Source organism: Chionomys nivalis, unplaced genomic scaffold (assembly GCF_950005125.1).
Source record: "Chionomys nivalis unplaced genomic scaffold, mChiNiv1.1 scaffold_29, whole genome shotgun sequence".
In the NCBI taxonomy this organism is placed as follows: domain Eukaryota; kingdom Metazoa; phylum Chordata; class Mammalia; order Rodentia; family Cricetidae; genus Chionomys; species Chionomys nivalis.
The window spans coordinates 205,665-277,753 of NW_026646888.1; the positions used below are offsets into that span (position 1 = coordinate 205,665).

Consider the following 72,089-nt stretch of genomic DNA (forward strand, 5'->3'; position numbering starts at 1 on the left):
ATATTAAGTGATAGTAATGACCACTGAGACACTGTGTCTGAGCTAATGGGAGCTCAACAAAACAGCTGTGCTGGAACTGACAGAGCCTGGGATCAAAGTGGTAGCATTGTATGTGGCTGACAATTGGGGCAGAAGGAGAACCAAATGATAATGGCACTGGGATTTGTCTGTACTGCACATACAGGCTTTAATCGATCATATTATATGTAGATGCATACCTTCCTCAAACGGGATGGAGGGGGGGAAAGGGCTTCCCACAGGTCAAGGTACCCTGCCCTCTATGAGGACTGGATTTGGAGTGGAGAGGATTGGTGGTTGCATGGTAGTTAGGGGGAGGAAGAAAGGTAGTGGAAATTTGAAATTTATTATATACGAAGGAAGAAAAAATCAATAGAAGATAACAAATGGAGAGATGGGGTGTAAGAAAAAAAACTTTCATGTGAGTTGTTGGATCAGACACCAAAGATTTTTCAGAAAAATAAGATACAGGATTGAGTTGCTTGGGCAAGAGTGTGACTTGAGTAATTGGGAAGATGAGTGGGGGCTTATTTTGGGTCCCCTGGTGGCTGTATACAGCTTTTGAGGAGCTGAATGTTGGATGTTTCTCTGGGTAAATAGGGAAGTAACAAGCTTGTGAGGGGATTTCTGACATAAGTAGAGCCTTGGTGATGTCACAAAGCCTTGGTTCGTTGGGTAGCAACTCTGTTCCACTCAAAACACTAGTCTTCCATGAAGGTGGGTTTATTATCCTCACAGTGCCTGAGGAGGACAGTTCAGCTCCTGGTCACCAGAACTGTTCAACATTTCCGGAAGATGGAATCTGGAGAGGTAGGACATTTTCTTTTGGTAAATATGTTTCCAAAGCAACTAAGACCTCTGTCGTACAAAAAAGTTTTCCTTCAAATGTCCTTCGTGTCCACCATTTCTGTTGTTACCAGCTCCTATATTTGATAGCTGTGAGGATGGTGAATGCCAGCTATTCTTCCCACTTTATCTTTGCTAACAATATCAAATTCATCAATCCACTAAAATGGAAAAGCTCCTCTTTGTCGATAGGTGTTTTAAAAGATACTAATTATTTCTCAATGGCTGCTGTTGCCCAGAATAATGAGTCTTTCAGGTTGAAGTGGTCTCACAGTACTCACTTCCACAATGAAGACACAGAATGGCTTTATGTAATAGACCTGGGTATGGATCAGGAGACCCAATGCAGAGAGCCAGTGGATTGGAGTGCCATGACCTTGGGCAGGCTGTCTTGGATTGAGCCCCCTACCTATTAGCTTGATGTCGAAGGAGACTTGTGGATGTCCTTCGAATTCTTTGTTATCTGTTCAGATTTTTCTTACTCGTTTCGGGGATAGGCATACCTTCTCCTCTCATTGACTTAGTCAGTCAGAAAGTAGGTTTCTCAGCAGAGGTCATTTGCCTTTGGGCAGCAGGAATGTGTCTCTGAGATTGATATACTGAGCTGTAGAGAAAAATTTGCAAATTGTCCTATTTATTTCTTAAGAGAAAATTACAGTTAGGTATGCAAACCTGTTGATCAATATCTTTGTCTCCTGCACCACAGTTCTTCCAGAAAAGAGCCTTGACCTCATAGCCTCCCCTTGTTGTCCTTGCAGGCACTCATGGTTGAGGCCACGACTTGGTTTCTGAATTAAACAGAAGGAAATTTCTTTCAACCTAGAGAGTGGGCAGCTATGAAGCCCAAGCACAGAAAGATAGCCAAGAAACAGCAGACCAGGAGGTCAGTGGCCTATCTCAGTAAGTCTACAGCCATGATGAAGATGCCTCTTAGTATGAGATGCATGCCACCTGTCCAGAAGAGGAATGGGTCATCTCTCCAGAAGCAAAAACTGAGGAGGCCTTTTGAGGCCCTGGAGAATATTGTCGGCCGCAGAATTTCTCACGGCTGGAAGGAAGCCAATGAACCAGTCACCCAGTGGAAAGCCATCATTCTAGATCAACTGCCAACAAATCCCTCTCTCTATTTGTTGAAGTATGATGGGATAGATTGTGTCTATGGATTGGAGCTTCACAGTGATGAAAGGATTTTAAACCTTAAGTTCCTGCCTAACAACGTACCATTTCCTCAGGAGACAGACACTCATCTCTCAAACACCATAGTTGGCAGAGCAGTGAAACATACATTTGAGGGCACAAATGGCTCTAAGGATGACTGGAAGGGGATGGTCCTAGAGGAGGTGCCAATCATGAAGACCTGGTTCTATATTACCTACAAGAAAGATCCGGTCTTGTACGTTTACCACCTCCTGGTTGACTACCTTGAAGGCAACCTCCACATGATGCCAGGCTCTATGGAGGAGTGGACTGGGGTGGTCCAAGATGAGGTGCAGACCATGAAGACCTGTTTCTACATTACCTACAAGAAAGATCCAGTTGTGTACCTTTACCACCATCTAGATGACTACATTGAAAGCAACCTCCACATTATGCCAGGATGTCCTCCAATAGGGGTGAATTTGGAATTAGGCAGGGATTCCTTGGCAGGCAAAAGCTTGCAGCACAACGAAAAAGATGGAACCCAAAAGATAGGTAAAATTATTTACCAAGTTCCCACCAAACCTTCCGTGCATTTCATCAAGTGTGATAATGACTTCCATATCTATGTCTATGATTTGATGAAGATCTCTTAAAGTGAAATTCACAAATTTTGGGGGTCAGACTTAAAACTGTGTTTGGGGAACTCTTTTTTTCAGAAATACCTCAGGTCTTCTATTAATCCTGGTATCTTTCCCAATGGAATTTTTTTTTGCTCTAAAAATAAAATTTGTGAATGTGTTATGTTGTTTGGTCAACGATGGAGTTTCTGGTGGATGGGACATCACAGAAAGACAGGCCTCAAAACAAAACAGGACTTATGGTCTTTTCCCCTTGGAGAGGGAATGATGAAAGGAGATGCAGTGTGTGGAAGAGGACAAGATGGCTGTTTAGGAAACAGAGGAGAGTGGCCAAAAAGATGTAGGATCTCAGAGAGGGAAAATGCGGGAGGGAAAAACATGTCATATGGAAAGATGTGACATCGAGGTGTTGGGACTTAAGAGGATAGAGAGTGATCATGAAGGGTCACAAATGTGTACTCAGAAGCAAAGAAAATTGGGTTTCATTTGATTAATGGTTTAATTCATACCATCTGGAAGTCACTGGGTATATGAACTCCACTGGAGGATGTTTAGTGACCCGGATCCTCCTGCCTAAAGAAAAGTGTCTCCTCTCAGTGGCTCTTCTGCAATGGGGTGGACCTCAGGCTACCTACTTACTTTTGCCAGGCTTCTATCTACTACCTATTTTGTCATGCCTTGATTCTTTCTGTCTTGCACTCTCACAGGTCTTATGCATGCCATTCAACCCCTGTGAGTTCATTTAAACAATTGGCCTGCCTTAACTGTAAAACATTCTTCCCATGTCATTGATCAAGTTCTGTGGGATTTGGGCTATAAAACTCATGACCAGACTCACCCGCACCCAGGCTAAACTAGTACACATTGAATCACATTGGTGTGTGACATGCACAGATATGATGAATGCACCGAGCTCCATAAAATCAGTTACCTAGGGAATCAGTGATGTTAGGTGAAGTGTGGCAAAGACCCCACAAACCCATCAGACCTGAGGATACCAGTATGATATTGATGCCTGACTCCCATCATGCAAGGATCCTGACATCATTAACAGGGCAGTTTTGGTTCCTTCATCTTCAAAAACTTGGTTAGTAAGGTTGGAGTTGTCAAACTGCCATTCAGGGCCCAGCATGTAGGTCACCTGTGCCAGGTCAGGTGATTTGGCTACAATGTGGGTGAAAACTTGTACCAGGGCATGCTGGTACCCTCGCCCCTTCTTCTCCTCAACATCATCATCACTCTCCTGGGTGGGTCTTGAGCACAAAGAAGGCAAAATGGACTAAGCTTCCTCCTTAGTGGATAACCTTATCTACCCTCAATTTGGACTGACTTTCAGAGGGCATGCAGCACATTTTATCCTATTAGCCATCTCTTTCATTGGATCACTCACTTATCCAATGAATGATTGAATTTATCCATTCCTCCATGTCTCTATCTTCTTCAATCCCTTCTTCCATTTCCCCATGTCTTGTGTCTACAGGTTGCCAAGATAAATCTACTATGTCTCTTCTGTTCTAGAAAATTTCATTTGTAAAGAACTTGCCCTCTCAGGGGTGGATTTTTCTGAGTTCTCTGTAGATGGAGACCATATGAGGAGGAACAGAGGAGCAACCATGACAACACTTGCGCAGTAGAGTTAGGCAGATTACAGATTGATGCCTGGCAAGCCTGTACAATGAGTCAGATTCCCATGAGCTCTGTCACTGTGATCTCACATAGATAACTCATTCAGTGTTCACGTCCAGGACATTGAGTTTTTATTTTTGTCCTAATCTGGTAAAGAAACCAAGATGAGGAGAATAGAGGAGCCTGATGTAAGGCCACAAAATGGGTCATTTGGAAAGGTAAGACTACATGCCTCCATGTGTGCTGCCACCCTTCTTAGGAAATCCATCTTTCCTTAGATTAGGTATAGGCAACCCAAGTGTCCAGCACACTGCTAACCACAGGTTTGAACCTAACTGCCTTTGATTTCTGAAAAAATTGCTGTCCCGTTAAGGTCTCACAACAACACAGCAAGGTATGTAAGAATGCCCCACCATCACCTTAGAGCAATTTCAGGACACCAAAGAGCCAGCAAGTTATCTTTATTGGAAATACAAATGTTTCTGTAGGGACAAAAGGATGTACAGAAAAAAAAAAAAACGATAGGTGTACTCACTACGATTTTATGTGATATGGCCCACACAGGCTTCTGGTTCTGAATACTTGGTCCTCAGGAGGTTTTGTAGGTTGTGCAGACCCAGAACCTAGCTGGAGGAATTGCGGTCTGAAAGCTCAAGCCTTGATGTTTCAGGGCATTCTTTCACTGGTCCCCAATGTTTACTGATTTCCTTACAGAGAATGAGAGGCCTCCTACTCCTGCTGCCATGGCTTCTGCAACATGAACAGTGAGAACCCCCTTCACACCCTGGTTGCTCTCATCACATAGGAAGGTGTAAGTCACAAACAATCTCCCATACTAGTTTAGAATTATGATTCATAAAATGGTTATTTCTTATAATTGGCAAACCTTACAGATTGCCAAGCCAGACAACAGCCCTCTGCAGGATGAGGAGAGGAGCCTAGTAGCTGGATGTGGAGATGGATGCAAGAGACCAAGCTGAAGGCAGTTGCTACATTTTGAAAGAGAGAGACACCACACCCCAATGGCCTTTATCTCAGTTGCTATAGCCTGAAGGAGCAGAAAGAGCTCCTGCAAAACACATATTTGGACATAGCAGCAAAATTTACCACTATGTGACAAAAACCTATTTTAGTTTATTTTTTTTCATGCTTTCAGGTACATGGCAGAGACAGGCTCTGCTTCATGCATTTGTGTGACCAATGATTTCCCTTTAAGAAAAAACCCACAAACGCTCCCAACAACATCATCAGCATTCAACTACATGTCCATGATTTCTTTGCTTTGCCTTTGATTGAGTGGTAAATCATGCTGCTAGTTAATCTGTGCAAGCAATGTGAATTTCTCTGTAAATATATAGACAGAATTGACAGGTATCTTAAACATGTCAAGGGGTCACACAGCAATGGAGTGGGTTAATCATCACCATGTGACAGTGACATACTTAAGATCTCTCCTTTGTCATTAAATCTCAGAATTGTCAAGATGTTATGTTTTTGTGCAGACTTCTCAGTGTGTTCTCCCATTCATGGTTTCCATGGATGTTTGCTAGTTACGCTTACATGTCTTTTGCCAGATTCTGTCAGTTTTTGCCATGCACTCTCAGCTCCACAACTTCTCCTGCCCTAAGATTCTAGTTCCAGGCATTTTAGACATCTTTTGACTGTTGCACGGTGTCTCATGTTCCGCCTAAATGATTTGGAATGTTATTTAGCCTGAGTTTTAACTTCCATCCCTGAGTTCATTGACTTTCCTTGACCATCTTTCTTGGGCCACTGAGCTGAACTACTAGGGGTTTGCTCCAGTTACTTCTCCATGCTGAGACAGCCTACATTCTCAGTACTACTGTGATAGTGTTTCTGTAGCAAGTATTCTTCTCAAGATAAGAAGAAATTTCAATATTATAATCCATCTGCTGTTATTGTGTCTTAAACACACAAACACACCCCCATAAGTTAATGCACACACACTGTTGATATCTCAACTTAGGGTGCCATTCTGGGGTTAGTAAGAGGCTTCTCTCTAGAGGGGTTCCCAGAAAGCCATAGGGTGACACCAACGAGGACCTTGGGCAGGTGAGCTGTGGGTGCCTGCACTGTGCCATGTACCTAGGCACTATGGGTGCTTTGTCCCATAATCAGACTGATGACTATCTTGAATATCACCATAGAACTGTTGTACGGAAAAGGATGGAGATAAAGACAGGGACCCACATCAGAAAACTAGACTGAGCTACCAAGCTCCAGTTGAAGAGCTGAAGGGGAGAGAATAAGAGCAAAGAACTAAGGAATACAAGGGCTTGGTCCACCCACTGAGACACTGTGTCTGAGCTAATGGGAGATCAACAAAACCAGCTATGCTGGGACTGACAGAGCATGGGATCAAAGTGGAGGCTTTGAATGTGGCTGACAATTGGGGCAGAAGGAGAACCCAATGATAATGGCACTGCGATTTGTCTGTACTGCACATACAGGCTTTAATCGATCATATTATATGTAGATGCATACCTTCCTCAATCTGGATGGAGGGGGGGCAAGGGCTTCCCACAGGTCAAGGTACCCTGCCCTCTATTAGGACTGGATTGGTGTGGAGAGGATTGGTGGTTGCGTGAGTAGTTAGGGGGAGGAGGAAAGGAAGTGGAAATTTGAAATTTATTATTTATGAAGGAAGAAAAAATCAATAGAAGATAACCAATGGAGAGTTGCGATCTAAGAAAAAAAAACTTTCATATGATTTGTTGACTCAGACACCAAAGACTTTTTCAGAAAAATAAGATACAGTGATTGAGTTGCTTGGGCAAGTGTGTGACTTGAGTAATTGGTAAGATGAGTGGGGGCTTATTTTGGGTCCCCTGGTGGCTGTATACAGCTTTTGAGGAGCTGAATGCTGGATGTTTCTGTGGGTAAATAGGGAAGTAACAAGCTTGTGAGGGGATTTCTGACATAAGTAGTGCCTTGGTGATGTCACAAAGCCTTTGTTCGTTGGGTAGCAACACTGTTCCACTCAAAACACTAATCTTCCATGAAGGTGGGTTTATTATCCTCACAGTGCCTGAGGAGGACAGTTCAGCTCCTGGTCTCCAGAACTGTTCAACATTTCCGGAAGATGGAATCTGGAGAGGTAGGACATTTTCTTTTGGTAAATATGTTTCCAAAGCAACTAAGACCTCTGTCGTTCGAAAAAGTTTTCCTTCAAATGTCCTGCGGGTCCACCATTTCTGTTGTTACCAGCTCCTATATTTGATAGCTGTGGGGATGGTGAATGCCAGCTATTCTTCCCACTTTATCTTTGCTAACAATATCAAATTCATCAATCCACTAAAATGGCAAAGCTCCTCTTTGTCCATAGGTGTTTTAAAAGATACTAATTATTTCTCAATGGCTGCTGTTGCCCAGAATAATGAGTCTTTCAGGTTGAAGTGGGTCTCACAGTACTCACTTCCACAATGAAGACACAGAATGGCTTTATGTAATAGACCTGGGTCTGGATCAGGAGACCCAATGCAGAGAGCCAGTGGATTGGAGTGCCATGACCTTGGGCAGGCTGTCTTGGATTGAGCCCCCTACCTATTAGCTTGATGTCGAAGGAGCCGTGTGGATATCCTTCGAATTCTTTGTTATCTGTTCAGATTTTTCTTACTCATTTCGGGGATAGGCATACCTTCTCCTCTCATTGACTTAGTCAGTCAGAAAGTAGGTTTCTCAGCAGAGGTCATTTGCCTTTGGGCAGCAGGAATGTGTCTCTGAGCTTGATATACTGAGCTGTAGAGAAAAATTTGCAAATTGTCCTATTTATTTCTTAAGAGAAAATTACAGTTAGGTATGCAAACCTGTTGATCAATATCTTTGTCTCCTGCACCACAGTTCTTCCAGAAAAGAGCCTTGACCTCATAGCCTCCCCTTGTTGTCCTTGCAGGCACTCATGGTTGAGGCCACGACTTGGTTTCTGAATTAAACAGAAGGAAATTTCTTTCAACCTAGAGAGTGGGCAGCTATGAAGCCCAAGCACAGAAAGATAGCCAAGAAACAGTGGACCAGGAGGTCAGTGGCCTATCTCAGTAAGTCTACAGCCATGATGAAGATGCCTCTTAGTATGAGATGCATGCCACCTGTCCAGAAGAGGAATGGGTCATCTCTCCAGAAGCAAAAACTGAGGAGGCCTTTTGAGGCCCTGGAGAATATTGTCGGCCGCAGAATTTCTCACGGCTGGAAGGAAGCCAATGAACCAGTCACCCAGTGGAAAGCCATCATTCTAGATCAACTGCCAACAAATCCCTCTCTCTATTTGTTGAAGTATGATGGGATAGATTGTGTCTATGGATTGGAGCTTCACAGTGATGAAAGGATTTTAAACCTTAAGTTCCTGCCTAACAACGTACCATTTCCTCAGGAGACAGACACTCATCTCTCAAACACCATAGTTGGCAGAGCAGTGAAACATACATTTGAGGGCACAAATGGCTCTAAGGATGACTGGAAGGGGATGGTCCTAGAGGAGGTGCCAATCATGAAGACCTGGTTCTATATTACCTACAAGAAAGGTCCTGTCTTGTACGTTTACCACCTCCTGGTTGACTACCTTGAAGGCAACCTCCACATCATGCCAGGCTCTATGGAGGAGTGGACTGGGGTGGTCCAAGATGAGGTGCAGACCATGAAGACCTGTTTCTACATTACCTACAAGAAAGATCCAGTTGTGTACCTTTACCACCATCTAGATGACTACATTGAAAGCAACCTCCACATTATGCCAGGATGTCCTCCAATAGGGGTGAATTTGGAATTATGCAGGGATTCCTTGGCAGGCAAAAGCGTGCAGCACAACGAAAAAGATGGAACCCAAAAGATAGGTAAAATGATTTACCAAGTTCCCACCAAACCTTCCGTGCATTTCATTAAGTTTGATAATGACTTCCATATCTATGTCTATGATTTGATGAAGATCTGTTAAAGTGAAATTCACAAATTTTGCGGTCAGACTTAAAACTGTGTTTGGGGAACTCTTTTTTTCAGAAATATCTCAGGTCTTCTATTAATCCTGGTATCTTTCCCAATGGAATTTTTTTTTACTCTAAAAATAAAATTTGTGAAGGTGTTATGTTGTTTGTTCTGGTGGATGGGACATCACAGAAAGACAGGCCTCAAAACAAAACAGGACTTATGGTCTTTTCCCCTTGGAGAGGGAATGACGAAAGGAGATGCAGTGTGTGGAAGAGGACAAGATGGCTGTTTAGGAAACAGAGGAGAGTGGCCAAAAAGATGTAGGATCTCAGAGAGGGAAAATGCGGGAGGGAAAAACATGTCATATGGAAAGATGTGACATCGAGGTGTTGGGACTTAAGAGGATAGAGAGTGATCATGAAGGGTCACAAATGTGTACTCAGAAGCAAAGAAAATTGGGTTTCATTTGATTAATGGTTTAATTCATACCATCTGGAAGTCACTGGGTATATGAACTCCACTGGAGGATGTTTAGTGACCCGGATCCGCCTGCCTAAAGAAAAGTGTCTCCTCTCAGTGGCTCTTCTGCAATGGGGTGGACCTCAGGCTACCTACTTACTTTTGCCAGGCTTCTATCTACTACCTATTTTGTCATGCCTGGATTCTTTCTGTCTTGCACTCTCACAGGTCTTATGCATGCCATTCAACCCCTGTGAGTTCATTTAAACAATTGGCCTGCCTTAACTGTAAAACAATGTTCCCTTGTCATTGATCATGTTCTGTGGGATTTAGGCTATAAAACTCATAAACAGACTCACCCGAACCCAGGCTAAACTAGTAGTACCTTGAATCACATTGGTGTGTGACATGCACAGGTATGATGAATGCACCGAGCTCCATAAAATCAGTTACCGAGGGAATCAGTGATGTTAGGTGAAGTGTGGCAAAGACCCCACAAACCCATCAGACCCGAGGATACCAGTATGATATTGATGCCTGACTCCCATCATGCAAGGATCCTGACATCATTAACAGGGCAGTTTTGGTTCCTTCATCTTCAAAAACTTGGTTAGTAAGGTTGTAGGTGTCAAACTGCCATTCAGGACCCAGCATGTAGATCTACTGTGCCAGGTCAGGTGATTTGGCTACAATGTGGGTGAAAACTTGTACCAGGGCATGCTGGTACCCTCGCCCCTTCTTCTCCTCAACATCATCATCACTCTCCTGGGTGGGTCTAGAGCACAAAGAAGGCAAAATGGACTAAGCTTCCTCCTTAGTGGATAACCTTATCTACCCTCAATTTGGACTGACTTTCAGAGGGCATGCAGCACATTTTATCCTATTAGCCATCTCTTTCATTGGATCACTCACTTATCCAATGAATGATTGAATTTATCCATTCCTCCATGTCTCTATCTTCTTCAATCCCTTCTTCCATTTCCCCATGTCTTGTGTCTACAGGTTGCCAAGATAAATCTACTATGTCTCTTCTGTTCTAGAAACTTTCATTTGTAAAGAACTTGCCCTCTCAGGGGTGGATTTTTCTGAGTTCTCTGTAGATGGAGACCATATGAGGAGGAACAGAGGAGAAATCTTGACAACACTTGCGCAGTAGAGTTAGGCAGATTACAGATTGATGCCTGGCAAGCCTGTACAATGAGTCAGATTCCCATGAGCTCTGTCACTGTGATCTCACATAGATAACTCATTCGGTGTTCACGTCCAGGACATTGAGTTTTAATTTTTGTCCTAATCTGGTAAAGAAACCAAGATGAGGAGAATAGAGGAGCCTGATGTAAGGCCACAAAATGGGTCATTTGAAAAGGTAAGACTACATGCCTCCATGTGTGCTGCCACCCTTCTTAGGAAATCCATCTTTCCATAGATTAGCTATAGGCAACCCAAGTGTCCAGCACACTGCTAACCACAGGTTTGAACCTGCCTGCCTTTGATTTCTGAAACAATTGCTGTCCCGTTAAGGTTTCACAACAACACAGCAAGGTATGTAAGAATGCCCCACCATCACCTTAGAGCATGTTCAGGACACCAAAGAGGCAGCAATTTATCTTTATTGGAAATACAAATGTTTCTGGAGGGACAAAAGGATGTACAAAAAAAAAAAAAACGATTGGTGTACTCACTACGATTTTATGTGATATGGCCCACACAGGCTTCTGGTTCTGAATACTTGGTCCTCAGGAGGTTTTGTAGGTTGTGGAGACCCAGAACCTTGCTGGAGGAATTGCGGTCTGAAAGCTCAAGCCTTGATGTTTCAGGGCATTCTTTCACTGGTCCCCAATGTTTACTGATTTCCTTACAGAGAATGAGAGGCCTCCTACTCCTGCTGCCATGGCTTCTGCAACATGAACAGTGAGAACCCCCTTCACACCCTGGTTGCTCTCATCACATAGGAAGGTGTAAGTCACAAACAATCTACCACAACAGTTTAGAATTATGATTCATAAAATGGTTATTTCTTTTAAGGGGCAAACCTTACAGATTGCCATGCCAGACAACAGCCCTCTGCAGGATGAGGAGAGGAGCCTAGTAGCTGGATGTGGAGATGGATGCAAGAGACCAAGCTGAAGGCAGTTGCTCCATTTTGAAAGAGAGAGACACCACACCCCAATGGCCTTTATCTCAGTTGCTATAGCCTGAAGGAGCAGAAAGAGCTCCTGCAACACATATATTTGGACATAGCAGCAAAATTTACCAGTATGTGACAAAAACCTATTTTAGTTCATTTTTTTCATGCTTTCAGGTACATGGCAGAGACAGGCTCTGCTTCATGCATTTGTGTGACCAATGATTTCCCTTTAAGAAAAAACCCACAAACGCTCCCAACAACATCATCAGCATTCAACAACATGTCCATGATTTCTTTGCTTTGCCTTTGATTGAGTGGTAAATCATGCTGCTAGTTAATCTGTGCAAGCAATGTGAATTTCTCTGTAAATATATAGACAGAATTGACAGGTATCTTAAACATGTCAGGGGGTCCCACTGCAATGGAGTGGGTTAATCATCACCATGTGACAGTGACATATTTAAGATCTCTCCTTTGTCATTAAATCTCAGAATTGTCAAGATGTTATGTTTTTGTACAGACTTCTCAAGGTTTTCTCCCATTCATGGTTTCCATGGATGTTTGCTAGTTACGCTTACATGTCTTTTGCCAGATTCTGTCAGTTTTTGCCATGCACTCTCAGCTCCACAACTTCTCCTGCCCTAAGATTCTAGTTCCAGGCATTTTAGACATCTTTTGACTGTTGCACAAGAGCCTCATGTTCCGCCTAAATGATTTGGAATGTTATTTAGCCTGAGTTTTAACTTCCATCCCTGAGTTCATTGACTTTCCTTGACCATCTTTCTTGGGCCACTGAGCTGAACTACTAGGGGTTTGCTCCAGTTACTTCTCCATGCTGAGACAGCCTACATTCTCAGTACTACTGTGATAGTGTTTCTGTAGCAAGTATTCTTCTCAAGATAAGAAGAAATTTCAATATTATAATCCATCTGCTGTTATTGTGTCTTAAACACACAAACACACCCCCATAAGTTAATGCACACACACTGTTGATATCTCAACTTAGGGTGCCGTTCTGGGGTTAGTAAGAGGCTTCTCTCTAGAGGGGTTCCCAGAAAGCCATGGGGTGACACCAACGAGGACCTTGGGCAGGTGAGCTGTGGGTGCCTGCACTGTGCCATGTCCCTAGGCACTACGGGTGCTTTCTCCCATAATTAGACTGATGACTATCTTGAATATCACCATAGAACTGTTGTACAGAAAAGGATGGAGATAAAGACAGGGACCCACATCAGAAAACTAGACTGAGCTACCAAGCTCCAGTTGAAGAGCTGAAGGGGAGAGAATAAGAGCAAAGAACTAAGGAATACAAGGGCTTGGTCCACCCACTGAGACACTGTGTCTGAGCTAATGAGAGATCAACAAAACCAGCTATGCTGGGACTGACAGAGCATGGGATCAAAGTGGAACCATTGAATGTGGCTGACAATTGGGGCAGAAGGAGAAGCCAATGATAATGGCACTGGGATTTGTCTGTACTGCACATACAGGCTTTAATCGATCATATTATATGTAGATGCATACCTTCCTCAATCTGGATGGAGGGGGGGCAAGGGTTTCCCACAGGTCAAGGTACCCTGCCCTCTATTAGGACTGGATTGGTGTGGAGAGGATTGGTGGTTGTGTGAGTAGTTAGGGGGAGGAGGAAAGGAAGTGGAAATTTGAAATTTATTATTTAGGAAGGAAGAAAAAATCAATAGAAGATAACCAATGGAGAGATGGGATCTAAGAAAAAAAACTTTCATGTGATTTTTTGACTCAGACACCAAAGACTTTTTCAGAAAAATAAGATACAGGGATTGAGTTGCTTGGGCAAGAGTGTGACTTGAGTAATTGGGAAGATGAGTGGGCGCTTATTTTGGGTTCCCTGGTGGCTGTATACAGCTTTTGAGGAGCTGAATGCTGGATGTTTCTGTGGGTAAATAGGGAAGTAACAAGCTTGTGAGGGGATTTCTGACATAAGTAGAGCCTTGGTGATGTCACAAAGCATTGGTTCGTTGGGTAGCAACTCTGTTCCACTCAAAGCACTAGTCTTCCATGAAGGTGGGTTTATTATCCTCACAGTGCCTGAGGAGGACAGTTCAGCTCCTGGTCTCCAGAACTGTTCAACATTTCCGGAAGATGGAATCTGGAGAGGTAGGACATTTTCTTTTGGTAAATATGTTTGCAAAGCAACTAAGACCTCTGTCGTACAAAAAAGTTTTCCTTCAAATGTCCTGCGGGTCCACCATTTCTGTTGTTACCAGCTCCTATATTTGATAGCTGTGGGGATGGTGAATGCCAGCTATTCTTCCCACTTTATCTTTGCTAACAATATCAAATTCATCTATCCACTAAAATGGCAAAGCTCCTCTTTGTCCATGGGTGTTTTAAAAGATACTAATTATTTCTCAATGGCTGCTGTTGCCCAGAATAATGAGTCTTTCAGGTTGAAGTGGGTCTCACAGTACTCACTTCCACAATGAAGACACAGAATGGCTTTATGTAATAGACCTGGGTCTGGATCAGGAGACCCAATACAGAGAGCCAGTGGATTGGAGTGCCATGACCTTGGGCAGGCTGTCTTGGATTGAGCCCCCTACCTATTAGCTTGATGTCGAAGGAGACGTGTGGATGTCCTTCGAATTCTTTGTTATCTGTTCAGATTTTTCTTACTCGTTTCGGGGATAGGCATACCTTCTCCTCTCATTGACTTAGTCAGTCAGAAAGTAGGTTTCTCAGCAGAGGTCATTTGCCTTTGGGCAGCAGGAATGTGTCTCTGAGATTGATATACTGAGCTGTAGAGAAAAATTTGCAAATTGTCCTATTTATTTCTTAAGAGAAAATTACAGTTAGGTATGCAAACCTGTTGATCAATATCTTTGTCTCCTGCACCACAGTTCTTCCAGAAAAGAGCCTTGACCTCATAGCCTCCCCTTGTTGTCCTTGCAGGCACTCATGGTTGAGGCCACGACTTGGTTTCTGAATTAAACAGAAGGAAAGTTCTTTAAACCTAGAGAGTGGGCAGCTATGAAGCCCAAGCACAGAAAGATAGCCAAGAAACAGCGGACCAGGAGGTCAGTGGCCTATCTCAGTAAGTCTACAGCCATGATAAGATGCCTCTTAGTATGAGATGCATGCCACCTGTCCAGAAGAGGAATGGGTCATCTCTCCAGAAGCAAAAACTGAGGAGGCCTTTTGAGGCCCTGGAGAATATTGTCGGCCGCAGAATTTCTCACGGCTGGAAGGAAGCCAATGAACCAGTCACCCAGTGGAAAGCCATCATTCTAGATCAACTGCCAACAAATCCCTCTCTCTATTTGTTGAAGTATGATGGGATAGATTGTGTCTATGGATTGGAGCTTCACAGTGATGAAAGGATTTTAAACCTTAAGTTCCTGCCTAACAACGTACCATTTCCTCAGGAGACAGACACTCATCTCTCAAACACCATAGTTGGCAGAGCAGTGAAACATACATTTGAGGGCACAAATGGCTCTAAGGATGACTGGAAGGGGATGGTCCTAGAGGAGGTGCCAATCATGAAGACCTGGTTCTGTATTACCTACAAGAAAGATCCGGTCTTGTACGTTTACCACCTCCTGGTTGACTACCTTGAAGGCAACCTCCACATCATGCCAGGCTCTATGGAAGAGTGGACTGGGGTGGTCCAAGATGAGGTGCAGACCATGAAGACCTGTTTCTACATTACCTACAAGAAAGATCCAGTTGTGTACCTTTACCACCATCTAGATGACTACATTGAAAGCAACCTCCACATTATGCCAGGGTGTCCTCCAATAGGCTTCTGTCTGCTACCTATTTTTTCATTCCTGGATTCTTTCTGTCTTGCACTCTCACAGGTCTTATGCATGCCATTCAACCTTTGTGAGTTCATTTAAACAATTGTCCTGCAATAACTCTAAAACACTGTACCCTTTTCATGGATCAAGTTCTGTGGGACTTGGCTATAAATGTCATTAACAGACTCACCTGCACCCAGGCTAAACATGTACACATTGATGTACATTTTTGTGTGACATGCACACATATGATGAATGCACCGAGCTCCCTAGAATCTGTTACCTAGGGAATCTGTGATGTTAAGAGGAGTGTGGAAAAGATCCCACAAACCCATCAGACCCGAAAATACCAGTACGATATTGATACCTGACTCCCATCAAGGGGTTTTGGGGAGTGTGTCAATTAGGATTGAAGTGAGGGGATGGAGGATTCTGGAAATCAAATCACTGAAGGAAAGATTGAGTAAGGTATGTGGCCAACTGGCCCATTAAATACAAAGGAATAAGATGTCAATATATCAGTGGTGAGTTGTCCAACATAATGCTGTGCATATCTGTCTAGGGCCAATGTGAAGTTAATGCAGTATGAACTTGCCTTTCAGCTCCTCAGAGTGTGAGTTCATTCTCAGTTGAAAAAAAAGTATGGTCGTGCAGTGAGTTCCTTGGTTAAGATTTTAGACTTTGGTAATGAATTCAAATCTTGATTCCATCCTTCCTTTTTTAGACTGTGTAACATGTCTAAGACTAGCTTCCTTTTGTCTTTGGAAGAGAGGAGGGAGGATTCAAGAGGCCAAATGAGATAGTGGAGAGGGTTCTTACAGAAAGATTTTTTCTAATGTCATTGTATGAGGAAGGCCAAAGTGATGGATGAGGGTTAAATGTCTATAGGTTAATAAAGAAACTGCCTTGGCCCTTTTGATAGGACAGCAGGTTAGATATGCAGATAAAACACAGAATGCTGGGAGAAAGAAGCCTAGTCAACAGACGCCATGTCCCCCTCACCCCCCCAGACAGAAGCAGCTTATGATTCTCATAAGCTCATGGTGCTTCACAGATTATTTGATATGGGTTAATCAAGATGTGAGAATTAGCAACTAAAAGGCTAGTCCTAATGGGTAAAGTATTATTTAAAATAATACAGTTTCTATGTAATTATTTTGGGTAAAGCTAGCCAGTGTGGGAACCTGGTGGCAGAAAACATTCAGCTGTTCCTACAACTCAAAAGAGCAGTCAAAATTAAGCTCAAAACTTCACCACAGAAATGTGTATATTTAGAAATTCAAAAGACAGTTGATTAATATATGAGTGTAACTTTTTATGGAGATGTGTATACATGCATGCAAAGGCCAGAATTAACCGTGGGTGTCTTCCTTAATTACACTCTGTCATGATTAAGATACGTCATCTCTTTGAACCTGGAGCTGACCAATTCCCCTTGACCAAACAGCGAGTCTTAGAGACCCAGGTGTTGCTGTCTCCTCAGCACTGAGTGATGAGTTGATATCTTTAATGCTGAGATTTTTGCACAAGTTTGAAGGGATCAAATTTATGGTCTCCATCTGTATGGAATGCACCTTACTGACTGTGCCATGGCTGAAGAACAAGACAGTTGGTTAAAAAATATTGAGCTGGGAGCAAATATTCTGGATCACAAAAGGGAATGGTATAACTTTAAAAGAAGTGCTGTGGAGATTGAGATGAGAGACATTCAAACGTGAATGCCTTTGCTTCCTCCCCTCAAGTCTCCTGGTGGATGTGTCCAGAGGCCTACTGAATTATCACAGCATGAGAAAACTGGGAACTGTGAAATCTGTTTGTGCTCAGGTCTTGATATCAAATTTAGGGTGTAGTTATATAAAAGTGTACATCCAAAGGAAACATGCAATGGTAGGTCTATCCCAGTAGTATATCGCTTTTTAAAGAAGATGTTAATTTCTGTAGATAATCATTTTAGAGGGGTATGACAGCAGATGCTCAAGGCCGAGGTGCATTGCTATAGATGCTTAAGGAAAAGAAATATTGCTCCAGATGCTCAAGACAGAAATGCATCATTGTAGATGCTCAAGGCAGAGATTTATTACATGGGATTGAAATGTAATTTCAACTCCTGAGCTCTGACTGGCAAGATTTGTGGCTCAATAACTTTTAAAAATGATATCAGTATCATGTTGGGATAGGGACTTGGGGTTCTTCATTGCTCTGTGACCACCCTTGACTCCCTCACTGCCTCCTTTTTGCAGTCCCAATTTTTCTACTTTCTGATTATGAAAGCCATCTTTTGCAGTCTTAGCTTTTTCCAGAATGTAACTGAATTTACTCTCCGAAACTCTGAAACTACCCATGGTGTTACATGACTTAGCTTTGGTATTAGGTCCTCAACTTCCACTGATGCTCAGACTTCTTCATCTGTTTCCTTGTTGCTGCATATGTAATTGTGGCCATGTATGTTATACCTCATTCTGGATGCTCTACCTATTTTTCTGTTATTCCTTCAAATGATTCATTCCAATGTACCTGAGAGAGAGACCACTCTTGGGTAGAAGACCAGCAAAGAGGACATTTTAATGCCCTGGTATTACAATCCCAGATGAGATGCTTCCCAAACCAGCAGGCATTCTGTTCATATGATCAGAAGAGAGGCAGATGTGCCTGTGTAGATTGACATCATCACATCCTAGAAGATGTATTATCTCCCAACTCTGTTTGTTATAATGCTTCTCCAAGTGTCCTTAATAAGCCTTTTTATTTTCATCTGTGAGATTGTTGTTGAGATTCTAGGGAGACATGCCTCCTTCTGTCCATGATGAGGATAACTCCAGGGAAAATGGTCATATGTGGCACACTCTGGCTGCCCCTCTCAGAAGAGAAACTTCCAATGCTTGTGCTAGCTGCTTGGAGATATTGTGGCCTAGACAGGAATAGTGACTGTGGAAAGAGCTGTGGCTGTTTCCTTCTTAGCTCAGGTCCCCTCCTCCATTTTGAAAGACTATAGGGTAGTGATCTCATACTCCCTTTCCTTCTTTTTTCTCTCTCCTGTCTGTGTCCATAATTGCAACTTCTTATCTGACTCTGGCCCTTCAACCTCCCCATTTAAAGATCTTTAATGCCAACATGTAGTCTTGGTTGGTAAACACTATCCTGCAGGGAAACTACATAAAATAGAAAGTAATCAACTCAAATTAATTATAGAGAGTCCATTAAACTGAGCAGATTCAATAGACCCCTTCCTCCAAACAATATATTGGCAGTAAATATATAACCGAGCAATCATCACAGACAAATAGACATGCTTAGTTGAAGCCCAGATCAAGTTAGCAAACAGATTTTTTTTTTTTAAAAAAAAAAAAAAACACTCTTCAGTTCAACAAGCTGATTTGTTTGTGGAGGCCACTCATTAGTTAGTTTTCTGACCACGTTGACTTGAAATAATCACATAAAACCTATATTATTCACAATACTCTTTGGCCAATAGCTTAACCATATTTCTAGATTCCTCCCTCATTCTAAACTAACACATTTGCATTTATCTGTAACACCACTACTTCATGTCTTACCAAAATTTTTGTTGCTCCAGAGTAGGTGTTTTTCCCTGTTGGTGTCTAGGTGGCTTCTCACTGACCCCACCTCCTTTCTCCCAACATTGTTTACTTTTACCACCTAGGTCTATTCTGCTAAGCTCCTGGCTGAAATAATGTTATTCATTAACCAATAAAAACAAACATAGACAGAAGGACTTCCCAAACCAACCCTTTGTCCAATGTATAAATTCTAAGAACTGGTATAAAAATTTATTATTAAACGAAGTACTTGAAAGAGGTTGATGTTAATTCTCACGATCTGGAATAAATGTGTTGGTGGGGAACCTACTTCCTCAAGATGGGCTAGGAAATTTGGCTTTTGATATTCGTCATTTTGTATCACTTCTCTTAATGTCTTCATTATTTTATGAGCACACCACTGTTTTCCTGTGTGACTCTTTTGATATAGGGGTTTGCCATTGAATTTAAAGACCATCCTAACCTGAAATGACCAATTTTTGAGAATCATATGCTTCTATTTACCAAGTTCATTTTTTAAATAAAATCCCTCAGATGGCTACCTTAATTAAGATATATGCTTCCCTGCTCCCATATCCATCCTTACTTTATCCCAATCATCCCAATTCCCCAAGTTCCCCCCATCCTCTCCTTCTTACTTTTCTCCTCCAATCCCCTCTTATCCTATCCCACCCCACCCCCCAGAACCCAAATTTTTGCTTGAGAATTTGGTCTACCTTTCATATCCAGGAGAATAACTATATGTTTTCTTTGGGTTCACCTTCTTATATAGCTTCTTTGGGATCTCAAATTATAGATGCAATGTTCTTTGTTTATAGCTAGAAACCAATTATGACTTAGTACATCCTATTTTCATCTTTTCGGGTCTGGGAAACCTCACTCAGAAAAGTGTTTTCTATTTCCATGCATTTGCATGCAAAATTCAAGAAGTCATTGTTTTTTACCACTGAGTAGTGCACTACTGTGTATATTTTCCACACTTTGTTTATCCATTCTTACATGGAAGGGCATCTAGGTCGTGTCCAGATTCTGGCTATTACAAATAATGCTGCTATGAACATAGTTGAACAAATGATTTTGTAATATGATAGGGAATCTCTTGGGTTTATTCCCCAGTGTGGTATTGCTTGGTCCTTGGTTAGGTTGATCCCAAATTTCCTGAGAAACTGCCACACTGATTTCCAATGTGGTTGGACATCTTTGCTATCTGACCAGCATTTGATGAGGGTACCCCTTCCTCCACAACCTCTCCAGCAAAGGCTATCATTAGTGTTTTTGATTTTAGCCATTTTGACAGGTGTAAGATGATATCTCAAAATTGTTTTGATTTGCATGTCCCTGATTGCTAATGAGTTTGAGCATGACCTTAAGTGTCTTTTGGCCAATTAAACTTCTTCTGTTGAGAATTCCCTGTTAGTTCAGTGCCCCATGTTTTATTTGAGTTAATTAGCATTTTAAAGTCTAGGTTTTTGATTTCTTTATATATTTTGGAGATCAGATCTTTGTCTGTTGCAGGGTTGGTCAAGATCTTCTCCCAGTCAGTGGGTTGCCATTTTGTCTTAGTGACAGTGTCCTTTGTTTACCGAAGCTTATCAGTTTAAGGAGGTCCCAATTATTCAATGTTGCCTTTATCATCTGTGTTGCTGGGGTTATACATAGGAAGCAATCTCCTGTGCCCATATGTTGTAGGGTACTTCCCACTTTCTCTTCTCAGGTTCAGTGTGTTCAGATTGATAATGAGGTCTTTGATCCATTTGGACTTGAGTTTTGTGCATGGTGATAGATATGGGTTTATTTTCATTCTTCTACTTGTTGACATCGAGTTCTGCCAGCACCATTTGTTGAACATGCTTTCTTTCTTCCATTGTATACTTTTAGCCACTTTATAGTAAATGAGGTGTTCAGATGTTGGTGGGTTAAAATCAGTATCTTCTATATGATTCAAGTGGTCGAATTCTATGATTTTATGCCAATACCATGCTGTTTTTATTACTGTAGCTCTGTAATAGAGTTTGAAGTCAGAAATGGTAATGCCTCCAGACATTTTTTTTATTGTATAAGATTATTTTGGCTATCCAGGATTTTTTGTTTTTCCATATAAATTTGATTAATGTCCTCTCAATATCTGTCAAGAATTTTGATGGGCCGGGCGATGATGGCGCATGCCTTTAATCCCAGCACTTGGGAGGCAGAGGCAGGCGGATCTCTGTGAGTTCGAGACCAACCTGGTTTACAGAGCTAGTTCCAGGACAGGCTCCAAAGCCACAGAGAAACCCTGTCTCGAAAAACCAAAAAAAAAAAAAAAGTATTTTGATGGGATTTTGATGGGGATTGCATTGAATCTATGAATTGCCTTTGGTGGAATTGCCATTTTTACTATGTTGATGCTCCCAATCAAATACCAAAGGAGATCCTTCCATTTTTGGTATCCTCTTCAATTTCTTCCTTCAATTCCTTAAAGTTCTTGTCAAAGAGACCTTTCACTTTCTTTTGTTAGAGTTACCCCAAGATATTTTATGCTGTTTGTGGCTACGTGAAAGGTGATGCACTTAGTGGGTACTAGGACTTGGGTATATCTCTTTTATGTCCTGGTTCCCTACTCTACAGTGTTTTCACATGTTCTCATTACAAAGACTATGTTACTTAGCAAGAGGCACTGCATTTTAGGTAACCATGTGATATTTGTTTTCCTTTGTTAAATGGTATCTTTAATGCATTTGAGAAAAAGGAAATGAAATGCTATTTCAATATCTTAAATATGCCTTAATCCTTGGTCATCTTTCCTTCTGAGGGTTGGTTTTGTGTTAATTTCATGTGTGTACTTGCAAAATATCATGGTTTCATTCCGTTTGCTGTGACAAAGCATCGTGACAAACAAGCAAGCAAAAAGCATCATGAGAAAAACAACTTAAGGGAGAGAAAAGGTTTAATTTGGTTCACCATTTCAGAGGGATTGGTTCAATAGCTTTGGGAATGGCATAGCAACAGGAGTGTGAGGCTGACTGGCCACATTGCCTCAACAGTTAGGAGGCAGAGAGAGAAGAGGAAGTTGGGTGATTCTATAGATTCTTAGAGCCTATCTTCAGTGGCATACTTCCTCCAACAATTCTATGCCTCCTAAAGGTTTTGCAACCTCTTTAAAGAGCAGCACATGTTGCCGATAAAATGTTCAAATATGGGAGCTTATGGGGGACATTTCTCACTCAAACCACAATAAGTTCTATGACAGTAGCTCCCAGAAATAACCAGTGAAAACTATTATCACCCATGATGGGCAGCTTCTCATACTCAGGGAGAGATAAATATTAACTCATGCACAACTTGAAGATGGCTCCTGTAACTTTAAGCTGTCATAATTACATGCACAACATATAGGCATCAGGTAGATTCATAAAAATGCAACCTTGAAAGTCTAGTCAATATTAATACTTTAAAGTCTTTTAACCCCATGTAAGGATCCTTCTTTGAAGAAGCTGGTCTGTGGGAGAAGAAGAGGCGACAAGTTGAATTACAGGAAAATGTCAGCAATGAAATGTGATAGGTAAGTGAGATGATAGTTGGTTACCTCAACTTAGACATTTTGTAATGTTTATCTGCATTAAGACATTTACCCTGTAAATTTATCTGTTGGTTATACTTTAATAAAGCTGAGTAAAATTGAAAAAATGAAAGTATGCACTATCATCATTAGAACAAAAGAAGACATTGGCCTCTTTCAATAAGTTAAATTCTGGCAGATTGCTATGGTAGGAAAATTAAGCCTTTAGTGTTTTATCAGCTGTCAGCTGTCATGCTTTGGACATCATGGCCTAGAATCTGTTCTTGTTATAGGCTTATTAAAGTAAGCTAGGGGTTTATTATTAAAGTGAATTCTGGAAAGAATCTCTTGGGCCATCTTTGTATTTTTTATTAAATATCCTACCCTCGGCTTGTTAAGGAATTTTATTTTTTTTACACGACAGTAAACTGGGCCCTGGAAGCTCAGTTTTCCTGCTGCTCAATTGTTTTTATTTTACAAATTTTTTAATTTACAATGTTTGTTCATAAGAGGGGAGAAATTGTCAGGATATTTTAGACAGAGTCTCAGAGGGTTCTCATTTCCTTCTTTTTCTTCTGTTTACATTTTTATTGATTATTTGGGAATCTCACATTATGTGCCTCCATGGTGCTCACCTCCCAGTCTTCCCATGTCTACTTCCTGTCCACCATGATCTCCCCACTTCAAAAAAGACAAGTCTATTGTGTATTGAATGTATATTCACTGAAATGGTAAAATTCTTAGTGGCCAATTTCCCAAAGGGAATGAGTCTTTCTCAGCCTATATCCATGCCTGAAACCATTCATCAGCTGAGCAAAGCTTTGCAGTGGCTGGGATGGGGCGGGACTAGATGTCCTGCACCCATGCTACTGCCTGTATTGCCTGCACTGAGGGGCAGAGCAGGCTCTCCCATACTCACGGGCATTAACATGGCTTCAGACATCAACTCTGACCATGGGCTTCCTCATGGTCTTTGGTGGTAAACTTGGACCACAGACATCAACCTGGGTGTTGGCCATATCAGAACCCTAGGGACTGCATGGACCATGTCCCTCAAACATGGTCTCAGGTGGTTACACATGCCACTCACACAGGCTTGGTGCACCAAGACAGCAGAGCCTGAGGACATCACCAAGGTATTGGACAGTAGCACAGACTGTGTAGGTTCATGTGGATCTCAGGCTTCATCTCTGTCTGGGAAAGCAGCATGAACCTCTAACACCAACACAGCCTCTTGTACTATCGTGGACCACACTGGTCCTTCGAGGAGGTTCAATCCAGAAGATGAATGTTGCCTCACGTCAGGCCTCCATTGTTGCCCAGAGCCAGGAGGAACTGCTGCCTGGCAACAGCTTGAAGGCTGTTGTATATCATGCTGTACTTGAACCTTTTGTGCCTACCCTGCCTCCAAACTAAGCATCCCCTGCCTCAGCCTCTCAAATGTTAGGATTATAGATATGACCCACCATGTCCAACAAAGCAGACTGGCCATTTTTTCTTCATTTTTAGGGTAGAACCTCGATCTTATACATACTAGACAAATTCTTAGCTTCATCCTCAGACCAGAGAACTTGGTTTATTTTATAGATTGATTTTATTTTTATTTTATATGTGACTGTTTTACCTGGATGTATATTCTGGGTGAAGTGCCCAAAGTGCAGAAGAGGGTACTGGAGCCTTTGGAACTGGAGTGATGATTGCTAGCCTCCATTTGGGTGCTGAGAGCCAAACCAGGGTCCTCTGGAAATACCATTATGTACTCTTAACCTCTGAGCCATCTCTCCGGCTTCGAAGAAAGGTTCTTTTAATTGAATTTTCTGTTTATTTCATGCACAGGTTAGCAACTCCAAAGTCTTAGAAATGAAAAACTTGCTTTCAGTAGATGACTGTACAGTTTCCATGAGTTTGTAGGCTTTATGGGGGTAGCATTGTTCTTGAATTCTAGCTTTAATCCATGGTGATCTGATAAGATACAGGTGGTTACAGATATTTTTTGTAACTGTGGATGTTTGCTTAGTTGGAAGTAAAGTCATAACTGTTGATTTGCTGAATGGCATTTATTAACAATGTAAAGTCAAAATATCCCAATTACACAATCTGGAAATGTTCAGTAATCGAAATATAAAATAAATATTTGCACCATTTTTTTAAAAATAATTTGTGTGTTTGCCTTCTTCGAGTTGCGCTGGTGAAGGGTCTCTAGTTGTCAGAGATATTGTGGTCATTGTTGGACTCCTTGGTTAGGTTTTTTCGCTTCCCCTCTGCCTCCCATTTCCCTCCGCCTCTGCCTGCCCCCGTCCACCTCCCACCACTTCTCTTCTCCTCCCTCTCCAGTCCCAAGAGCAGTCAGGGTTCCCTGCCCTGTGGAAATTCCAAGGTACTCCCCACACTATCCAGGTTTAGGAAGGTGAACATCCAAACTGACTAGGCTCCTACAAAGCCAAACCTGAAGTGGGATCAAAATCTCGTGCCACTGTCCTTGGCCACTAACATCAACTCTCATTGTCTGCCATGTTCAGAAAGTCCGGTTTTATCCCATGCTTTTTCAGTCACAGTCCAGCTGGCCTTGGTGAGATCCCAATAGATTGGCCCCACTGTCTCAGTGGGTGGGTGCACCCCTCGTGGTCCTGACTTCCTTGTTCATGTTCTCAGTCCTTCTGCTCCTCATTAGGACCTTGGGAGCTCAGTCTGGTGCTGCAGTGTGTGTCTCTGTCTCTCTCTCCATCCATCGCTAGATGAAGCTTCTATGGTGATATGCAAGATATTCACAACTATGGCTATAGGATAGGTTCATTTCAGGTTCCCTATCCTCAGGTGCCCAAGGAAATAACTGGGGACATTTCCCTGGGCACCTGGTTGCCACTCCAAGTTCAAGTCTTTTGCCAACCCTTATGTGGTTCTCTTAACTAAGATATGAGTTCCCTGTTCCCCTGTCCAAACTTCCTATATCCCCAATCATCCCGTTTCCTCAAGATCCCCTCATCCTCTCCTTCACACTTTTCTCTCCCCATCTCCCCTCACCCCCATCCCACCCCACCCCCAATATTTTAAATTTTTGCCCGGCAATCCTGTCTATTTCCCATAGCCAGGAGGATTACTATATGATTTTCCTTGGGTTTACCCACTTGTTAGCTTCTTTAGGATCACAAATTATAAACTCAGTGGCCCCTATCAATGGCTAGAAACCAATGATGAGTGAGTACATCCCATGATCTTCTTTTTGGGTCTGGGTTACCTCACTCTTGATAGTATTTTCTATTTCCATCCATTTGCATGCAAAATTTGAGAAGTCATTGTTTTTTACCGCTGAGTAATACTTTAATGTATATATATTCCACACTTTCTTCATCCATTCTTCCATTGAAGGACATATAAGATGCTTCAAGGTTCTGGCTATTACAAATAATGCTGCTATGAACATAGTTGAACAAATGCTTTTGTCTTGAACAAATGCTTTTGTCATATGATAGGGCACCTTTTGGGTATATTGCCAAGAGTGGTATTGCTGGGTCCAGGGGTAAGTTAATCCTAATTTTTCTGAGAAACCGCCACACTGATTTCCAAAGTGGTTGCAAAAGTTTGCAGTCCCACCAGCAATGGATGAGGGTACCCCTTTCTCCACAATCTCTCCAGCAAAGCTATCCTTGGTGTTTTTGATTTTAGCCATTCTGACAGGTGTAAGATGATATCTCAAAGTTGTTTTGATTTGCATTTCTCTGATCGCTAAGGAGGTTGAGCATGACCTTAAGTATCTTTTGGCCATTTGAAATTCTTCTCTTCAGAATTCTCTGTTCAGTTCAGTGCCCCATTTTTTAATTGGGTTAATTATCATTTTAACTTCTAGTTTCTTGAGTTCTTTATATATTTTGGAGATCAGACCTTTGTCTGTTGCGGGGTTGGTGAAGATCTTCTCCCAGTCAGTAGGCTGCCTTTTTGTCTTAATGACAGTGTCCTTTGCTTTACAGAAGCTTCTCAGTTTCAGGAGGTCCCATTTATTCAGTGTGCCCTCAATGTCTGTGCTGCTGGGGTTATACATCTTGGGGATATTTCTATAATTAGGTTAAGAATTTTATTTGTTCTTTTAGTCACACTAGGTAGGGCTGCTTACTTTTCATGACTTGTACTATTTGGAGATGTTTCCATAATTAGATTGGGAATATTATTTGTTCTTTTTGAGTCACACTAGGTGGGACTGTTATTTATGATATTTTAAATATTTATCTCTTTTAACTATTATCAGCAAACAGTACATAATTATGACTTGGCATTCATTTTTGTACTACTAATAGTACCAAGATGTGTTTAATAGACCTTTTTTCCTACATGATGCATTGTAGATCCAGGCTGTGTGCTGACATAAGTGTTTTGTTTACAGCTAATCACTTTGCAAGGGGAGGTCATCAGGTTTTGTGTTTGTTTTAAAAAGTGGTTTTTTAGCTTTACTTATTTTCCATTTGTAGGGCTACATCTCTGATTTGACCCAATAGTTTTTACTTCAGTATACCTGTGCTATAGCCACAACTTGTTATTTCTGTTTTCTGTAAGTTTATTCCACACAGCATCACTTGAAAGGGAAGTCAGTTGGTTAAGTGAGTTAAGGAGTGGTGGCATGCCTAAGACCCTAAGCAATAGAGGTGAGGCGGCCAGATCTTGACTTGCCCTCTAACCAGACTCATGATTATCATAAATATCACCATAGAACCTTCATCCAGCAATTAATGGCAACAGAGGCAGAGATCCACATTGGAGCACTGGACTGAGCTCCCAAAGTCCAGTTGAAGAGTTTAAAGTTGTTTTCTTCTACTTCTTTTGGGTTAGGATTATCAAGTCTTCCTGTTGTGTGACCACTGGGTTCTGGTGTTACCATGTTGCTTTTTAGGTTGTTGGAGGGATTCTTACTTTGGCACCTACCCATCTAGTCCTTCAAATGAGGCCTGCAGTGTTTTTGTGTCTTGGTCCAGTCCTTGAAGTGGCTGTCTGAGTGTTTGGGAGTTTTTCTTGATATGCTTTACTGTCCCTGTCTGTCTCAGAAGTTTCTGAGGTCTCTATATGCCTGCTCTCTCAGTCTTCTTTCCTGTTGTGTTCTCTTGGTGCTCTCTTAATCCCCTCAGTGTTGTAGCAAGCTCTTGGTCCCCTCAGTATTATAGCAAGCTTTCAGCTCTTAGGCAGCGTGTGGCTAGTACCTTGGGGGGTGTCCCATGGGTGGGATTGGGTTTGAGGGGATCCTAGCCACAGGAAACTCCCTGCTGGCTGGCTAGAAAAGCTGAGGGAGTTGGGGAGGGGCCTGGAGTTTTGTCCCACTGGGGAGGTCCTAGAGAGTGGGGCGTCCTGCCATGTGACTGTTCACTCACCTCTTAAGTCCCCTCAGTATTGGAGCAAGCTGTGTTTTAAAGTCCAACCCAAGTTGCAGGAGGATAGCCTTTATTATTTTTTAAAAAGATTATTTTAAAAAAGATTTATTTTATTTGTATGTGTGTCTTGAGTATGTACCAGGTGTGTGCTGGTGTCTTTTGGCATGGTGAGAAGAGTTCTGATATCCTGGAACTGGAGTTACATGTCCATGAACTTACTCATGGGGCTGCTGTGATCCAAACCCAGGTCTCCTAGAAGAGCAGCAAGTACTCAGTGCAAAGCTATCTTCTCAGCCCCACCTTGAGTACATTGTTTTACAAAAAGTTAAACTGTAATCTTTACTATTTTGGTAATACATTAAAGAACTAGGAGTTTTTTACATTTATTTCCACACACTGGGTGGGGGGAGAGAAAGAGAGAAAGAGAGAGAGAGAGAGAGAGAGAGAGAGCACGATACCAAGCTAATTTATAAAAGAAAGCATTTTACAGTTTCAGAGGGTTAGTGCATCACTGTGACTCTGGAGTCTCCAACATCTTGGATCTTTAGTACAAATCCAAGCTTCTTGTTCTCAGCTTTATATGATGGCCTCTATGAGCCTGCAAGCCACATGCCATCAGGGCTGTAACATTTTTCTCTGAACTAATGAGGAAGATTTCACAACCTCTTAACTCCAGTATTTTGGATTCTAAAGTCAGGCAAGTATTTTTGTACATTTTGGATGGAATATGGCTCTCTCATTGGATTCCATTTGTATAAACTTTGAACTCTTGGTGTTTTCCTTTGTTGAATAAGCTTTACTTTGTTTTTGGAGTAGATTCTCTAGGGATTTTCTTTTTACATGTTTCATGGTTATCTAGGTGGGATCTTTACCTTCATTGCATTTCTCTGTACCTCTTTCAGCACAAACCTAGGTGTAGGCATTTTATTTCCTGTTCTTCCTTTTTCTCCTCAGATTGTGCATTTGTATTTCTCTTTGCTCTGTTTGCACTTTTCTTTCTTTCTTTCTTTCTTTCTTTCTTTCTTTCTTTCTTTCTTCCTACCTTCCTTCCTTCCTTTTTTTTTTGGGGGGACAGTGTTTCTTTGTAGCTTTGGAGCCAGTAGTTGGGGTTTTAGCTCAGTGGTAGAACACTTGCTTAGCAGTTTTTCATTTTAGAGCTGCATTAAGAATGATTACTAATAACCATGAGTCAATACAGTCTTGAATGAAATCTCTGCCAATAATATTGTTCCAAAACTCTTCAATTTAGCATCAAGCAGGTTCTTAGGACAAGGGCCAAAAGCAGCCATATTGTTGGCTAAAACATTACAAGAATTGTATTTATTCCAGTTTCTTTTTAATTTTTTTTATTTTTTTATAAATAATACCATTCAAAATTTGCACTTCCTCCCCTCCTCCCATTTCCCTCCTACTCCCCCACTCACTCTTCCCCTTATCTGCCAATCCAAAGAGTGCAGGGTACCCTGCACTTTGGGAAGGCCCTCCCCCCTCCATCCAGGCCTAGGAAGGTGTGCATTCAAACAGACTAGGATCCACAAAAGCCAGTATATGCAGTAGAGACAAATCTCAGTGCCATTATCATTGGCTTCTCAGTCAGCCCCCATGCATCCAGCTGGATTTAGTTCAGGCACACTGTCTCAGTGGGTGGACCAACCCTGCCTGGTCCTGATGTCCTTACTCATCTTCTACCTCCTTCTGCTCTTCAACTGGATCTTTGGAGCTCAGTCTAATGCTCTGCTGTGGGTCTCTGTCTCTATCTCCATGCATCTCTGGAAGGTTCTATGGTGATATTCAAGATAATCATCAGTGTGAGTATGGGACAAGGCCAGTTCAGGCACCCTCTCATCTACTGCCCAAGGACCTAGCTGGAGATATCCCCGTGGACACCTGAGAATCCTTCTAGAGCCAAGTTTCTTGCCAACCCTAAAATGGCTCCCTTAATTAAGATATTGTCTTCTCTGCTCCCATATCCACCCTTCCTCCATCGCAACCATCCCACTCTCCCAAGCTCTCCCTAATTCTTCCCTTCTCCCTTCTCTCACCCCCCTCCCCTTCATCCCACCCCATCCCCACGTTCCCAACTTTTGCCCAGTGCTCTTGTCTGCTTCCAGTTTCCAGGAGGATCTATATGTTTTTCTTTGGATTCACTTTATTCCAGTTTCTAATACTGTTTCACCCTGAAACTTCTTGAACTGGGCCTCTATAATCCACATTGCTCTCAGTACTACTGTCTTCAAAGCTCTTGTAGCATTTTTAAGCCCCACTTAAAACATTCAACCACTTCCCTCATGCAAAGTTCCCAAGTCAACATTCCTCTAACAAGCAGCTTGACCAGTCCTGTCACAGAAATACCATGTAACAACGTTATCATAGTTACTTTTGTATTGTAAAGAGACACCATGATGAAGGCAGCTTATAAAAGAAAACATTTAATTGGGGGCTTGCTCATGGTCAGAGAGTGAGTCCATGACCATCACGTCATGGGGCATGGCAGCACACAGGCATGACACTGGAGAGTAGCTGGGAGTTTTAACCTGATCTACAAGTTCTAGCAGAGGTGGTAGAGGGAGGGGCTGGACCTGTCTTAGGCTTCTGAAATCTCAAAGTCCACCTCCTGTGAAACACCTGTCCAACGATATCACATCTAATCTTTCTCAAAATGGTTCCACCAACTAGGGATCAAGCATTTAAATATAGGAGCTTTTATGGGACCATTCTCTTTCAAACCAACACATTAATCAAAATACTATTTTAGGACCCAAATTGCTCAATATTATATGATTAAGAAACAGCAAAGCAGATTCAGAGACTACTAGAGAAAAGAAATATATATTATAAGCATTATAAGCAACTTCTAAAACTTTACAGAGATATCTTGCTGCCTGGACAGTAACCCAAAGTTCTTCTGTAACATCGGGAAATTTTTCTTCAGCCTACAGGCCCATTGTATCTGGCAGACTTTTCCATGAAGCAGTGAATTTGAAATGCTGTTTTGCCTCTATTGGCAGTTTGTCAGTCACTTTCTTCTGTGTCCTGCAGAGTGTCTGGAACATTTCATGAAGCAGGAACCCTGAAGGACTCAGGAGACATTTTTATGGTGTTGGTTTTCTTCTACTTTATGCAAGTTACAGGGATCAAACTCAGGTTGCCACGCCTTGGTGGCAAAAACCTTTGCCTTTTGAGCCCTCTTATATTTTCACTGGAATAAGGGAATAGACTTCCTCCCTTATTCTGAAGAACCACAGAAAAGGCCTTTTTCTTAGTGGGGCATGAGAATGTTTGCAGTTGGAGTATGGAAGGATGTTTTGCACACATTTTCTCTGTCTCTGTCTCTTCAGAAAACTACCCTTGTTGAGGGACCAGGTGTATGCCAAGTTTGCCTATTTAGTATTGGGAGTGATAAGCCAGAGAAAATGAGGGGGTTGTCTGAGTTTCCTACCAGACTCAGGCATTGAGATCCAGTATGGTGTTTTCCAGCAGAAGTTTCTTTTCAATTCTATTTTGTTTCTAATTGCCGTTTCATAAGAGGTCTCTTCAGGTACTTAATGCTCTTTGGGCTTCCCCTCCGGAGAAGTACTTTATATGTTTATTATTTGTTTATCTTAAAGTTTTTCTGAGGTCTATATTTGAACTTAATATGCAGCCCATGCTGGCCTGGGACTCAGGATCCTTTCCCCTCAGTCTCTCAAGTGCTAGGATTACAAGCATTTGCCACCAGTGTCCAGTTCAGAGCAATACTCTAGCCTGAGATGTATTTGAACAACATCAACTTTGATCCACTGGGAAGTGTACTTTGTGGTATACTTTTTCCCTCTTGGTAATTGTCTCCTTCTTGTTCATGGGTGATCTCTTGAGGCTGAGTGAAACTGGTGTGGTTGAAGACTGAGTCAGAGGAGCTGAGGGGGGATGCCCAGGAGAACTCTTCATCCAAACTGTAAATACCCATTGATGCAGAGTGACAGGGTGAGGACTTGTTTATTGTAGTGGTGAGCTGCGGGCCTCTTCCCACAGCCGGGCTCATGGCTGCCTGGCTAGCTCATGCCCCAAAATAACGACACACACACACAGTATTCTTTTAAACACTGCTTGGTCCATTAGCTCTAGCCGTTACAGGCTAAATCTCATATCCTGCAATGAGTCAGTTCCCATGAGCTCTGTCACAGTGATCTCATATTGATAACCTATTCAGTGTTCACGTCCAGGACATTGAGTTTTAATTTTTGTCCTAATCTGATAAAGAAAAAAGATGAGGAGAATAGAGGAGCCTGATGTAAGGCCTCAAAATGGTTCATTTGAAAAGTAAGACTGCCTGCCTCCATGTGTGCTTCCAACCTTTATTAGCAAATCCATCCTTCCATATATTAGCTATACACAACCCAAGTGTCCAGCACACTACAAACCACAGTTTAAACCTAACTGCTTTTGATTTCTGGAACAATTGCTGTCCCATCTATGTCTCATAACAACACAGCAAGGTATGTAAGAATGCCCCACACACCCCCTTACAGGAATTTCAGGACCCCAAAGAGGCAGAAAGTTATCTTTATAGGAAATACAAATGTTTCTTCAGGGACAAAATGATGTACATTAAAAAACAGATTGGTGTACTCACTACGATTGTATGTGATATGATGCACACAGGATATTGGTTCTGAATACTTGGCCCTAAGGAGGTTTTTGAGGTTGTGGAGAACCAGAACCCTGCTGGAGGAATTGGTGTCTGAAAGGATTAGCCTTGATGTATCAGGGCATCTTTCATTGGTCCCCAATGTTTACTGATTTCCTTACAGGGAACTAGAAGCCTCCAACTCCTGCTGCATGGCTTCTGCAACATGAACAGTGAGAACTTCCTCCACACCCGGGTTGTTTTCATCACATAAAAAGGTGTAAGTCAGAAGCAATGTAACACACCAGTTTAGAATTATGATTCATAAAATGGTTATTTCTTTTAAGGGGCTCCTGCAACACACCTATTTGGAAATAGCAGCAAAATTTACCAGTATGTGACAAAAACCTATTTTAGTTTATCTTTCCGGAGACAGGATCTGATCTCTAGAGTGGTTCCCAGAAAGCCTTGGGGTGACCCCAACGAGGACCTTGGGCAGGTGAGCTGTGGGTGCCTACACTGTGCCATTTCCCTAGGCACTACTGGTGTATTGTCCCATAATCAGACTGATGACTATCTTGAATATCACCATAGAACTGTTGTACAGAAAAGGATGGAGATAAAGACAGGGACCCACATCAGAAAACTAGACTGAGCTTCCAAGCTCCAGTTGAAGAGCTGAAGGTGAGAGAATAAGAGCCAAGAACATAGGAATACAAGGGATGGTCCACCCACTGAGACACTGTGTCTGAGCTAATGGGAGGTCAACAAAAACAGCTGTGCTGGGACTGACAGAGCATGGGATCAAAGTGGAAGCATTATATATAGATGCATACCTTCCTCAATCTGGATGGAGGGTGGGCATGGGATTCCCACAGGTCAAGGTACCCTGCCCTGTATTAGGACTGGATTTGAGTGGAGAGGATTGGTGGTTGCGTGAGTAGTTATGGGGAGGTGGAAAGGAAGTGGAAATTTGAAATTTATTATTTATGAAGTAAGAAAAAAATCAATAGAAGATAACCAATGGAGAGATGGGATCTAAGAAAAAAAAACTTTCATGTGAGTTGTTGACTCAGACATCAAAAACTTTTTCAGAAAAATAAGATACAGGGACTGAGTTGCTTGGGTAAGAGTGTGACTTGAGTAATTGGGAAGATGAGTGGGGGCTTATTTTGGGTCCGCTGGTGGCTGTATACAGCTTTTGAGGAGCTGAATGCTGGATGTTTCTGTGGGTAAATAAGGAAGTAACAAGCTTGTGAGGGGATTTCTGACATAAGTAGAGCCTTGGTGATGTCACAAAGCCTTGGTCGGTGGTAGCAACTCTGTTCCACTCAAAGCACTAGTCTCCCATGAAGGTGGGTTTATTATCCTCACAGTGCATGAGAAGGACAGTTCAGCTCCTGGTCTCCACAACTGTTCAACAGGCGTTTTGCACCTGAACATTTCCGGAAGATGGAATCTGGAGAGGTAGGACATTTTCTTTTGGTAAATATGTTTCCAAAGCAACTAAGACCTCTGTAGTACAAAAAAGTTTTCCTTCAAATGTCCTGCGGGTCCACCATTTCTGTTGTTACCAGCTCCTATATTTGATAGCTGTGGGGATGGTGAATGCCAGCTATTCTTCCCACGTTATCCTTGCTAACAATATCAAATTCATCAATCCACTAAAATGGCAAAGCTCCCCTTTGTCCATAGGTGTATTAATAATACTAATTATTTCTCAATGGCTGCTGTTGCCCAGAATAATGACTCTTTCAGGTTGAAGTGGGTCTCACAGTACTCACTTCCACAATGAAGACACAGAATGGCTTTATGTAATATATCTGGGTCTGGATCAGGAGACACAAATCAGAGAGCCAGTGGACTGGAGTGCCATGACCTTGGGCAGGCTGTCTTGGATTGAGCAACCTACCTATTAGCTTGATGTCGAAGGAGACGTGTGGATATCCTTCGAATTCTTTGTTATCTGTTCAGATTTTTCCAACTCATTTCGGGGATAGGCATACCTTCTCCTCTCATTGACTTAGTCAGTCAGAAAGTAGGTTTCTCAGCAGAGGTCATTTGCCTTTGGGCAGCAGGAATGTGTCTCTGAGATTGATATACTGAGCTCTAGAGGAAAATTTGCTAATTGTCCTATTCATTTCTTAAGAGAAAATTACAGTTAAGTATACAAACGTGTTGATCAATATCTTTGTCTCCTGCACCAAAGTTCTTCCAGAAAAGGGCCGTGACCTGACGGCCTCCCCTTGTTATCCTTGCAGGCACTCATGGTTGAGGCCACGACTTTGTTTCTGAATTAAACAGAAGGAAGATTCTTTCAACCTAGAGAGTGTGCAGTTATGAAGCCCAAGCAAAGAAAGATAGCCAAGAAACAGCGGACCAGAAAGTCAGTGGCCTATCTCACTAAGTCTACAGCCATGATGAAGATGCCTCTTAGTTTGAGATGCATGCCACCTCTCCAGAAGAGTAATGGGTCATCTCTCCAGAAGCAAACACTGAGTAGGCCTTTTGAGGCCCTGGAGAATATTCTCGGCCGCAGAATTTCTCATGGCTGGAAGGAAGCCAATGAACCAGTCATCCAGTGGAAAGCCATCATTCTAGATCAACTGCCAACAAATCCCTCTCTCTATTTGTTGAAGTATGATGGGATAGATTGTGTCTATGAATTGGAGCTTCACAGTGATGAAAGGATTTTAAACCTTAAGTTCCTGCCTAACAACGTACCATTTCCTCAGGAGACAGACACTCATCTCTCAAACACCATAGTTAGCAGAGCAGTGAAACATACATTTGAGGGCACAAATGGCTCTAATGATGACTGGAAGGGGATGGTCCTAGAGGAGGTGCCAATCATGAAGACCTGTTTCTATATTACCTACAAGAAAGATCCGGTCTTGTACATTTACCACCTCCTGGTTGACTACCTTGAAGGCAACCTCCACATCATTCCAGTCTCTATGGAGGAGTGGACTGGGGTGGTCCAAGCTGAGGTGCAGACCATGAAGACCTGTTTCTACATTACCTACGAGAAAGATCCAGTTTTGGACCTTTACCACCATCTAGATGAATACATTGAAAGCAACCTCCACATTATGCCAGGATGTCCTCCCATAGGGGTGAATTTGGAATTAGGCAGGGATTCCTTGGCAGGCAAAAGCATGCAGCACAACGAAAAAGATGGAACCCAAAAGATAGGTAAAATTATTTACCAAGTTCCCACCAAATCTTCGGTGCATTTCATCAAATTTTATAATGACTTCAATATCTATGTTTATGATTTAATGAAGATGTGTTAAAGTGAAATTCACAAATTTTGGGGGTCAGATTTAAACTGTGTTTGGGGAACTCTTTTTTTCAGAAATACCTCAGGTCTTCTATTAATCCTGGTATCTTTCCCAATGGAATTTTTTTTTTGCTCTAAAAATAAAAATTTGTGAAGATGTTATGTTGTTTGGTCAATGATGGAGTGTCTGGAGGATTGGACATCACAGAAAGACAGGCCTCAAAACAAAACAGGACTTATGGTCTTTTCTCCTTGGAGAGGGAATGATGAAAGGAGATCCAGTGTGTGGAAGAGGACAAGATGGGTGTTTAGGAAACTGAGGAGAGTCGCCAAAAAGATGTAGGATCTCAGAGGGATAATGCATGAGGGAAAAGATGTCATATGTCAGGCTACACTCTCAGTACTATTATGACTCTGTTTCTTTAGCAAATATTCTTCTCAACATAAGAAATTTCAATTTTACAATCCCTCTATTTTTATTGTTATTAAACACATATACACACACACAAGTTAATGCTCACCAACTGATGAGAGCTCAACTTAGTGGGCCATTCTGGGGTTGGTAAGAGACTTATCTTTAGCGGTGTTCCTATAAGGCCATGGTGTTACCCCAACTAGGACCTTGGGCTGGTGAGGAGAGGGTGCCTGCAGTGTACCATGTCCCTAGGCACTAAGACTGCCTTGTCCCATAATCCGACTGATGACTATCTTCAATATCATCACAAAAGTTTTGTTCGGCAAAGGATGGATATAAAGACAGTGATCCATATCAGAAAACTAGACTGAGCTTTCAAGCTCCTGTTGAAGAGCAGAAGGGGGGAGAATATGAGCAAAGAAGTCAGGAATATAAGGCTAAGTCCATCTTCTGAGACACTCTTCCTGAGCTATTTGGAGCTCAACAGAACCAGCTGTGCTGGGACTGACAGAGCATGGGATCAAAGTGGAAGATCTAAATGTGGCTAACAATTGGGGCAGATTGAAAACCCAATGATAATCGCACTGGGATTTGTCTCTACTTCTCATACAGGCTTTATGTGATCCTAATATGTGTGAATGCCTACCTTCATCAATCTGCATTGAGGGGAACTAGGGTTGTCCCGATAATGAATCATTTATTTTGCAGTGGGTCTCACAGAACTCACTTCTTTAAAAAACACACAGAATGACTTTATGTAATATCCTGAGTCTCAATGAGAGGACAAAATAAAGACAGTCAGTGGACTGGAGTGCTATGACCTTGGGCAGGTTTTCTTGTATTTAACCACCTAACTATTAACTCAGTGTTGAAAGACAGGTGTAGCTGTCCTGCAAATGCTTTTCTATCTGTTCAGACTTTTACGCTCATTTTGGAGATAGGCATACCTTCTCTTTTCATTGACTCAGTCAGTCAGGAAGTAGGTTTCTCAGCAGAGAGCAAAATACATACATCCTTCCCTTCTTATGCTTGCTTGAACTCATAATGGAGACAACGAATTTGTTTCTGACTTAAACATAAGAGTTTTTTCAACCTAGAGAGTGGGCAGGTAAGAAGCTCAAGCACAGAAAGATAGCCAAAAGACAGCAGACCACTAGTGAACCTGATAGAAGGGATAGAAGGAAGTACTCTACAACATATGGTCACAGGAGAACACTTCCTAAATAAAAACCCAGCAGCACAGACATTAATGGCAACTTTGAATAAATGAGACCTCCTGGAACTGAGAAGCTTCTGTAAAGCAGAGTACACTGTCACGAAGACTAAAAGGCAAACAACTGACTGGAAGAAGATTTTCACCAACCCCTCACAGACAAATGTCTGATCTCCAAAATATATAAAGAACTCAAGAAACTCAATGTTAAAATACTAATTAACCCAATTAAAAATTGGGGTACTGAACTGAACAGAGAATTCTCAACAGAAGAATTTCAATTGGACAAAAGACACTTAAAGTCAGGCTCAACTTCTTTAACAATAAAGGGAAATGCAAATCAAGACAACTTTGAGATATCATCTTACACCTGTCAGAATGGCAAAAATAAAAGACACCAATGATAGCCTTTGCTGGAAAATTGTGGAGAAAGGGGTATACTCATCCATTTCTGTTGGGAATTCAACATGTGCAACTATTCTCAATCCTGAATATATATGCCCCTAATATAAAAGCACCCACTTATGTAAAAGAAACGTTACTAAAACTCAAGGCAGTCATCAAACCACACACACTAATAGTAGGAGATTTCAACACTCCTCTCTCACCAATGGACAGGTCAATCAAACAGAAACCTAACAGAGAAATAAGAGGATTAAGGGAGGTAATGAACCAAATGGACTTAACAGACATCTATAGAACATTCCACCCAAATAGGAAAGAATATACCTTCTTCTCTGCAGCTCATGGAACCTTCTCAAAAATAGACCACATACTCGGTAACAAAGCAAACTTACACAGTTACAAAAAAATATCGGTAACCACCTGTGTCTTATCAGATCACCATGGATTAAAGTTAGAATCAACAACAATGCTATCCCCGGAAAGCCTATGAACTCATGGAAACTGGACAGTCAACTACTGAACCTCACCTGGATCAAGGAAGAAATAAAGAAAGAAATTAAAGTCTTTCTTGAATTCAATGAAAACGAAGACTCAACATACTCAAACCTATGGGACACTATGAAAGCAGTGCTAAGAGGAAAATTCATAGCATTAAGTGCCCACTTAAAGAAAATGGAGAAAGCACACATTGGAGACTTAATAGCCCACCTGAAAGCTTTAGAAAAAAAAGAAGCAGACTCACCTAGGAGAAGTAGAAGACTGGAAATAATCAAATTGAGGGCTGAAATCAACAAAATAGAAACACAGAAAACAATCCAAAGAATCAATGAAACAAAAAGCTGGTTCATGGAGAAAATCAATAAGATTGATAAACCCCTATCCAAACTAATCAAACGGTGGAGAGATAATACGCAAATTAACAAAATCAGAAACGAAAAGGGAGACATAACCACAGACTCAGAGGAAATTCAGAGAATCATTAGATCTTACTACAAAAATCTGTATGCCACAAAATTGGAAAATGTTATAGAAATGGACACTTTTTTAGATAAGTACCATATACCAAAGTTAAACCAGGACCAGGTGAACAATCTAAATAGACCTGTTAGTCGCGAAGAATTAGAAGTTGTTATAAAAAACCTCCCCACTAAAAAAAGCCCAGGTCCAGATGGCTTCAATGCAGAATTCTACCAGAACTTCCAAGAAGACCTAATCCCTATACTCCTTAATGTATTTCACAATATTGAAACAGAGAAGTCATTGCCAAATTCCTTTTATGAAGCTGAAGTTACTCTGATACCAAAACCACACAAAGACACAACCAAGAAAGAGAACTACATGCCAATCTCACTCATGAACATCGACGCAAAAATACTCAATAAAATACTGGCAAACCGAATCCAAGAACACATCAGAAAAATTATCCATTATGATCAAGTAGGCTTCATCCCAGAGATGCAGGGCTGGTTCAACATACGAAAATCTATCAATGAAATCCATCATATAAATAAACTGAAAGAAAAAAACCATATGATCATTTCATTAGATGATGAAAAAGCATTTGACAAAATTCAACATCCCTTTATGATAAAGGTCTTAGAGAGATTAGGAATACAAGGGTCGTTCCTAACTATAATAAAAGCTATTTATAGCAAGCCGTCAGCTAACATCAAATTAAATGGAGAGAAACTCAAAGCTATTCCACTAAAATCAGGCACACGACAAGGTTGTCCACTCTCTCCATACCTCTTTAATATAGTGCTTGAAATTCTAGCAATAGCAATAAGACAACAAAAGAGGATCAAAGGGATTCAAATCAGAAAGGAAGAAGTTAAACTCTCATTATTTGCAGACGATATGATAGTGTACATAAGCGACCCCAAAAACTCCAGCAAAGAACTCCTTCAGCTGATAAACACCTTTAGTAGCGTTGCAGGATACAAGATCAATTCCAAAAAATCAGTTGCCCTCCTATACACAAAGGATAAGGAAGCAGAGATGGAAATCAGAGAAGCATCACCCTTCACGATAGCCACAAATAGCATAAAATATCTTGGGGTAACCCTAACCAAGGAAGTAAAGGATCTATTTGACAAGAACTTTAAGTCAATGAAGAAAGAAATTGAGGAGGATACCAGAAAATTGAAGGATCTCCCTTGCTCTTGGATAGGGAGGATCAACATAGTAAAAATGGCAATTCTACCAAGGGCAATTTATAGATTCAATGCAATCCCCATCAAAATCCCATCAAAATTCTTCACAGATCTTGAGAGGACAATAATCAACTTTATATGGAGAAACAAAAAACCCAGGATAGCCAAAACAATCTTATATAATAAAGGATCGTCTGGAGGCATTACCATCCCTGACCTCAAACTCTATTACAGAGCCTCAGTATTGAAAACAGTTTGGTATTGGCATAAAAACAGAGAAGTCGACCAATGGAACCGAGTAGAAGACCCTGATTTTAACCCACAAACTTTTGAACACCTAATTTTTGATAAAGGAGCTAAAAGTATTCAATGGAAAAAAGAGAGCATCTTCAACAAATGGTGCTGGCAGAACTGGTTGTCAACGTGTAGAAAAATGAAAATAGATCCATATCTATCACCATGCACAAAACTCAAGTCCAAATGGATTAAAGACCTCAATATTAGTCTGAACACACTGAACCTGATAGAAGAAAAAGTTGGAAGTACTCTACAACATATGGGTACAGGAGATCACTTCCTACGTTTATCCCCAGCAGCACAGACATTAAGGGCAACATTGAATAAATGGGACCTCCTGAAACTGAGTAGCTTCTGTAAAGCAAAGGACACTGTCACTAAGACAAAAAGGCAACCCACTGACTGGGAGAAGATCTTCACCAACCCTGCAACAGACAAAGGTCTGATCACCAAATTATATAAAGAACTCAAGAAACTAAACTTTAAAATGCTAATGAACCCAATAAAAAAATGGGGCACTGATCTGAACAGAGAATTCTCAACAGAAGAAATTCAAATGGCCAAAAGACACCTAAGGTCATGCTCAACCTCCTTAGCGATAAGGGAAATGCAAATTAAAACAACTTTGAGATACCATCTTACACCTGTCAGAATGGCTAAAATCAAGAACACCAATGATAGCCTTTGCTGGAGAGGTTGTGGAGAAAGAGGCACACTCATTCATTGCTGGTGGGAATGCAAATTTGTGCAACCACTTTGGAAATCAGTGTGGCGATTTCTCAGGAAATTTGGGATCAACCTACCCCAAGATCCAGTAATACCACTATTGGGAATATACCCAAGAGATGCCACATCAAATGACAAAAGTATCTGTTCAACTATGTTCATAGCAGCATTGTTTGTAATAGCCAAAACCTGGAAACAACCTAGATGCCCTTCAATGGAGGAATGGATGAAGAAAGTGTGGAATATATACATATTAGAGTACTATTCAGCAGTAAAAAACAATGACTTCTCGAATTTTGCGTGCAAATGGATGGAAATAGAAAACACTATTCTGAGTGAGGTATCCCAGACTCAAAAAGAGGAACATGGGATGTACTCACTCATAATCGGTTTCTAGCCATAAAATAAAAGACATTAAGCATATAATGTGTGATCGTATAGAAGCTAAATAAGAAAGTGAACCCAAAGAAAATCATATAGTCATCCGCATGGAGAGGGGGAAGTAGACAAGATTCCAGGGCAAATACTGGGAACTTGCGGGTGAGGTGGCATGGGGCAAAGGGGAAATAGGATGAGAAATATGAGAAGGGGAGGATGGGAGGAGCTCGGAGGATTGGGATGGTTGGGCTATAGGAAGGATGGATACGGGAGCAGCGAAGTATATATCCTATCTAAGGGAGCCATCTTAGGGTTGGCAAGAGACTTGACTCTTGAGGGGTTCGCAGGTGTCCAGGAATATGTCGCCAGCTGGTACCTTGGGCAACTAAGGAGAGGGAACCTGAAATGACCCTATCCTATACTGATGAATATCTTGCATATCACCTTAGAACCTTCATCTGGCGATGGATCGAGGTAGAGACAGAGTCTCAATTTGGAGCAACGGTCTGAGCTCTTAAGGTCCAAATGAGGAGCAGAAGGAGGGAGAACATGAGCAAAAAATCAGGACCACGAGGGATGCACCCACCCACTGTGACAGTGGAACTGATTTATTGGGAGCCCACCAAGGCCAGCTGGTCTGGGACTGAATAAGCATGGGTTGATTCCGGACTCTCTGAGCATGGCGGTCAATGAAGACTGATGAGAATCCAAGGACAATGGCACTAGGTTTCGATCCTAATACATGAACTGGCTTTGTGGGACCTTAGCCTGTTTGGATGCTCACCTTTCTGGACGTAGATAGAAGGACCTTGGTCTTCCCGCAGGGCAGGGAATTTGGACTGCTCTTCAGTATCGAGAGGGAGGGGGAATGGAGTGGGGAGAGGAGAAGAGGAGTGGAGATAGGGGGAGGTAAGTGGGGGGAGGGCAATATTTGGGAGGAGGGGAGGGAAATGGGAAATGGGGAGCAGGTGGAAATTTTAATTAAAAAAGAATAAAAATAAATAAATAAGTAAAAAAAAAAAGAAAAACATATAGGCATCATCCTGAATATTAGCCTCCATTAGGCGATGAAATAAGACAGAGACAGAACCCACATTGGAGCACTGGACTGAAATTTCAAGGTCCAAATCAGGAGCAAAAGAGAAAAGAGCACGAGCAAGGAACTCAGGACCGCAAGGGGTGTACCCACACACTGATGCAATGGGGATGGTCTATCAGAATCTCAGCAACTCCAGATGGCATGGTTCTGTAAAAGCATGGGATAAAACAGGACTCCCTGAAAATAGTGGACAATGAGGACGACTGAGAACGCAAGAACAATGGCAAAGGGTTTTTGATCGTACATCACGTACTGGCTTTGTGGGAGTCTAGGCCATTTGGATGCACACCTTACTAGACCTGGATGTAGGTTGGTGAACCTTGGACTTCCCAAAGGGCAGGGAACCCTGATTGTTCTTAGTGCTGAGGAGAGATGTGGAATTTTTGGGGGGTAGGTGAGGGAAATGGTAGGCGGTGATGGGAGGAGGCAGAAATCTTTAATAAATAAATAAATTTTAAAAATTGCTTTGGCTATCCTGGGTTTTTCATTTTTCCATATAAAGTTGATTACTTTCCTCTCAAGTTATATGAAGAATTTTGATGTGATTTTAATGGGGATTGCACTGAATCTATAGATTTCTTTTGGGAGAATTGCCATTTTTATTATGTTGATCCTCCCAAACCAAGAGCAAGGGAGATCCTTCCATTTTCTGGTATCCTCTTGAATTTCCTTCTTAAAAGTCTTAGAGATGTTTTCAAATACAACTTTGACTTCCTTGGTCAGAGTTACCCCAAGATATTTTATGCTATTTGTGGCTATCATGAAGGGTGATGCTTCTGTGAATTCCATCTCTGCATACTTATCTTAGTGTATAGGAGGGCAAGTGATTTTTTTGAGTTAATCTTGTATCCTGCCATATCACTAAAGGTCTTTATCAGTTGTTGAAGTTCTTTGGTACAGTTTTGGGGTCACTTATGTATACTATCATATCATCAGCAAATAATGAAAGTTTAACTTCTTCCTTTCCAATTTGAATCCACTTGATCTCCTTATGTTGTCTTATTGCTATTGCTAGAACTTCATGCACTATATTGAAGAGGTAAGGAGAGAGTGGAGTCACTGTCACAAGCCATTGCAGGGGCTACATTAACTGAGAAATTAGGGAACTCTTTTGAATATAGTGATCAGAGCTCTAAGGCTCAAGTCCCAGCCTGAGTCCTACCTCTTTGTTGGTCTACATGGTTTTCACATCCAAAGGATGTGGAGTTTATGAGGCAAGCCCCAAGAGGTTTGAAATACTGCAGGAATTGATATGCATGAAGCATCTGGGTGCACAATAAATGCTACTCCTTATCTCATGTAAAGTTGGTGCCTAGGATGTTGTGGTGATGGCTGCTTGGTATAGTGTTAGCATCAAAGGTCTGATCCCCCAGAAACCCACTTGGTGTTCTGGCTAAAGAGTCTGGCCTCACTGTCAATGGATATATTTGTTTAACAAGTTCTGCTTGAATGACTGCGGTTAGAGAATTACTGAGCTTGACTCCCAACATTGATCACTGTGCTGCTTAATTCATGTTCACACATACATGCATGTGAACCCACACACATGAGGAAACATGCATACACACATATACGCTGTAAGTAAACCACACACAAAATGAATAAAAGGCAAAGAGTGCCTAAGTCTCTGTTTGATCCCACAGTACCCCAGGAAATGGTAATTGGGGTCTTTTATAAACCTCTTACAAAGGACTTCAAAGAATGTCTGTCTTCCCAGGCCATGACATTTTATTTCAGTACCTTTAGCATTCCTCATCAGACCACACTGGGATCTGTCCATAGAACACTTGCACAGGACACTAATATGATAGGTGACCCAGATTAACTGAGAAGATAGTTAGCATGATCCCCACCTCATCACACAGCCTTCATCTAAGGGAAAAGTGCTCACAAGCTCAATAAGCCAGCATTCTTTCACACCTTCCTGACATCAAACACAGACTTACAGTCATATTTCCTTCCATGAACTTTCAGGAGAAAAGCATGGAGAAAAACAGCAGATCTAAGGAAACACCTGGCCATGCTTCAATCCCTCAGGACCTTTCTGCTGTCTTTGGATATGCCAAAACCTTATTCATCCCTTTAACACTTACTGAGAGCCCTGAATTTGTAAGGTACCATTGAAACTTCTGGGACTGGGAGGTGAAAATTGAGACATATCTATGGCCCTCAGGGAACTCATCTTATATTCCAAAGAGATGTCAGATGGAAAAGTTTGTCCTAGATACTGTGAAATTTTTAGAGTCAGAAGAAATTTCAGCTGTAGCTGATACGAAAGCCCCTGCCTAATTGAGGGTGCTGGAAGAAAGTAGACATTGGAGATGGCCGGAAACCCAGTTCCCTAAGAATTTCCTTGAGTCCTGTGTTAACCCCACAGTATCCTGCAGGCATTTTTTGTAAGCTGGTGCCTCAAGAGTTGTAAAACTCCAATGAGTTATGCTTAGCTAACACAGACACACCATTATAGATACCACCTACATTCTGGAGTGTTCTTTATCTGCAAGAGAAGCAAGTGAATTAAGGGAGAGCAGCAACATTCCTATGTCTCTTTGGGTTTTACTCTTAGATGATATTGAAGTTTTTGCCTTCAACAAAATCTTAAAGAACATACTGTCCACCAAGTCAGCCACAGGGGTAGAAAATTCATCACTGGGTGAATTATACCCTCCTCCAGGGGCCTCTGATACCAGTTGTCAACTAGGCGCTTTTTGCGTCTGGCACAAACTTCTGACCCTTCCCTCTTATGTAGGACAGATGAAGGAAGAGATATGCTTACTCCAAGACCAGACAAAACTCTCTGTATTTAAGAATAGTCAGTTAAGCTCAGCAGAGAGACACTACCAAGGAAAAGCACTTCAGTTATTTCCATTTTAATGTCCCTGATACATTCTAAAGTTTCAGCAAGACAGGTCTAAAGTGAAGAGTCAAATACCTGTCTCTCTTCTATACCAAAGAGCCTACATTTACACTTGACTCTCCCTCGACTGTTGACTCCAATATAGACCCAAGCTGTGTGTGTTGTTTAATTTATAACTTTAAAATTTCGGCAGTCCCTGCAGCACAATTGTAGTGGATGCCACTTGCTAACTTGCTTGCAGCCTCAAACTCAGCTAGGTTTCATACACAGCACATGACCACTTCCAAGGGAAAGATGCTACCCACAGTGGACTGGGCTTCATTAACACTTGACTAACAGTCATGCTTACAGACCCACCTGATGAGGCAATTCCTCAACTGAGACTCTTATCTGCTTCTAAGTTGGGTCAGGTTGGCAGTTAAAGCCTAATGTGATAGGGATGATGCGTAATTTTGATAAATCAATATATTGGTAAAACACCTATAATATAAAAAAATCCTATCCAATTTTCATTAAAATATTTACCCCTCATGGACATCCATTACTGCTCTGAAAATTTGTTAGGACACGTCTGGCAGAGGTTGACCCTCTTGTGTCATATATATCCTTGTCACATATAACCTCTCCCTAGATACACTCCTACTTGGGACTGAATCTTACATGTGTGTGACTTAGTTGAACTTGGCAGCTTGTTTCAATTCATACCAATATAGCTGATATCTCCACCTACAATCAAATTACACTTAGGTCAAATAAAAAAAAAACATTTGATATCATGGAATGCCCAGGGAGCACATGTCTAGGAGACAATAACGTATCTCTGGAAGTCATGGGTACCAGCAAACAGATCTGCCCACGTCTCTGTAAAGAGAAGGAGAGCAACAGGTGTTCAAATCATAAAATGGTTGGGAAGGAAGTGCAGGTGCACAGCTCTTGGGAGAATCCAGAGGAATGTAGGTTTGAGCTGGCTCACTCCAAGATTGCCCAGATATATGCAGAAGTAGTTCCAGGATTCTTATTTCTTAATTAGAAATGTCAAAGACGAAAAGGAACAAATGCTCGGATTGATATTGGAATTGTAATGAAGTTTACAGAACAAAAGATTGAGAATACAGCAGTGTGTATGCCTGACCAATATATCACAGATCTCCAACACAAAATGAAACAATAAACATCCAAATTACCAGCAAAAAGAAGGACAGAATTCAGGAACAGCAAGAGCCAAACTGCCTGACAAATTGTTCTTACCTGTATGGCTCCTGGCAATGTGGGGCAGGAAGGAAATTTGTGCCCAAAGATTAGACAAAGAGTGGGGCTTTTTTATATAGAATATTTTTTGTGTGAAGCATTGTACATTGCAAGAGGAAAAGAAATGGCTTTAAATCTCTGATTTTTTAAATACTCTCTCCATGTTCTTTCAAGTCAAATTGAAAGAGGCAGGTGGTGGATTTGGGTTTCTGTGATGTGAAACAATAATGAGAATAATAGTTGCTCATTCCAGAATTCATCCTTTTTCTTTCAAATAGCCCTCTCCCTGTCTCTTACACCTGGCCTGTTAACATTTCTTGAGGGCTGATGTCAACTCATGTGTCTCCCTGAGGAGCCCTCTCAGAACACACTAGCCTTCCATTTAATCTACTCTGGAAGCCCAACACTTAGGGTGACTTTGATCACACAGCCTACTGTGGTTGCACACACTGACACAATAAAGCTGTTACTGTGGGTCTTGCTCTCATTTCCCATGGAGTTTCAATGACCAGCTCCTCAAACAGCTCATCAAGCAAGAGAACACTTTCTCCTTTTCTGTGTTATTCACATCGTTGCCTCTTCTCTCCCACAAACCAGCTTCTTCCAAAGCAGGATCCTTGATTGTGGTTAGACTTTAAAATATTATATTTTAATAAAATATTAAATAGACTTTAAAATATTAAGATTGATTAGACTTTCAAGGTTGCATTATTATGAACCGACCTGATACCTATTGGTTATGCATGTAATTATGACAGCCTAAAGTTACAGGAGCCATTTTCAAGTTGTGCATGCATTTATATTTATCTCCCCCTGAGTATAACAAGCTGCCCATCATGGGTGATAATAGTTTTTACTGGTTAGTTCTGGAATCTATTGGCATAGAACATGTTGTGGTTTGAGTGAGAAATGTCCCCCATAAGCTCACATATTTGAACATTTTTTCCCAAACAGGTGGTGCTCTTTGAAGTGGTTGCCGACCTTTAGGAGGCAGAGAATTGCTGGAGGAAGTGGACACTGAAGATAGGCTCTAAGAATCTATAGACTCACCCGACTTCCTGATCTCTCTCTGCTTCTTAATTGTTAATGCAATGTGGCCAGCAAGCCTCAGACTCCTGTTGCTCTGCCATTTCAATAGCTATTGAAACAATCCCTCTGAAATGCTGGGCAAAATAAAACTTTCTCTCCCTTAAGTCGTTTTTGTGTTGATGCTTTTTGCTTGCTTGTTTATTTGCCACAATGTTTTGCATAGCAGATGGAATGAAACCATTACATTTTGTAAGTACATACATGAGATTAAAACAAAAACAACCCTCAGAAGGACAGATTCCCAAGGATGAAAGAATATTTAACATATTGAAATAGCATTTCATTTCCTTTCTCTCAAGATCATTAAAGATTCTATTTAACAAAGGAAAAACCAATCACACAGGGTCACCTAAAATGTAGTGACTCCTGCCAAGTAACACAGTCTTAATCCTGAGAATTTGTAAATACACAGTACAGCAGGAAACCACACCATAAAAGTGATATATCCAAATTTTAGGCCCCACTGAGAGGGATCATAATTTAAAAATATTACTTTGCAAATAGAAGCTTAAGATTCACAAAAATGTGTCATCTTAGGATAAGATGGTCTTTAAATTCAATGGCAAACCTCTGTATCAAAAGAGACACAGGAAAACAGTGGTGTGCTCACAAAACAGTGGAGACAGTAAGAGAACTGATACATACTGAGGAATATCAAAAGCCAACTTTCCTAGCACATCTTGACGAAGTAGGGTCCCCACCAACACATTTATTCCAGATCCTGAGAATAAACATCAACCCCTTTCAAGTATTTGTTTTATTAGAAAATTTTATACCAGTCCTTGGAATTAATACATTGGACAAAGGGTTGGTTTGGGAAGTCCTTCTGTCTATGTTTGCTTTTATTGGTTAATGAATAATGTTGTTTCAGACAGTAGCTTAGCAGAATAGACCTAGGTGGTAAAAGTAAACGATGATAGGAGAAACAGGGTAGGGTCAGTGAGAAGCCACATAGACACCACCATGGAAGAACACCTTCTCTGGAGTTGCCAAAAATTTGTTGGTAAGACATGAACTACTGGTGATACAGTTAAATGCAAATGGGTTTGTTTAGAATAAGGGAGGAAACTAGAAATATGTTTAAGCTATTGGCCAAACAGTGTTGTGAATAATATAGGTTTTATGTGATTATTTTAAGTCAAGGTGGTCGGAAAACTAACTAAAGAGTGGCCTCCACCAACAAAGGGTATTGCAGATTCATTGACTATCCTGAGATGGCTTGTCTGGGTAAAACCTATGTTGTATGAATAAATTGGCTACACACAAGAGATATGGAACTAACAATAGACAAAGTCTAACTAGGTGAACCAAAGAATAATTTTCGGGTTACTTACAGGAAAATTGGTGAGCGAGCACTTACAGTAGAAATGACTCAATAGCAGTTGGTTCAACAAAGCCCACCCCAGCATGGTTAATAGTTCAGTAAGGCTGAGAACCTGAAATTCACTGTGCAGCCTTGAGGCAGATCAGTGATCTGAAGAGTGTTTTTTTAAATCTTTGGCACAGTTCATCTGAGCCTCATCTAAGCATCTCTATTTGTCTGTGATGATTGCTTGGTTATATATTTACTGCCAATATACTGTTTGGAGGACGTTGCCTTGTGAATATGCTCAGGTTATCAAACTCTCTATAGATAATTTGAGTTGTTTGCTTCCTATCTAAGTAGCTTTCCTGCAGTATAGAATCTATCAACCAAAACTACATATTGGCATTAAAGAACTTTATATGTGGAGATGGAAGGGTCAGAGTCAGATAAGAAAGTAAAATTATGGGTTCACACAGGAGAGATAAAAGAAAAGGAGAGGGAGTATGAGAGCACTACCCTGTAGGATTTCAAAATGGAAGAGGAGACCTGAGCTAAGAAGGAAACAGCCACAGCGTTTTCCATAGTCACTACTCCTGTCTAGGCCACAAAATCTCCAAGCAGCTAGCCCAAGCATTGGAAGTTTCTACTCTGAGAGGGCCAGCAAGCGTGTGGCACAGATGACCTTTTTCCCGGGAGTTATCCTCACCATTGTCAGAAGTAGGCATATCTCCCTAGAGTCTCAACAAAAAGTCTCACTGATGTAACAAACGGCTTATGAAAGACCCTTGGGGAAGATTCAAAACTAACATAATTGGGAAAAAAAATGCATCTTCCAGGATGTTATGATGTCAGTCTACACTGTCACATCTGCCTTTCTTCTGATCATATGAACAGGATGCTTGCTGCTTGGGGAAGCATCTCATCTGGCGTTGTAATACCAGGGCATCAAAATATCCTCTTTGCTCGTCTTCTCCCCCAGAGGAGTCTCTATCTCAGGTACAGTGCATTGAACCACTTGCAGGAATAATAAAAACAGATAGAACATCCAGCTTGAGATATGACATACATGGCCACAATCACATTTGCAGCAACAAGAAACAGATGAAGAATTCTGAGCATCAATGGAGGCTGAGGACGTAACACCAAAGCTAAGACATGTAACACCATGGGGAGTTGCAGAGTTCCAGAGAATATATTCAGTTACATTCTGGAAGAAGCTAAGACTGCAAAAGATGGCTTTCCTAATCAGAAGGTAGAAAAACTGAGACTAAGCGAAATATAGGCAGTGATGAGACAAAGGTGGTAACTGAAAATGAAGAACCCCATTTCCCAATTCCAGGAAGATAATGAAAGCATTTTTAAAGGTTAATGAGCCACAAATCCTGGCAGTCAAAGCTCAGGAGATGGAATGCCATTTCAATCCCATGTAATGAATCTCTGCCTTAAGCATCTAAAATGATGTATCTCTGCCTTGAGCATCTGGAGCAATATTTCTTTGCCTTAAGCATCTATAACAATGCACCTCTGCCTTGAGCATCTGCTGTCATGCCCCTCTAAAATGAGCAGAAATTAACATCTGCTTTGAAATGCAATATACTACTGGGATAGACAAACCATAGCATGCTACTCTGGATGTACACTTTTATATATTTACACCCTAAATTTGATATCAAGACCTGAGCCCAAACAGACTTCACAGTTCGCTGTTTCCCCATGCTGTGATAATTCAGTAGCCCTCTGGACACATCCACCAGGAGTCTTGAGGGGAGGAAGCAAAGGCATTCATGTTTGAATGTCTCTCATCTCAATCTCCCCAACATTTCTTTTAAAGTCATACCATTCCCTTTTCTGATTCAGAATATTAACTCAGAGCTCAATACTTTTTAACCAACTGTCTTGTTCTTCAGCCATGGCTCAGTCAGTAAGGTGCTTTCCATACAAATGAAGAACATAAATTTGATCCCTTCAACTTGTGCAAGAATCTCAGAATTAAAGATATAAACCCATCACTCAGTTCTGAGGAGACAGCCACACCTGTGTCTCTGAGTCTCACTCTTTGGTCAAGGGGAATTGGTCAGCTCCAGGTTCAAAGAAATGATGCATCTTAAACATGACAGAGAGTAACTAAGGAAGACACCCACGGTTAATTCTGGCCTCTGCATGCATGCATACACATTTCCATAAAATGTTACACTCATCTTTTTAAACAACTGTGTTTCCAATTTATATTATACACATTTCAGTGGCAGAGCTTTGAGCTTAACTTTGACTGCTCTTTGGTGTTATAGGAATGGCAGGCTGCATCCTGCCACCTGTCTCCAGCTCTGGCTAGCTTTTCCAGAAATAATTTTACAGAAACTGTATTCTTTTAAATACTGCTTGACCCATTATTTCTAGCCTCTTATTAGCTAATTCTCACATCTTGATTAAGCCATTTCAAATAATCTGTATAGCACCATGAGCTGCTGGCTTACCAGGGAGATTCTTAAGCTGCTTCTGTCTCAGAGAGGAGTGGCATGGTGTCTGTCTTACTCGGCTTCTTTCTCCCAGCATTCTCTTCTCTTTACTCTGCCTATCTAATCTGCTGTCCTATCAAAAGGGCCAAGGCAGTTTCTTTATAAACCTATAGACATACAGCCCTCCTCCATCACTTTGGCCTGCCTCACACAATGACATTAGAAGAAATCTTTCTATAAGAACCCTGTCCACTATCTCATTTGGCCTTTTGAATCCTGTCTCCTCTCTTCCTAAGACATAAGAAAGTTAGGCTCAGACATGTTACACAGTCTAACAAAGTTCCAACAGAAAGGAAGGATGGAATCAAGATCTGAATTCATTGCCAAAGTCTAAAATCTTAACCAAGGAACTCAGTGCATGACCATACTTTTCTTTCCACTGAGAATGAACCCACACTCTGAGGAGCTGAAAGGCAAATTCACACTGCATCTACCCCACATTGGTCCTTGACAGATGTGAAGAGCATTATGATGGCCCCTGATACAATGACATTTTATTCCTCTGGAGTTGACTGGCCAGTTGGCCACCTACCTTACTCAATATTTCCTTCTGTGATTGGATTTCCAGAATCCTCCATCCCTTCACATCATTGCTAAGTCACACACTTCCAAATGCCGCTTTCAGATTTTACATAGACAGACTTTGCCACCAGAGTGATGGGATGAACTGTAGTATGTGTCCCATTATTTTATAAAAGAGGGGCCCTGAATAATAACCTTTCTATATTCCTGCAAAATCTAAACCAGAAAATCAGCATGTAAATGTGACATCCCTGCACCCCTACAAGGAGTTAAACTGGTGGTGTAGATTGCAGTGAACAGGATTGACATTCCAATGAAGGGGCATCTCTGCCCGACTTAAGAAAAGTCTCATAGGAAGTGAAGTAGATCTGTGGCCATACAACCTTGGAGGATTTTATGAGGTAGAAATACAGATTTCTATATGAATAGACAATATATTCATAATGATGGGATGGCTATTCTTAGTTGTCAACTTGACTACATCTAGAGTTAATAAGTATTTTATTGACTGGGCATATTTATGGAAGAGTATTTCTTCTTAATTTCAATTTTGAAGTGGTAAGACACACTCCTAATCTGGATCTTTGAGATAGGACTCTTTTGAGGTAGGAAGAGGCATTTTTGTCTGGGCCACACCATCTTCCGGCAGCTTATATAAAGGAGATGGTAGGAGGAACCACTTTCTCTGCCTGCTTGCTCTCAAAGGCAAGGCTATTCCCTCACCAGCATTAACACAGAATTCTTTATAATTATGGTGTGTACCAAAGACTAGCTGACACATTCAGAGTCTCGGACTGAATACCTACTTTGCTTTTGGACATTTTTTTCATAGAGGGATTAAAAAGGCCACAACCTGTAAACCATTGTGTTAAAACTTTTTCTATAAGTTCTGTTACTCTAGAAAACTATGGCTAATAGAAATGTTACTGAATTAAATAATAGTAACAATAAGTAACTCATGGGCCAGGAAGTTGGCACAGTAGGCAAAATACTTGCCATGAAAGTGAAAGGCACTGTGACTGAATTCTCAGAATCTACTTAAAATCAGGATGTGTACAAGTATCTGCAAGTCCAGTTCTCTTAAGACCAATTGGGATGTGGAGACAGGAGACTCTTCAGAAGCTAGCTAGTCAACTAGCCTTGAATAAGCAACAAAAACAATAAAGACACCATATCAAACAAAATGGAAGGCAACTACTGATATCCTGGGTTGTCCTCCTCTCTCCTCAAGCCCACATGCTTACTGTGGCAATGCCCACTTGCACTCACATTCATGAATACACACACACATATATACACACACACGAAGAATGAAACAGCTTCCATATGTATGAAGGCACACATACACATACCTCTCTTTGATCTAGAGTCAACCATATCCATACTTATACACCAATTAGACCACCTGTTCTGGAAAAATCAGTAACCATCTGGTTCAATGAGATAACCTGTCTCAAATATAAGGCTGAGTGTGTGTGTTTGTATGTGTATTTTCATGTGTGAAGATATGCATTGTCAGTCTGTCTCATATGTACCTATCTCCTAAACTCAGGTTTTTCTTGACTCCTAATATGGAAGCCCTTACTTTGTTTAATTTGTTATACCTAATGAGCACAAGGATTGCCAGGAGTTCTAAGGCAAGGCCATATTATAAGTATTAAACCAGCCCAGACCCAGGAAACAAAGACCAAGAGAGTGGAAGGAAGAACATGAGTCTAGACAGCTGTCTTGTAACCTCCACATTAACAGATGAATAATGTAAGTTGGAAAAGCCTAAGACCAGGTCTCATTTGACCTCTCAACTGAAGCAGATGAGATGTGAAGAGCAGGATCTGTGGGTGAATTTAAATTTCCTACACTATCTGAGCCAATTGGAACTGGGAGCTCTCTGATTGATTCAAATTTAGAACCTGTTTTCTCTGCAGTTTCTGTAAGAAGAGCAATGATCAACCAATATGCAAAGAAAAGGGGGGCAACATAAATACTAATTTTAAAGATTTTTGACAGAAAGTAAGAACAATGAAACTTCCAGAAGTTTCTGAAAGAAATTGGAGTCAAAATATTGATCACAAATGAAGAGAATTGGGTAGAAGTATCCCATGTCCAGATATCTCAAATGCAATATGGGTGTTACTTTGCGGGTATTCAAATTAAGCCAGGACGTGCATGATGAGACTTTTTATTTTAATAGTCTTTTACTTTAAAGTATATTAATAAAATTTTAAATCATCAAGCTCATGTGTTTTACTATCTTACATTGACCCCAAATTAGTTTTTAAGCCAAAGTAAAGAGGGTTTAATGGTATGAGTCTTCATCCAGATAATGCAGACAGCTGCTGCAGGAAAGTAGGGTACATAAAGAAAGCCGACTCAGTAAATAATTCAACTAGGTATCGCCAGTGGGTAAAACCTGCAATGATGTATCGGTTGCCAAAATAAAGGAAGCAGCCCACTTAAGAGAAAGACAGAGAGGATGGAAGAAGAGGGAAAAGGGAACAGATCATCCGTTGAGACAAAAAACCAGCAAAGGAAACAGAAGCTTCTTTGTTGACAATAATCTCCTCTTCTGTAAGGGCATTTCCATTCCTTCAAATGACAGACATTCAGACAGAACATGCAAGAGAGAAAAGTGTGAACATGGTGGTGGTGAAGGGAGAGAAAAAGCTGCCTTCTGACCTCCACATAAACAGATGCATAATGTAAGTTGGAAAAGCATAAGACCAGGTCTCCTTTCACCTCTCAAAAGAAGCAGATGAGATGTGAACAGCAGGATATTTGGGTGAATTTCATTTTCCTACACTATCTGAGCCAATTGGAACTGGGAGCTCTCTGATTGATTCAAATTTAGAATCCTTTTTCTCTGTGGATTCTGTTAGAAGAGCAATGAGCAACCAATATGCAAAAAACAGTGGGGACAACATAAATACTAATCTTAAATCTTTCTGACAAAAAGTAAGGACAATGAACCATCCATAAGGTTCCGAAAAAATTTGGAGCCAAAATATTCATCGATCACTAATAAAGAGAATTCGGGAGAAGTATCCCATGTAAAGATATCTCAACTACAAGCTGGGTGTTCCTTTACTGGTATTCAAATTAAGCCAGGATGTGCATGATGAGGCACTTTATTGTTATTTTAATAGCTTTTACTTTAATGTATATTAATAAAATTTTAACGCATCAAGCTTGTTTGTTTTATTACCTTATATTGACCCCAAATTAGTTTTTAAGCCAAGGTAAAGGAGGCTTTAATGGTATGAGACTTCATCTTGATAATGCAGACAACTGCTGCAGGAAAGTAGGGTACATAAAGAAAGACTACTCAGTAAATAATTCAACTAGGAAGTGCCAGTTGGTAAAACCTGCAATGATGTATCGATTGCCAAAGTAAAGGAAGCAGCCCTCTTATGAGAAAGACAGAGAGGAAGGAAGAAGGGGAAAAAGGGAAGAGATCATTTGTTGAGACCAAAAAACAGCAAAGGAAACAAAAGCTTCTTTGTTGACAATAATCTCCTCTTCTGTAAGGTCATCTCCATTGCTTCAAATGACAGACATTCAGACAGAACATGCAAGAGAGAAAAGTGTGAACATGGTGAAGGTGAAGGGAGAGAAAAAGAAAGAAAACCTTCTGGAGATTTAAAGACAGATAGAATGAAACACCAGAGCATGAGTATTTCTCTGGTACCTTCACAAAATCCTTATCAGCATTTCAGGTCACTTGCTTGTCTTCCAGAGGACCGGGTTTCAATTCCTCCCACTCATACAAACATCTGTAACTCCAGTTATAAAACATCTGACCCTGGCCAACACAAGCACTGAATGCACATGGTGAACACACTAATGTGCAGATAAACTCAAACTCATGAAAAGAAATTTAATCATTTCTATTGAAAATAGTAGTCACTCTTTTACTTCAAACAAGCAGGGAACTATATTCAAGAGCACAATGCACTTACAGAATGGAATTATTCAGTTCTGAGGTAGCATGACTCCCAGTTTCATGAAAAACTGCCACATTGATTTTCCAAGTAGTTGCACTAGTCTGCATTCCCGACAACAAGGGATGGGTGTTCCTCTACTCTACATCCTTTTCAGCATAGTCTATCATTGGTGTTTTTGGTTTTAGCCATTCTGACAGTTGTAACATGGTATAGCAGAGATGTTCTGATTTGCATTTCCCTGATTGCTAAAAAGGCTAAGCATGACATTGTCTTTTGCCCATTTAAAGTCTTCTGTTGAGAATTCTGTGTTCAGTTAAGTACCCCTTTTTAATTGCAGTAATTTAAGTGTTAATGTCTAGTTTCTGGATTTCTTTACATATTTGGAGATCAGAATTTTGATTACGGACTGGTGAAGACTTTTCACATTCAAAAGGATGCCTTTTTGTCTTAGTGACAATGTCTTTTGCATTACAGAAGCTTCTCACTTTCAGGAGGTGTCACATTTATTCCTTTTTGGTCTCATTGTCTATGCTACTCAGGTTCAACACTGGAAGTGGTCTCCTGGGTCCATGTATTGCAGACTCATTTCAACTTCTCATCTATCAAGTTCAGTGTGGTCAGATTAATATTGAGGTCTTTAATCCATTTGTAGTTGCATTTTGTGCATGCTGAACAATATGGATCTATTTTTCTTCTTCTACAGGTTGACACCCATTTATGCTGTCTGTCTTCACAAGTCTTTCTCCATGCTTTAAAGGAAACAAATTCTTCCCATTACAGCTCCTGTCATGTTCACCTGCTGTATTTCTCATATAGTTCATTCTGCTCTCCCTCTTACTTCCAGGTCTGATAACGATAATGTGAATTTTTCAACTAATATACCACACACCTGATGAGCTGCCTTCTTTTCCCAACCACTCCAAAGCAGCTCCAATATATTTAACAGCCAGTAGCAGTGACACTCTTTGAGACCTAATGGAGATGTTAATAGATGGAGTTCTTAAAATGGGATGGGACCCTGATAGCTGGAAGATTCCAGAAAATTGGGTTGGGTGCTGCCTCACAATGAAGATAATTAAGCCACCCAATAGCTAAAATCTCATTATTCCCACTGTTCAATCATCTAATCTTGCACAAATGACTGACATTGACAAAAAAAATAATGCCAATCATATTAACCAATTAACATTTGTACATCTGCAGTTTTGTGGTTTGGAAGGTTATTTGGTGGCTTTTACTCTGTGTGTGTGTGTGTGTGTGTGTGTATGTGTTTGATTTGACCAAAGGACAACTTCAGTGGTCATTCCTCAAAAATCATCTACCATGCTTATTTAGACAGTATCACTTACAGGGACCTAGGATTTTCTGAATAGAAGATGCAGTTTGGCCAGTCAGTACCAGAATCCACAGTGTCTGCCTCCCAAGCAGTGACATTACAAGCACACACTACCACGTTGGAAAGCTTTGAATAAGGTCTCTGGAGTCTGAACTCAGGCCTGTATACACACAGCTGATTTATCCCTAACAAAGAAAATCTCTTTTCAGTATGTTAGTCTTAATTTTAGACTCATATAGAAAGTGATTGCTCATTTTTGAATTCACAGCACAATGACTACAGAATTCCAATGGTGTTCAAATTAAGAAAACAATATCACAAAGTTAAACAGAGTACTGATAATAAATAAGCACTTGTATACCCCATCTGCCACATGGACCTTCCTGCCCCTTCCCTTTAGTTCTCCCTGAAACTCTCCTCCAAATCCAGGCATGGGTGGCTTTCCCTGCCTTGCCGTGGCAAACTGTTGGACACTGTATGTTCTATCTTCCCCATTTAGCTAGACCAGTCATTTTATGGCATAATGTTTTTGTTAGAGTTACCTCAACTGACCACTTTAGGCTTTGGAAAAACTCAAATGACCTTAAAACAGCCAGGGAAAACATCTTAACATTGTGTCCATTGTAATGTCAGTAAAAAAAATTAGAAATCAAGACCTGCATCCTGGTCAAGATTTTTTAATCACCATTCCAGTTCCATCTGAGGTTACTCACTGTCTTTTGATGCCTAGATGAATTTTTGCTTTAACTAAACTTTGGCTTTCCCTAAAGCCAGTTTGAATTGTGTTTTATCACTTGGAACTGAAAAGTCTCCAGCGAGACTAGGGAATATGATGGGTTCTGGAGAATGAAGCCAGCTCCTGCATCCCTTTATGTCCTAGGGGAGCTGTTAAAGAGACACTGACATTTCTACCAGCTTGAGTTTCAAGTGCAAGGATAAGTATCCTATAGCAAATCAAGGCTGTCCCTGACTCACAACCCAGTTGTATGTTTCTCAGTGTCGCTGTTTCCATGTTTCCTCTCTTCCTGCAGTTGCTTAGATTTCTGCTCCTTACCATCATCCATGTATATCTATCACTCCCTTCTCTCAGCAAATTGAAAAAGAAATTGCCATGATCAACATCACAGCACTATCATCCACTGCCGAAGATGCACGGAAATCATCGGTCGGGGGAAATAACTCCTCATCTCCTGATCTGGGAAGGGTTAGACTTCACACTAACGTGGGCAGACAGTCTTTCAGAAGTGTATTTCCATGAGTGTTCAACTGAATGATACCACAAAAGATGGCTGGGTAAGATAAGTAGAAAGAAGATTGTATGTCCTTTGAAAGCAACAAAGAAGCTGACAAATACCATGGGTAACAATTATTCCAAATGCATATGGGACCCTTTTTTCAAGAATGCAGAATCTGGGCTTTTTAAGCAGAAGGAAACAGAAAACCCAGTGACATTTAGCCTAAGATCTCTCCTTGTCTCCAGAGCTAGAGTGCTCTTAAACATTGTCATCTTACGTTCACAGGAATGCCTATAGTGTAGACACTACCCAATGGGTGCAGCTGGAGATTTTTCAATATCTCATCACAGTTGGACCTCCTTGGCATACTGTGTGAGATCTGAGTCTAGGTTCAGCAAATGTTAAATCCTTCTACTAAGAGTAGTTTGTCAAGCAGAATTAAGGTCAATAATTTAATACCAGTGTTGTCAGAGGCTTTGGTTAACAGACAGCTCTTGATCAAAATCTTATGGGCAAAACACAGGGAGTGTGTGGATGGTGGGAACTTAAAAGGTTATGACTTAATACTGGGAAATAACAGATATGAAAATTGACAAGCACATAGAGAGATTGTAGATAGATAAAAAGTTATATAGATGGAAAATAGATAGAGAATATATAGATTAATGGACAGAAAGAATTATATAAATGGACATTGATTAATATAATAATCAACATACAGATATACACAGATAGATAGATTGATACGTCAATAGAATAATATAGAAATTAGAGGAAACATGTACAGAGGAATAATTATACATATCTTAGAGATACAGAGATAAATACATAGAAAGACTAATAGATACATAGATACACCTAATAGATTGAAAGTGTGATAAATAGGAGTTAACATAGGTAGTTAAGTAGATAGATGGATAGATTTATGACTGATAGAGTAACAAATATACACATATATGACAGATAAATTATAGAGTGATGGTAAATAATAATTGATCATCCAAATATAAATGATTAATAGATATGTGGTGGTTTGAATAAAAATGATACTCTATCATCCTATGGGGAGTGACATTATTGGGAGGTGTGGCCTTGTTGGAGAAAGAGTGTCACCAGAGATACTCTTTGATGTCTGAAGCTCAACATAGGTCCAGTGCCTTATTCTTCCTTCCTGCTCCCCAAGGGTCTGGATGTAGATCTCTTCCCTTCTCCTGCGCCATGTCTCCCTGAAGTCTGGAATAATTCTGCCATGATGTTAATGGTCAGAACCCAATTAAATGCTCTCCTTCATAAGACTGATGGTGGTCATGTTATCTCTTCACAGCAGTAGAAACCACAACTAAGACAAGATAAATAGAAAGATAGATAGACAGAGAGCCTGGTGTTAGATATTTGGTAAACAAATGAGGAATAAATGGATAGATGGAAGGATGGATGGATAGATGAATAATAAGAGATAGATGATATTAATAGATTAAAAGATATATAATTAATACATTATTGAAAGTCTCATGGCTTCTAGGACCCAGGAAAAGACAGAGAAGATTCCTCCAGCTGCCTAGTTCTTGATATGCAGAATGAGTAATGTGCCTCCAATGCGCAATACTACTAACAGTAGCTGTAAGTAACTTCCTGACACATTGATTATAACTTCTCAGAATAAAGATTCAAACTTACTCTATACACACACACTGAGCCCTGTTTAAATTGTGTCTTTCACAGTCTAGCAGGTGATTTAGCAATAAAACCATATCGGGATAGTGAGGAATGAGAGCAACAGCTTTTCCACTAGAAAAGTGAGTCTTAAAATGGAAAGGAGATGCAATAGGAAATCTAAGCACGAAGTAGATCAGGGAAAACAAGTGAGAAAACTCATGTGCTGACCTGTAGGTGTTCACGTGTATACAGTACTGAGTGTACGTGTGTTTATATAAAAGGATTTTCCTGATGTTAGTTCTCTGAAAGGCCACAGATGCAAACATCAGACTCATTCAGTATTCATCATTCCAAGTGCTGGGGTTTAACTTCTGATATCATTCCCCGAAGAAGAAGATAACAGCACTCCATGGAGAAATGGTGGATTGATAGGCAGAGGGAAGCAGAAGGCAGAAGCCTAAAATATCTCATGCATCCAGGGAGTAACTAAGTTCTCAAAAAACACAAATGTCAAAAGGAAAACATGAGATGGCATGAAGGCTTGTTGGTTGCCAACCAGGGACAATTTAACATCGCAGAAAACAATAATAGCTGCCATTTTAAATCTTTGGAAGAAAATGTTTCTGAATCCCAACTGCTTTGATTAAAAAAAACAGTGGAGGAGAAAACTGGGTCTTTGGGGTGGCATTCCAACTAATCAACGCAAAGGAATCATGAAATTGGAACCCCACCACCTGGCAGCCACCATATATGCCTTAATTGGCTCAGGTAAGAATCGTTAATGGATTCTGCCGCTGACTGGAAGTCTAAGAAAATGGCTATTTGCAAAGTGTCAGCATCTTGATGCAGAAGAAACAACTTTGAAATGAAGCAACTGCAGCTCATCCTGATGATCAAAGATACCATCACTTGTGAAGAAACAGCCTGATTATTTAAAAGGACCCATTGGAAGTACAAACAGAACTTGGAACAAGGACATGAAATAATACCAGCCAGAGGTTGTTCAACAAAGAGAGAATGGATTGTATAAGCATGTCACAGTCTGAACACAAAGTGTGGGAATATGCTATGGAATAGGGACAGGTCACATACAGTGTCTTAGACTAAGGCCTCAGTTGGAAAACAGTAATTTGGCTGCAATGAACAAAATCAGACAAATAATAAAATGATTAGAAGCATGGAGTTGAAGTAATCATTTGTAGAAATGTCTCTTTGTACAATTGAGAACCCCAGTGAATCCCTGTGGATAAGTTTTCAGGATAAAATCACAACAGAAAAACAACAACAATAATAAAAGTAACATCAATAACAATAGTAATAATAGTAATAATATTAATAATGTCATTTGTTTGTCTTGAGAAAGAACACTAACCATTGTGGGAATTCTGGAGGAGAAATTTGAGAAAGGAAATATTTCAGAGTCATGAAAGCAATCAAAAGATCAACAGAGCACAGCAAGGAGAAATAATCAATCAGGACTTGAGGTTGAAGTGCCTGATGAATATAAGTAAACACAGATAATGCTTTCTTAAATATTAGATAAGCAGCAGTTAATATGACAAGTGATATCTGTCATTTATTGAAATCTGATCTAAGAGGAAGTGATGAGGCATGTAAGCCATCATGCAGGCAATAAAGAAGGAATGGCAGAGATGAGAATTAGGGGCTTCTGAGTCCATGCTTGCATATGACACCTTCCTTCTCCTCATATGCCAGGATGCACCATGCCCCAGCAAAGAATCACCACTTTTGGCTCCTAGTGTTTCCAGTGGGTTTCTGTCACTTGCTGCTCATCACAGTTTGCTTTACCTTTAAACTAGCTATTAACCTTGAGTCATATGGAAAGATGGAACCGTGGCTATCTGAATGGAATAAGTGAATGTCTATGGGGCTATTACTGCTAATTGATACAGAACAGTTATACCACTGTGGGTGTTACCTTAGTCCATCCAGAAGCAAGTGGGCCTGCGCAATATAAGATATTTCCTGGAAAGCACATCCTCCATGGCAGGTTCAACTGTCAGTAGCCTATAAGTAAAGTGATAGGGAATAATGCACATCCTTGATTTCAGATTCAGCTGCCAGTACCTCCCCAATAAATGTCTGGGCCTCTTCTGGCAGTGGTTTTTTTTCTTTCTTTTTTTTTTCTTTTTACTACAATCTCATGTTACATACCCAAGTTAATCCGCTGTCCTTCCACTCCTGCCAACTTCTCCCTTCCCCATCCTCCATCCACTCCTCCAATAAGAACTCAGTGTTTGATGAGGCCAGGAAAACATATCTGATGGCTGTTTCAATTGCTAATAGCTCCCCAATAAGAGCTAAGGCCTAGAGCACCTGTCCTCAATGGCCACTTCAACGGGAAAAAGTTCTTGGCTTAGGCATAAGGCCACATATGTTGCCAACAACTTCAAAAGAAACAGGAGGGCTGGAAGAGCATCAAACTCATGATAGCTTCATTTGCCAGCTGTCCCAAGTAAGAATATGACCTAAAAGATACTTTCCTAAGACAGAATTGCCAGTCTTACTACCATTATTAGCTCATAAGTAAGGGAGATAACTTGGAGAGTTACCCACAGTAACTCCTCCTGTCAGCAACTCTTCAGTAAGAAAAAAATCATGGAAGTTTACCACACTCTTGGAATCTTTTTCTCCCAGTAGCTCCCCAGGTTGACGAGAGGCTGTTGCTTTGCACAAGAGGCAGAATGGCTCTCCTAAGTGTTTCTGGAAACACAAAGTCACACCACACAAGGTCCAGCCTCTCAAAGGCCATTGGCCAAAGGATTTTCCACATCACCTCCCCTTTTACCTAATAAGAATGTTCAAAACCAATACAGGACTACATATAATAAGAACAAATATCAAGTATAAAAGTTAGATTTATAGCCAGTATAGGCAATATTTTTTCTCATTTTTTAATTCTTTTTTAATTAAAATTTCCTACTGCCCCCCGTTTCCCATTTCGCTCCCCCTCCTCCCACATATTGTCCCTTCCCCCCGCTATCCTCCCCCATCCCCACTCCTCTTGTCCTACCCCCGTCAATTCCCCCTCCCTCTCGATACTGAAGAGCAATCCAAATTCCCTGCCCTACAGGAAGACCAAGGTCCTCCCACTTCTATCTAGGTCCAGGAAGGTGAGCATCCAAACAGGCTAAGCTCCCACAAAGCCAGTTCATGTATTAGGATCAAAACATAGTGCCATTGTCCTTGGCTTCTCATCAGCCTTCATTGTCCACCATGTTCAGAGAGTCCAGTTTCAACCCATGCTTATTCAGTCCCAGTCCAGCTGGCCTTGGAGACCTCCCAATAGATCAGTTCCACTGTCACAGTGGGTGGGTGCAGGCCTCGTGGTCCTGATTTCCTTGCTCATGTTCTCCCTCCTTCTGCTCCTCATTTGGACCTTAAGAGCTCAGACCGTTGCTCCAAATTGGGTATCTGTCTCTCTCTCGATCCATCGCCAGATGAAAGTTCCCGTGCCATTCTCCTTAGCCTCTCATCAGCTCTCATTTCTGCCACATTCACAGAGTCCGGTTTTATCCCATGTTTTTTCAGTAGCAGTCCAGCTGGACTTGGTGAGCTCCCAATAGATCGGCCCCATTGTCTCAGTGGTTGGGTGCACCCCTCATGGTCCTGACTTCCTTGTTCATGTTCTCTCTCCTTCGCTCCCCATTATAACCTTGGGAGCTCAGTCCGGTGCTGCAGTGTGGGTCTCTGTCTCTATCTCCATCCATCACTAGATGAAGGTTCTATGGCGATATGCAAGATATTCATCAGTATGATTATAGGACAGGTTCATTTCAGGTTCCCTATCCTCAGGTGCCCCAATGAACTAACTGGGGTCATTGCCCTGGGCATCTGGTAGCCCTTCCAAGTTCAAGTCTCTTGCCAACCCTTAGGTGGCTCCCTTAACTAAGGTATGAGTTTCCCTGCTCCCCTATCCCAGCTTGCTTTATCCCCAGTCACCAGTTTCCCGCAGTTCCCCTCATCCTCTTCTTCACACTTTTCTCTCCCCATCACCCCTCATCCCCATCCCACCCCACCCCCAAGATTCCAATATTTTGCCCATCAATCTTGTCTATCTCCCATAGCTGGGAGGATATCTATATGTTTTTCCTTGGGTTTACCCTCTTGTTTAGCTTCTTTAGGATCACAAATTATAGACTCAGTGGCCCCTATCCATGGCTAGAAACCAATTATGAGTGAGTATATCCCATGATCTACTTTTTGGGTCTGGGTTACCTCATTCAGGATCGTATTTTCTATTTCCATCCATTTGCATGCAAAATTCGAGAAGTCATTGTTTTTTACCGCAGAGTAGTACTCTAATGTGTATATATTCCACACTTTCTTCATCCATTCTTCCGTTGAAGGGCATCTAGGTTGTTTCCAGGTTCTGGCTATTACAAATAATGCTTCTATGAACATAGTTGGACAAATGCTTTTGTCATATGCTAGGGCATCTCTTGGGTATATTCCCAAGAGTGCTATTGCTGGGTCCAGGGGTAGGTTGATCCCAATTTTTCTGAGAAACCGCCACACTGATTTCCAAAGTGGTTGAACAAGTTTGCAGTCCCATCAGCAATGGATGAGGTTACCCCTTTCTCCACAACCTCTCCAGCAAAGGTTATCCTTGGTGTTTTTGATTTTAGCCATTCTGACAGGTGTAAGATGATATCTCAAAGTTGTTTTGATTTGCATTTCTCTGATCGCTAAGGAGGTTGAGCATGACCTTAAGTATCTTTTGGCCATTTGACCTTCTTCTGTTGAGAATTCTCTGTTCAGTTCAGTGCCCCATTTTTTAATTGGGTTAATTATCCTTTTAAAGTCTAGTTTCTTGTGTTCTTTACATATTTTGGAGATCAGACCTTTGTCTGTTGCAGGGTTGGTGAAGATCTTCTCCCAGTCCCTAGGCTGCCTTTTTGTCTTAATGACAGTGTCCTTTGCTTTACAGAAGCTTCTCAGTTTCAGGAGGTCCCATTTATTCAATGTTGCCCTTAATGTCTGTGCTGCTGGGGTTATACATAGGAAGCGATCTCCTGTGCCCATATGTTGTAGGGTACTTCACATTTTCTCTTATATCAGGTTCAGTGTGTTCAGATTGATATTGAGTTCTTTGGTACACTTGGACTTGAGTTTTGAGTTTTGTGTATGATGATAGATATGGGTCTATTTTCATTCTTCTACAGGTTGACATCCAATTGTGCCAGCACCATTTGTTGAAGATGCTCTCTTTTTTCCATTGTATACTTTTAGCTCCTTTATCGAAAATCAGTTGTTCCTCTGTTTGTGGGTTAAAATCCTGGTCTTATATACATTTCCATTGGTTGACTTCTCTGTTTTTATGCAAGTACCACGCTGTTTTCATTACTGTAGCTCTGTAATAGAGTTTGAAGTAGGGATGGTAATGCCTCCAGAAGTTCCTTTATTGTATAAGGTTGTTTTGGCTATCCTGGGTTTTTTGTTTCTCCATATAAAGTTGATTATTGTCCTTTCAAGATCTGTGAAGAATTTTGATGGGATTTTAATGGGGATTGCACTGAATATATAAATTGCCCTTGGTAGAATTACCATTTTTACTATGTTGATCCTCCCAATCCAAGTGCAAGGAAGATCCTTCCATTTTCTGGTATCCTCTTCAATTTCTTTCTTCAATGCCTTAAAGTTCTTGCAAAATAGATCTTTCACTTCCTTGGTTAGAGTGTCCCAAGATATATTATGCTTTTTGTGGCTATCGTGAAAGGTGATGATTCTCTTATTTCCCTCTCTGCTTCCATATCCTTTGTGTATAAGAGGGCGACTGATTTTTTGGAGTTGATATTGTATCCTGCCACATTACTAAAGGCGTTTATCAGCTGTAGGAGTTCTTTGGTGGAGTTTTTTGGGTTGCTTCTTTTTTTTTCTTGAACTTTCAGGTGGGCTGTTAAGTCTCCAGTGTGTGCTTTCTCTGTTTTCTTTAAGTGGGCAGTTAGTGCTATGAACTTTCCTCTTAGGACTGCTTTCATAGTGTCCCATAGGTTAGAGTATGTTGTTTCTTTATTTTCATAGTCTACAAGGAAGACTTTAATTTCTTTCTTATTTCTTCCTTAATCCAGGTATGGTTCAGTAGTTGACTATTCAGTTTCCATGAGTTTGTAGGCTTTCTGGGGGTAGCATTTTTGCTGAATTATACCTTTAATCCATGGTGATCTGATAAGATACAGGTGGTTACAGATATGTTTTTTGTAACTGTCGATGTTTGCTTTGTTCCCGAGTATGTCGTCGATTTTTGAGAAGGTTCCATGAGCTGCAGAGAAGAAAGTATATTCTTTCCTATTTGGGTGGAATATTCTATAGATGTCTGTTAAGTCCATTTGATTCATTCCCTCCATTAATTCTCTTATTTCTCTGTTAGGTTTCTGTCTATTTGACCTGTCCATTGGTGAGAGCGGAGTATTAAAGTCTCCTACTATTAATGTGTGCGGTTTGATGGCTGCCTTGAGTTTTAACAATGTTTCTTTTATGTACGTGGGTGCTTTTATATTAGGTGCATAGATATTCAGGATTGAGAATTTATCCTGATGAATTGTTCCTGTTATGAGTAGAAAATGTCCCTCTCCATCTCTTCTGATTGATTTCAGTTTGAAGTCAACTTTGTTAGAATTTAGTATGGCCACACCTGCTTGTTTCTCAGGTACATTTACTTGATAAGCCTTATCCCAACCCTTTATTCTGAGTAGGTGCCTGTCTTTGTGGTTGAGGTGTGTTTCTTGTAAACAGCAGAATGTTCGATCCTGTTTTCATATCCAATCTCTTAGTCTGTGCCTTTTTATAGGTGTGTTGAGTCCATTGACATTAAGTGATATTAATGACCAGTGGTTGTTAACCCCGGTCACTTTTTTAGTAGTAGATTTTGTGTGTTTCCCTTCTTTGAGTTGTGCTGGTAAAGGGTCTCTAGATGTCTGAGTTATTGTGGCCATTGTTGGACTCCTTGATTAGTGATTTTCCTTCTATTACTTTCTGTAAGGCTGGATTTGTGGCTACGTATTGTTTAAATTTGTTTTTATCCTGGAAAATTTTGTTTTCTCCATTTATAGTGAATGAAAGCTTGGCTGGGTATAGTAGTCTGGGCTTGCATCCATGGTCTCTTAGTTTTTGCAGTACATCTACCCAGGACCTTCTGGCTTTCATGGTTTCCATAGAGAAGTCAGGTGTAAGTCTGATAGGTTTACCTTTATAAGTAACTTGGTCTTTTTCCTTTGCTGCTCTTAGTATTCTTTCTTTATTCTGTTTGCTTTGTGTTTTGATTATTATATGGTGAGAGGATGTTTGTTTTTGATCCAGCCTATTCGGTGTTCTGTATGCTTCTTGAACCTTCATAGGTATATCTTTCTTTAGGTTTGGAAAGTTTTCTTCTATAATTTTATTAAATATATTTTCTGGACCATTGAGCTGTGCTTCTTCTCCTTCTTCTATTCCTATTATTCTTAGGTTTGGTCTTTTTATTGTGTCCCATATTTCCTGAATGTTTTGTGATGAGAATTTGTTGGCCTTGCTGTTTTCTTTGATCAGCGTGTTTATTTTCTCTATGGTATCTTCAGAATCTGAGATTCTTTCTTCTATCTCTTGTATTCTATTGGTTATGCTTACTTCTGTAGTCTCTATTCGTTTACCTAGATTTTCCCTGTCCAGCTGGCCTTCTGTTTGTGTTTTCTTCTTTGCCTCCACTTCAGTTTTTAAGTCTTGAACTGTTTCCATTATCTGTTTGATTGTTTTTCCTTGGTTTCCTAGGGTGTCATTCACTGATTTACTCAATTCTTCAAACTTTCTGTTATACTTCTCATCCATTTCTATAAGGGCATTTTTTACATGCTGTTTAAGGGTGTCAATCACTTTCATAAAGTCAATTTTATCTACTTCTTCATCATGATTAAGGTGTTCATGTCCTCCTGTTGTGAGGTCGCTGGGTTCTGGTGGTTTCATATAGTTTTTCAGATTGTTGGGTGAATTCTTGCATTGGCGCCTGCCCATCTCTTTCTCCGAATGCTCCCCTATGGGTCTTCTTTTACCGGATCAGGTCTCCTTGCCTACTTATGTACCTTCCCATTGATGGCACTCTGCAATGATAGCTTTCCTGGTGCTCCAATGATGTCTCTCCTGGTACCTATATCAGATCTCCGTGCTCAAAAATGGCTTTCCTGGTACTGAGATTAGCTCTCCCACTGATGGCTCTTCCTGGTGCCAAGATCAAATCTCCGTGCAGGTTGGGTAGTTCATAAACAAAGCCCCTACTTTGCTAGTTGTAGGCAGGCCAGTGAAACAAAGGAAGTCTCGCCTGCCCACTTGCCCTGAAGATTTGCCCCCAGTGCCAGACAGACTGAGCTGGATGGTGTTATGTGCCCAAAGAGGAAAGGGGGCAGAAGGAAGAAGGGTTCTGGAGGCAAGCTGGGTGGGACAAGAAGAGAGAGGCAGTATGCGGGGTGTAGAGCCCATGAAGGGAGCCCAGGGAGTTTAGGGTGGGGGGTGAGGAACTTCAGAGTTCCCTGTCCAGGGCTGCTTCCGCCCCCGGTCACAAACTCACCCCACTGCTGTCTCTCCTGGTGCCCAGATCAGATATTCGTGCAGGTTGGGTAGTTCGTAAACAAAGCCCCTACCTTGCTTGGTGCAGGTAGGCCAGTGAAACAAAGGAAGTCTCGCCTGCCTACTTGCCCTGAGGATTTGCCCCCTGTGCCAGACAGACTGAGCTGGATGGTGTTATGTGCCCAAAGAGGAAAGAGGGCAGAAGGAAGAAGGGTTCTGGTTGCAAGTTGGGTGGGACAAGAAGAGAGAGGCAGTATTCGGGGTGTAGAGCCCCTGCAGGGACCCCAGGGAGTATAGGGTGGGGGATGAGGAACTTCAGAGTTCCCTGTCCAGGGCTGCTTCCGCTGCCGGTCACAAACTCACCCCACTGCTGTCTCTTTGGTGCCGAGGTCAGATCTCCGTGCAGGTTGGGTAGTTCGTAAAAAAAGCGCCTACTTGTTTGGGGCAGGCAGGCCAGTGAAACAAAGGAAGTCTTGCCTGCCTACTTACCCTGAGGATTTGCCCCCAGCACCAGACAGACTGAGCTGGATGGTGTTATGTGCCCAACGAGGCAGAAGGGAGAAGGGTTCTGGATGCAAGCTGGATGGGACAAGAAGAGAGAGGCAGTTTGCGGGGTGTAGAGCCCCTGTAGGGAGCCCAGGGAGTATCCAGTATAGGCAATATTGAGCAAGAAATATATGCTCAAAATTTCAATGATTATTTTATTCCTAGGAGTCTTAGTCTTGTATTAGAAATGGGTTGGCTAGACCATAAGAGGAAGTTATCTACAACTATCAAGTCTTCAACCTCCATCAAGGCCTGAGAATTGAGATAGAATATTACTTGAGTAGCCAATAAATGCATTAAAGATGTTTCCAAAATGTACAGTAGATTACAGAGACATATGTCTACCTGGGAAATCACCCAGTGTCTCATTTGCAATGTTGAAGCAAACCACTTTGGCTAAGGCCTAGAGTAACTGACAGCTCTTTTATAGAGGCAGGAAGATTTTGAAAACAATCTTACCCTATTTTGGCAAGGTTTGACAGTCATTTTTCTTGTATCTTGCTTGTCCAGTCCAGACACCATGCATTTTATCAGTCAAACAAGTGCAATTCCTTCACCAAAGCCCAGTTTTACAAAGAATAGTACAAACTCCAAGTACAGTATCTTTGATGCTCAACATTCTTTCAGGAATAGATCAGTGCTGCAAAGAGCCATTGTGTCTCACATCAACAAAACCCTAAGTTATTTAAATCCCAGTTTCTGCAGTTCCTTTAAGTGTTTGATGATTACCTATCTGTACAGAATACAGTCTCTATGTATCATAAGAACCTGATTAGTGTTAATATGAGTTTGGAAAACATGGGTGAATATTAACCTATAATACTTACTGCTTTAATATATAACGTAAAGACTATTACTTCATTTTACAATATTAAACAATCTCTGAACATATGTGCAACAAATGATGACAACAGCCTTAAAATGGAAGCAGCTTATAGATACCTTGATCAGAAGTAGAGATGTATGATACATTATAATAGAGGAGTCAACCAACCTTGGAATCCAGTAATTTCAATTTTGCTGAATATATCCAGAGATACCCAATCATACTACAAATGCATTTGTTCAACTATTTTCATACCAGCACTATTTGTTATAGCCAGAACCTGGAAACAACCTAGGTGCCCCTCAATAGAAGAATGGATAAAGAACGTGTGGCATATATTCACTTTAGAGATGCACTCAGTGCAATAAAACAATGACATCTTGAATTTTGCATTCAAAGAATGGAAATAGAAAACATTTTACTGAGATAACCTAGATACAAAAAGATGAATAAGTTATGAACTCCATCAGAAGTGGATTCAAACCATAAGCAACGGACATTGGGCCTATAATTCATGATCCTACAGAAGAAAACAAGAAGGAGAACCCAAAGAAAAACATATATTTATCCTCCTAGATACTGGATGTAGACAAGATTGCCAGGTGAAAGTTGGGATCATGGGGGTGGCAGTGGGGAGAGAGAAGGGAGAATGGAAGGATTGGAATAGGGATGAATGAGATTGAGGAAGGATGGATATCGGAGCAGAAAAGAAGATATCACAAGGAAGGGAACCATTTTAGGTTTGGCAAAAGACTTGGCTCTAGAGGGGGTCCCAGGTGCCCTTGAAGATGTCCCTAGCTCTTTCATCTTGCAGCAGATGAGGGGGTCCCTGAACTGGCCTTATTCCATAGCCCTACTTATAAATATCTTGCATATCACCTTAGAACCTTCATCTAGCAATGTATGGAGATAGAGACACTGACACACATTGGAGCACTGGACTTAGTTCCCAATGTTCAGATGAAGATCATAAGGTGAGAGAACATGAGTAAGTGAGTTAGGACCTCAAGAATTGCTTCCACACACAGAGACTATGGGACATATATAATAGAAGCTCAGCAAGTCCAGCTGGACTAATACTAAATGAGTATGTGATCAAACAATATTCTCTGAATGTGCCTGACACTGAAAACTGACTGAGAAGCCAATGATAATGGTACTGGGTTTTGATTCTTCTGCATGTACTGATTTTTGCGTGCCTAGTCTGTTTGGATTCAGACCTTCCTAGACATGGATGGAGTGGGGAGGGCCTCGGACTTCCCACTGGGTTGGGCACTCTGTTATCTCTGAGGACTTGAGAAGGACAGAGAGGGGGATGGCAGAGTGTGAGTGAAATTTGAAGAAGGGAAGTAGAAATTTTCAATAAATAAATTAAATAAAATAATACCATACCAAGAGATACATTTTTATCAATGCAATTTTCTGCCTACCATTAATGAGATCAAGAGAAATAGGAAAAGATGCTAAAGATATATGTGATAGAGATCTTAGAGAATGAGATGATACATAAGTGATAAAGACAGATGATAATGAAGAGGTCATAGATAAAGAGATGACATAGAGATTAAAGAGCAAGAGATGATAGAGCAAAGGTTGATAAAAGAAGATATGATAGAGAAAGAGATGCTAGAGAAGAGATGCTAGAAAATGCGATGGTGGAGTACGGGATGATAGTGGAAGAGACGATAGAAGAAAAGATGAGAGAGAATCAGATGATAGAGAAGTGTTAGAGGAAATCATAATGGAGGAAATATGATAGAGTAAGAAATGATAGAGAAAGATAGTAGAGAAATAGAAGACAGAAAAGAGATGGCGGAGAAATAATAGAGTAAGAGAAGATAGAGAGATGGTAGAATAGG

At 41.0% G+C, this 72,089-nt stretch overlaps 3 protein-coding genes across 3 annotated transcripts; all 3 read left to right on the plus strand.

Annotated features, from left to right (window-relative positions):
- Positions 1-1,841: 1,841 nt before the first annotated feature.
- On the plus strand, positions 1,842-2,642 carry LOC130869081 (spindlin-2-like; the record flags this gene model as incomplete). The annotated part of the gene is made up of 3 exons (XM_057761173.1): positions 1,842-2,313; positions 2,391-2,399; positions 2,461-2,642. Coding segments are annotated over 3 exons (663 nt in total), but the record flags the coding sequence as incomplete, so codon positions are not given.
- Positions 2,643-8,400: 5,758 nt separating this feature from the next.
- LOC130869073 (spindlin-2-like) lies at positions 8,401-9,198 on the plus strand (the record flags this gene model as incomplete). The annotated part of the gene is made up of 2 exons (XM_057761166.1): positions 8,401-8,806; positions 8,954-9,198. Coding segments are annotated over 2 exons (651 nt in total), but the record flags the coding sequence as incomplete, so codon positions are not given.
- Positions 9,199-34,966: 25,768 nt separating this feature from the next.
- Positions 34,967-35,923, plus strand: LOC130869070 (Y-linked testis-specific protein 1-like). Its single transcript, XM_057761162.1, has 2 exons — positions 34,967-35,569; positions 35,717-35,923. The coding sequence occupies exons 1-2, from the start codon at positions 34,967-34,969 to the stop codon at positions 35,921-35,923; spliced, it is 810 nt and encodes a 269-aa protein (XP_057617145.1).
- The last annotated feature ends 36,166 nt before the right edge of the window (positions 35,924-72,089 follow it).

Bases quoted from the DNA above. Each gene is read 5' to 3' on its own strand.
- LOC130869070 (XM_057761162.1), top strand. From the start codon at position 34,967: ATGAAGCCCAAGCAAAGAAAGATAGCCAAGAAACAGCGGACCAGAAAG. The intron at 35,570-35,716 runs ATCATTCCAGTC...AGCAACCTCCAC, and splicing joins ACCTTGAAGGCAACCTCCAC to ATTATGCCAGGATGTCCTCC.